General features: G+C 36.4%; 1 protein-coding gene and 1 long non-coding RNA gene across 3 annotated transcripts; one reads left to right on the top strand and one right to left on the bottom strand.

The window, feature by feature from the left end:
* Positions 1–1,509: 1,509 nt before the first annotated feature.
* LOC129416220 (uncharacterized) lies at positions 1,510–17,336 on the bottom strand. 2 transcript variants are annotated; one of them, XR_012372265.1, is made up of 5 exons: positions 16,694–17,335; positions 16,011–16,074; positions 15,247–15,443; positions 5,389–5,502; positions 1,510–2,772 (listed from the first exon to the last, which is right to left on the bottom strand). It is a non-coding gene; the product is annotated as an uncharacterized lncRNA (long non-coding RNA). The 2 variants fall into 2 exon arrangements; XR_012372264.1 differs by lacking the exon at positions 1,510–2,772 and having other exon boundaries at positions 5,021–5,502; positions 16,694–17,336.
* Positions 15,333–49,544, top strand: golga7bb (golgin A7 family, member Bb). The gene is made up of 5 exons (XM_073873595.1): positions 15,333–15,466; positions 37,390–37,515; positions 38,089–38,241; positions 44,548–44,651; positions 48,160–49,544. Exons 1-5 carry the CDS (start codon positions 15,455–15,457, stop codon positions 48,239–48,241), a joined length of 477 nt encoding a protein of 158 aa, XP_073729696.1. The 5' UTR covers positions 15,333–15,454; the 3' UTR covers positions 48,242–49,544.
* Positions 49,545–60,948: the final 11,404 nt, after the last annotated feature.

The raw sequence follows: 60,948 nt of genomic DNA, 5'->3' as shown, positions 1-60,948 counted from the left end.
CCTTCTAACGTCTCATAATTAGTCCTCATTTATGTCCAAGAGACTCAATAGTCATCTTTTACATTCAATCCTTTAATCTTTCATATTTAAAAGCGTTTTTGTGCTGCTGCGCATTCATGTATGTGTTAAGCAAACCCGCGTTGTCGTCCCGTTTATTACTAATGCGCTCTTTAAATAACAAAAAAACATATTGCGCCATTGACTTTAGACTTTAGAGCAGGTTTTTGTTGGTCAATGGTGTAGTCTATTTTAGTTGCCTCAAAATAACAATGCACCAACAATGCGCCTGAACACACCTCGTTTTCAGACCAGAACGCCCATGGACGGAAAAGGGGGGGCAAATGCATTTGCTATTTAAACAACGTGAAAAATATAATTGCGCAGGGTGGAAACTAGCAAAAGACACTTGCGTCACGCATTGCGCTGCATTGCCCCGGGTGTAAGATAGAGCCCCTAATTTGACAATATACAGGATCTAAACAGATTAAGATAAGGATTTTTATTTTTTCCATCTGTATTCCCTTCATACTTAATCAATCTTGCTTTTGTGTTGTTTATCAGGGGTTTCCAAACTTTTTCAACCCAACAGGTATCTCAAGACCCACCATTTAATAATATAAAAAATTTAGGGGAAAACACAAAGACATTTGTTCCCTTTCAGTAGTTTTTGAATAAGTTTAATTGAATAATATTAAAGCAACACTATGTAGTTTTTTTACCTTTAAATAATGTCTCTAAAATTATTTCAGTGATAGAACTTTTAACTGGACAAATTGTACTGTTGCTGCAACCCGAGCAGCCTCCTAGCTGCTACAAGCACACTCTGAAAGTGGTGGTGGAGGGTAGAGCACACAGCCCCGCCCCTCCCCCTGCCTGCAGAAGAGTGTCTGATACCAGGCACTGTTGCGCTTTTCAACCACATGGGGGAGCTGTAAGTCATTTTTACATGGAAACTACATAGTGTTGCTTTTAAAATACTTTATAGTAGGGCTGCACGATTAGTCAAAAATCATAATTGTTTTAGACTACTGTATTTGCACTGAATTGGAAATGATAGTTTTGAAAAATAAAACGAATTGCAAGGCTGCAGAGAACAGTGCACTATTGCAGACTTATATAGGCAACTGAGGATTTAATGATATTATTTTAATATAGTCAGTCATGGACTAAAGTGCATGGGCCGGTCTAAAAAATGAAACTCCAGTGGCCGGCTGCATAACAGTTTAAGACTAGTCTTAAAAGTTAGTCATGAATTTTTTTTCTTTAAAGGTGAAGTGTGTCAATTTTAGCGGCATCTAGTGGTGAGGTTGCGAATTGCAACCAACAACTCAGTCCACTGCCCAACCCTTGCTTTTGAAATGCATAAAGAAGCTACAATAGCCACCATCGGACAAACATTTCATCGGCCGAGACAACTTAGTTAAAAAGTTTGTCCGTTAAGGGTTTCTGTAGAAACATGGTGGCACAAAATGGCGACTTTCATTTAAGGGGACCCTCGGTGTATCTCATTCTAAGATTATAAAAACATAACGGTTAATTTTAAAAGGTCTTTATACACCACTGATAATATAGTTTTGTATATTATTTTGCATTTCTTTCAAGAGATCCTTCTAAAAATTACACGCTTCACCTTTAAGACTGATCATAACTGTTTTAACGTCACAAGTCCCACTCCAGCCCTGCCTGTAGTTAAAATCATTTTATATAAATGTAAAGAACATTCTGTAAAATATAATCTTGGTATCTTTAATATTGACTAAGTATGGTCTTGTTAAAGATTGAAATTAATGTGAAATCAAACTTTGATGCTCCTGATCTCATCATTAGATTCTGAGACTTTAGAATTGATTTTACAGACAGGCCTGTAATTGTCTAACAGTATATGGGTTGTGGTTGTTTTATACTCTACTAAAATATTTTATATTCGTTTTCAGTGTCATAGGCCTGGTTTGGATGGATTCTTGTCTTTAGTTGCATCACTGTGCACCGTCAGAAAAAAATGGTTAAAAAAGGTCCCTAGCTGTCACTTTTACCTTTTCAAAAAGTACACATTTGCTCAAACTCATACTGTTTTAGTATAACAGAGGAACATATTGGTACAAAGACTGCATACTACATCAAAAGTACATACTGCTACCAAATATACATCATTACTTTAAATGGTACATATTAGGAACTTTTTAAAGGGCACTGTCCCATGCAGTGACAGCTTTTTTAGACCATTTTTCTGACCATGTGATTGTAATTTGTTTATTTTTTATCCTAATTAGTGCCTTATAATAAATTATGAATCTTATAATTAATGATTTGATGATGCACCAACATTTAGACAAATGTTGGTCATTAATGCTCTGTCATTTTTAGGTCACTTTGGATCTGCTAATGAATAAATAAAAATGTAAATCCAGCAATAAAGTATTTCTAATGCATGTTTTTAACATTTTTTTCCATTTTAAAAGCATGCATTCAAGTAACAAGTATTGGTATTGCAACTGGCCAAAGGTTGGTATTGAATCCTATCAGTCCATCCCTAATAAATATAAATATATATTGTATTATTTCATTATACATATGTTCAATGCATATGCTTCTTTTTTCAGACACTTTGATCATATACTTATGTAATTTAAATGCATCCAAACCTTCAATATAGTTAAAAGATTATTTGAATCGGTAAAGTACCTCATGTTATTTGTAAATGTGTTCTGTTCAGCGGTGGATGCAGTGCCTCTGGTTTTCATTACAGTTTGTTCCTGTGATTCCAGTCCCCTGCTGTGGGAATATTAGTGCAACACTTATATACTGTATTTGAATAATGAATGTTTTTTCTTTGGCAAACTCGCCCAGGCTGAATGAGATTAATAAGGGCCTGTCTGTTAGTCACCCCAGGGTAAGCGGCTCTACGTGGGCAGTTTGGACCTGATCCAGGGGTGAATGCAAAGGTTGCAACCTACATATTGCATGCATGAAGACCGCTATTCATGGTCTGTCCTCTCTGGAGATTTATAGTGATAAAGATTTCAATAAACATATGCTACACTCTTCCGTTTACTATGGCAAATCTTCTTAACCCAACTCACCTCCAGGATTTGTCTTAGTTTTCCATAATCAATCAAATGTAACCTTATCATGTTATGATTATATTTTTGCTTGCATTGAAACTGTAGCTTTATTGACTGCTATTACAGGAAGACAAAATAATGCTGTTTAGTGAATTACAGATGAACTTGACATACAGAATATTATGCAGCACAATTATTGAAAGATCCCACTGCTGGTTTTTAATGAATCATGTAATTTGATATCAAAATGATTTGATGTATAGATCCAGAGCAAAAGTTTAATATGGATATATGTCTACAGTATGTATTTGTTTAATACTCACTTTCAGCAAGTATTTTAGCTGGAAAACTAGCTAATTGTTATCACAATGTAAAACTGCATACCTGTATAATATATCACCTGGCCGAGAGCCTTTTATGTGTGTTTAACCATGCAAACATAGTTTTAGTCCACTGGAAGGCGCTGTTTTCACAGACCGATCTATTGGAGGGTCATCATTAGATCTGCTCTAAATTTAGCCAATCCCTCCTATCTGCCATGTTGTCCTTATGCCACACTTTGGCATAAAATCATTATGCCAACGCTGTGGCACTGTGACACTGAAGCAGGAGTGCCGATGCCCACATGCAGTGTCCTGAACTGGACGATGGAGATGGCCATTGTCGTAGGATAAGCACAGATGGGCATGTCCATCTGCCCAACATATGATGCCAGGAACTTAATGTTGATAACACATGACACAAATAAACGTACAGGCTACTTTAAATTGAGTCCAAACATTGTATTTAAAGTTATTAGTATCTAATGGTTACACCCAATCTAATGGATTTATTTAGGGACAGATATGTAACATTTGCACCCAATATGTACCTTTAAGGTTCTTATATGTGCCCTCAGGTACCATTATGCACTTTTGAGGTATTAGTATGAACTCTTTGGGGCGGTTTCCTGGACAGGGATTAGACTAGTCCTAGACTAAAATAAATGTTAGAGCTGTCTAAACTAAAAACAACTTGCAATGACATATCTTAAAATACATCAGTGCCCTTTGTTTTGCCTCAGGATGCACACAAGTAAGGTATGTTTGTTAAAACTACACTGCAAAAATGTATTTTCAAGAAAAAAAAGTCTTATTTTTTGGTCTTGTTTTCAGTAAAAATATCTAAAAATTCTTAAATTAATATACTTTCTCTTGATGAGCAAAACGACCCAAGAAAAAAAAATCAAATTTAAGTGATTTTGTGTATAAAACAAGAAAAAAAAATCTGCCAGTGGGGTAAGCAAAAAAATCTTAAACATTTTGATTAAACACTTAATTCAAGAAAATGTGCTTACCCTTTGGCAGATTTTCTTGCTTGTCTTATGCACAAAATCACTTAAATTTGATATTGTTGGTCTAAAAACTAGACTCATTTTCTTGGGTTGTTTTCCTCAAAGAAAAAGCATCTTAATTTAAGAATTTTTAGATGTTTTACTGAAAACAAGACAAAAATACTAAGACATTTTTTCTTGAAAATCATTTTTTGCAGTTTAAGACACAATTTGTTTTTTCATTGCACTGCAAACAACGAGTTTCTTACTTAGTATTCTTGTCTTGTTTTCAGTAAAAATATCTAAATTCTTAAACCAAGATGTATTTTCTTCATGAGCAAAATGACCTTGCCAAATAAGTCTTGTTTTTAGACAAAACATATAAAATTTAAGTGAATTTTTCCATAAAACAATCTGCCAATAGAATAAGAACATTTTTCTTCAATTAAGTGTGTATGAAAAAAAGTACACTTATTTCCAGGAACAGTTTCTTATTCCATTGGCAGATTTTTTGTTTTAGGCACTAATTTACTCAAAGTTTATATTTTTTTTTGTCTAAAAACTAGACATATTTTGCTAGGTAATTTTGCTTAAAGAAAATCAAGATTTTTTAGATATTTTTACTGAAAACAAGACAAAATACTAAGAAATAAAGCCTTCTTTTTTGCAGTGTAGCTATGAAAATCCAACATTGGAAAATATACATATTTTAAGGTTGAGAGTATTCCAATTCATCCTTATTCAATTTTTAAGTTTCCAAGTCTAAAGAGGATTTTTGGATCTTAGTTTCTCAGTTGAATGAAACTTTCAAAAAAACATCATAACATTTGCAGGCCATTGCTTTTCTTCAGGAGATCAACACCTGTGGTACTGAAGGTGAAAGCAGACGTTTCTAACACTGATGTCATCTAAACATCAAATGGTTCGTTTACAAAAATCTTTCATTGATATAAAAACTGCACACACACACTCATGCACACACACACACACACACACATACACATGTGACCTTACCAAGTTGGCAGTGGTGCTTCAGTGCACATACTCCATGTTTGGATTGATTGATGGTATGCACTGACTGCTTCTTCCAGAGCGTTCCATATGAACTGTTTCTGGCACGATCACGTCCTGATGAAACAATGATTTCTTCATTTAACAGGAGCATGGTGTGACCTGGCTCTTGCACGGTCTGTGTGAGCCAGTTTACAGATCATAATACAAAGTCTGGCAGATCACAAGAATAGAGGCGTCTGTCCTCCAGTGGTAAGATCACTGGTGATTCAAACGCATGCTGTGAAATCAATCTAACAGATACTCTCAATACTCCACGCTTAGACATTTGAAATAGCATTCAGATTTTGTCAGCTTTTAATATTTTAGTTTACGCTATTGAAAAAAATACCCTCATTATTTCTCAAATTGTGCAATGTTTAAAAAAATACAAGTTTCCATTCTGTGCATTCTTAAAAGTAAAGGTGTCAAATGCTGCATTCACACCAACCGCGGTAGAGGCGGCAAGTTGTACGCTTGAACATTTGAGTTCACTCGCGCGTGAAATTCTAGTCATTCGAGACATTCGCGAAAATCTGCCGAAGTTCAGATTTTTCAACTTGTGCATTTCCCGCGGCAGCGCTCAATTCGCGCGTGTACCGCGTCGCAGGATGCCTAATCACGTCTTTGCATTGACATGTAAATCACCCGCGCTTGCCGCCTCAACCGCGGTTGGTGTAAACGCAGCATAAAAGGAAGTTTACATCGATGCCATAGAAGAACCATTTCTTGCATACCCTTTCATAATCTAAATAACCTTTTTAAACCTTTTTAGGAATGTGTCAATTTGAATGGACACTGAATACAGAAGTCAACATATTTGATTAATCAGAAACAGTCAAGATTCAGTGTGCTAAAACATGATCCAAATTAGTGCACCATGAATCTTTTTATCAGAGTGAAACAGGGTGCATAAATATGTACACAAGTACACAAACAAGTATCCATTTAAACCATAGTTGAACAGCATACTGTACTGAACAAAATTCCCATCCCTGAGCAATGTTTTGAGTCTGTGTCTATCTAAACCCTTTTATTCTCAGGACTAGATCTGGAAGCCAGCGTGTCATTTTGAGTTCTCCTTTAATGTGCCTTGGGGGCTATGAAAGGCTCTTAGTTTTATGATACTTTCGCTTTATCTTACACCATCACAGCTCCTGGTATTCGTGTCTGAATTCTGCTGATTTGCTGAAAGAATTCACAGTTTATGCAGAATAGTTGTTTCCCCACTCACAGTACATTTAATAATGGATTATTTTTCCTGGTAGAGATGAATGTCACTGTCTATTCTATGATTTCATTGTGCATTTACATATGTTATACAGCTGGGCTATTTCCAAAGTCATTTGTTGAAAATAAGAGGTCTTCACGGGTCCACTATGATTTGAAAACCCGAGGTCCAGACCTGAGAGGATTTGGGTCTAAAAGTTTCAGGTGTGCCTCGGACACAGGTCAGGTATAATAATAGCGGCCTTGGGTCTTGTGTACCTGCAATTTAAAATAAATGTGTTTTTGCACACTGTAGCATTATAGCAAATGCACACTGTATTGGTTTCCTTGATGTCGTCATCAGATAACAAAAGAAAGTAAATGGAGCAGCGGGCAAAATTGGTTGTGAGGCCACTGGGGTTTCTTTCTGGTTCATGTGGGCTGCTGACTGCACACACATCAGTGTTTTGTCAGGTCGGACTAGGGTGTAATTTGTTGGGGTTTACCCGAGTCAGGTTTTTCTTTAAAAAAAAATTATTTATGTCGGGTCCGGGGAAAAAGTGATGCTGGTCATGTACATTTCTTTAGACCCAAGTAAACCGTTATTTATACATAGATGAGACTGTTCTTAATTTTTTTTTAAAAAGGTTTAATGACTTCCAGAAAATGTTCTTCTATAAATATATAAACATACAATATATCAAATAAAAAACAGACCCTATGCTTTTTAAACAAAAAACCTGTTTTATCATATCTTCATTTGTTTTCTTTTTATCACCTATCAAATATGGGTAGGTTTCTTCATAAATAGCAAATTTTGAGCAAAAAAAGGACTTTTGATAGAGATCAGATTCAGAGCGATGATCAAAACATGCACAGAGTTTTTACTGTTTCTCCTAAGGGGTTGCTTACGGGTTTTAAGTTAGGTAAGACCACCTGGTGGATAATAGCGGAAATACAGATTGCCGGAAAAGCCCGTCATTGGCAGGGAAGCGTTTTCTCTTAATTGACAAGTTAACTCGTCAATGGCAAAAAATATGCAATGCACTCATTAAAATAAAGATGTTACATTTTGCCATAGAGCAGGGGTCTCCAACCCTGCTCCTTGTGAGCTACCATCCTGCAAATTTTAACTTTAACACCAGCAAAAACCCAACTGAAGCTAATCACTGTATTCAGGGTTGCTTGATAATTACAGACATGTGTCTGGGTTGGAACTAAAGTCTTCAGGACGGTAGCTCACCAGAAGCAGGTTAAACAATCCTTTCTGTTTTGATAAAGGGTTCTTTGTGGCTAATAGGTTCTTAATTATTTTAAAAAAGGTAAAAAAACGGTTCTTCTATGATCCTTGGACTGAATGGTTCCATGAGGAACCAATTTTTTTTATATGGCATCACTGTGAAGAACCTTTTATGCACTTTAATTTGTGTGCCCAAACACATGTACATATGATGGATTTTGTTGATGACAATGTGGATATTACATTAAGAGTTTATTCTTAAATATAATTTTTGTTCTGCATCTATAAAAACAGACCACAACCTTTTTGCCTGGAGTTCTCAGAGATCCTGGTTAAAGCCGTCTATACTGTGACAGTCAGTACAGGATTTTGACAACATGACAAAACCAGAGTGTAAAATTTTACCACTATAATTTGTTCATTGTCCTTGCTGAGAGGCAAACAGCATGCTCAGTTTATCACTCCCTGATATCAGTCCTTGACTTTTAATAGTCTCAGTAATGTCCTCCTAAACTTCCTCATGTCGCTCACGATGATAGTTTGGCAACAGTCAGGAATATATTGGAAATGTATGGAGCCCTGGGCATTTTGCTCTTAGACTAGCTTAGTTGACGGCCAGTCAAAACCAAATTTAAATACAATATGCAAAGATTTAAGATAGAAAGTGCAACAATTGTCAATAGCAGATTTAGTTTTTTAACAACTTATTATCTCACAAAATAATGTCATCTTGTCATTATTAATAAAGCAAAAAAAATATTAGAACACTAAAACATTTGATCATCAACTTCATCCTAAACCTTTTCATAGTGAGAGTTATATGATCTCATGAGTCTATCATATCATGAAATACTTTCATAAAGCAAAACCACATGCTTTGCCAATTTCTGTCAACTCCAATATGTTCGAGAGAAAAAGAGACAAAGATCACTTGACCCAAGTTTTCTTAAACATTCACAGACTCTTATAAATGTTTATTTGCTTTTCTGAAGATTCCAAGTGAATAATATTTTATTTTGCATTTTCTGAATTCTCATTTCCTGTGTTCTTGGAACAGAACCTGATTTTGATCCCATTCCAGCTGTCTCCTTCTGTTGTTAAGTCAACATAAGGCGAAGGATATTTGTAGTGGCCAAAAGCCTGACCAGTCACACACACACACACACACACACACGCACGCACACACACGCAAACACATAAGACTTGTAAAGACTTTTAAACTCCCTAAAGATATTTCCTCCAAAAAATTTTTTTACAAACATTACACATTTGGAGTATTAATTTGAGTGAATATTATGGTAGAGATAAGGGCACAAACTTTGAACCTCTAACCCTCCAAAAATGACTGCTCAAAGGGATTTGGGTTCAAACTTGTGCCCTTATGTCTTTTAAAATATTAAAAACCTCTCTAAAAATGACTGGGTTATTTTTACCCATGTGGGTAAATATTGGACTGAACACACCCCTGGGTTAAAATTGACCCAATGCTGGGTGGTTTTAACACAGCTTCTAAGTAATTATAACTCATGGTGCATAACAACAACCCAACATTGGGTAATTTTTTAACCCAGCATGTGTTCTGTCTAATATTTAACCATTATGGGTTAAAAATAACCCAGACATTTTTAGAGTGATTTGATTGGCCCACACACTGTCTGGTGTTTACTCACAGTTTGTAAGCAAAGGCACACAGGATTTGTTTACATTTATGCAGACTATTATTCAAAGTGACTTACAGTGCATTCAATCTATGTACATTTCTCAGCATGTGTGTTTACTGGGATCAAACTCATGACCTTTGCATTGCTAACGCAATGTTCAACAAGCTGACCTACAGTAGAGATATACTCACCTAAAGGATTATTAGGAACACTATACTAATACGATGTTTGACCCCCTTTCGACTTCAGAACTGCCTTAATTCTACGTGGCATTGATTCAACAAGGTGCTGAAAGCATTGTTTAGAAATGTTGGCTCATATTGATAGGATAGCATCTTGCAGTTGATGGAGATTTGTGGGATGCATAAAGATTCCGTTCCACCACATCCCAAAGATGCTCCATTGGGTTGAGATTTGGTGACTGTGGGGGCCATTTTAGTACAGTGTACTCATTGTCATGTTCAAGAAACCAATTAGAAATGATTTGAGCTTTGTGACATGGTGCATTATCCTGCTGGAAGTAGCCATCAGAGGATGAGTACATGGTGGTCATAAAGGAATGGGCATGGTCAGAAACAATGCTATGGTAGGCCGTGGCATTTAAACGATGCCCAATCGGCACTAAGAGGCCTGAAGTGTGTCAAGAAAACATCCCCCAGACCATTACACCACCACCAGCAGCCTGCACAGTGGTAACAAGGCATGATGGATCCATGTTCTCATTCTGTTTATTAATTCTGACTCTACCATCTGAATGTCTCAACAGAAATCGAGACTCATCAGATCAGGCAACAAGTCTTCAACTGTCCAATTTTGGTGAGCTTGTGTAAATTGTAGCCTCTTTATCCTATTTGTAGTGGAGATGAGTTGTACCCGGTGGGGTCTTCTGCTGTTGTAGCCCATCCGCCTCAAGGTTGTGCGTGTTGTGGCTTCACAAATGCTTTGCTGCATACCTCGGTTATAACGAGTGGTAATTTCAGTCAAAGTTGCTCTTCTATCAGCTTCAATCAGTCGGCTCATTCTCCTCTGACCTCTAGCATCAACAAGCCATTTTCGCCCACAGGACTGCAGCATACTGGATGTTTTTCCCTTTTCACACCATTCTTTGTAAATCCTAGAAATGGTTGTGTGTGAAAATCCCAGTAACTGAGCAGATTGTGTGTCTGGCACCAACAACCATGCCATGCTCCAAATTGCTTAAATCACCTTTCTTTCCCATTCTGACATTCAGTTTGGAGATTATCTTGATCAGGACCACACCCCTAAATGCATTGAAGCAACTGCCTTGTGATTGGTTGATTAGATAATTGCATAAATTAAAAATTGAACAGGCGTTCCTAATAATCCTTTAGGTGAGTGTATGTTTACCAATAAATTTACTGTAATCCTCACTTAAAATCTTATTTGTTGTTGCAATCATATTGCAGTGTAAACTATTACTGTTCATTTAACCTATAGGTAAAACAGATTTAACTCTTGTGCCATGGTTCAGCCGACACTTACTTGTCTTCCTAAGATCTTAAATCTAATTTTTTATGTCTTCTGACTTCAAGACAGTGACATTAGCCATATATTTCAACACAAGTCTAATATTACCAATTCATTTCCAGATTTCATTTGTGTGTGCCAAGTGAATAGAAACAACCGTAGGAATTCATTTTGCACACCAAAGTCAATAATTTCACGGTCTGTCAAGTGTTGCAATGTGCTTTCTCACACAGACATTTCTTCATCTGAATGTGCCCAAGGATCTTACTGAGATTTCTGTGTGATCCAGAGATCATTATAGGTGGCTAGATGCGAACATACGTTATCTTTTCTGTTTCCTTAGTAACACAGAGATCTGAATGTCTGTAGACAGCACATACAGTATAATTTAGTCATTTCACTACTATATGTGACCTGGTCAAAACCTGCTGGTCGTCTTATATAGTACATGTAGCCCACACTTGCTTGGTCAGATTTTATGACGAATGACATCATTTAAAAAGCATGGGGTTAGCATATTGAGAGCAAATATCTCCAATCTGTCACAACAAATGCAGCCGATTTACACAAATCACAAATCACAAATCATTTAGATTTTTATATAAACTGAATAAATAAAGGTGCATAATTAAAGAAAAACTGCATCTCCGTGTTCTTACCGCGTCTGCTGCCTCTGTGAATCTATTTATAGGGATTCTATTCATAGCTCCATTTATGCAATGTGTGTAATTGGCCGCTGTGAGATTGCATGCTTTCATTTTAATGCCTCTATATAAATGAAGAATTTTATTAATGAAGATTATGAGCTAAACCCAGCTTTTTCTTGACGGTTTCTAATGTGAGAGAGACATTTGTGTGCCAACAAATGGATGTTTTTTTGTCCTGGTTGAAAGAGTCCCCTCGACGTGCCTCTGCATTTTCATTCACAGAATCTAGTGCGAGCAGCAGGAATTAGTGAATGCTCTTGGTTCTGTATGCTTTCCAATGTATTCCCAAATCTATTTTCATTCAAAAAAGATGGCTGCTCTTAAAGGGATATTCATGCAAAAATGAAAAATAAAGTAAAGGTAAATTTTTAAACCTGTAAATGTCTTATGCATTAACACAAATGGAAATGTTCGAATATGTGACGACGTTGCTGTCAACACTCACTTTTAATAATACGAACAGGGTCGAAGTTCATTTCTGGACAAATCCTATAAATAGATCAAATATGTGTGAGCAAAAGTGCTTGCATACAATTTCTGCGGATTAATTTATAATCTATTACTTAAAAAATAACAAACTTATTTAGAACTTCCACGTTTTTACCATATTAGTTAAAGAGCAACTATGGTCCGATTCACGATTTTATATTTCCTTTAGTGTGTATTTGTACTGTACATGTTAACGATACGCAAAAGCGATATGCAAAAACCCCAAAGCAAATGATGACATGAGTTATAAATCTCTTTTCTTGGACTACAACAAACACATGGGTTGTAGGCAACAGTTTACTTTCTGGGCCTGTTGATGTGGTCATGACGCTCATTATCATAATACCGCCCCACTTGAACCCACAGCCTATAAGCTAACTCCTGTCAGGAATGCATTGTGAGCGAATCTTTCAAACATGGTAAGAAGCGTCATTTTCCAGCTGACATCATAGGTATTTTGGCCAATCACAACGTACAGATTAGCTGGCCAATCAGAGACACGGTGCTTTTCAAAACAATGAGCTTTGTACAAAATCAGAGCGTTTGAGGAAGGCAGGATATCTGTAGCTACAAATATGTACGGTATGTGGAAAATAATGTTTTTTTTTAACTATAAACAACGCAAACACATTATATTAAACCAAATACACAAAATAACGTTTTTTTACCAATGAAATAGGTGCACTTTAAATATGTTGTCAATTGTGACCCTGGACCATAAAACCAGTCTTAAGTCACACAGGTATATTTGTAACAATAGCCAATAATACATTGCGTGTGTCAAAATGTCATATATTTAAAGGGGACATATCATGAAAATCTGTCTTTTTCCAATGTTTAAGTGCTAAAATTGTGTCCCCAGTGCTTCTATCCACCTAGAAAATGTGAAAAAGATCAACCCAGTAACTTAGTTTTGGTAAACCATTCTCTGCATGCATGTGGAAAAAATATGTAATTGAAAGTTGGCTCCCCTTGTGATGTCAGAAGGGGATAATATCACCCCTTTATCTGCACTATCCAACCACAGGACTGCCATTTAGTGCAGAGATCAGCTCATTTGCATTTTAAATGACACAACCTAAACACATTTATGCTCACACCTACATGGCAATTTTACCATGTTGTAATAAATTAAGTGTAGGTATTTTGAGCTAAAACTTAACATACGTACTCTGGGGACACAAAATATTTTTTACATATTTAATAAGTGTTTTTAAGATATTAAGTAGATTATGTTCCATGAAGATATTTTGTACATCTAAAAATATCAAGTGTATTTTTATCACATTAGCTTATTTATTCAGCTTTCAGATGATGTATAAATATAAAAAAAGATTGACCCTTATAACTGGTTTTGTGGTCCAGGGTCACAATTGATCTGACACTCCCTAAGGCTTTGTGCCATTTTATCAAGTTTGTGGTGATTGTGTACTGTATTTATGTCATTTCAAGACATAGGTGTGAACCTTTGTATGTACGTGTGAAAGAATTCATGCAGGCTTTAAGTTGTTTAGATTATATCAGCCCATGTGGGTGTGTAACCAATAATTTTGATTAGGTAAAAATGCTATGATTTTGTGTTGTGCAGCTCTTTCAGTCACAGAAAGTAGCAGATGAAGTTCTCCTGAGTGCATTCATAAAAATTCAGGTGCTTAAAAGCTTCTTCAAAGCCATGCCATAGAAAAAAAAATTTCGGTTCCTCAAAGGATCATTGAGTCAAAGGTTTTTTAAAGAATCATTTCTTTCATACTTTTTTATAATCTGAAGAACGTTTTTTTCACCATAAAGAACTTTTTGTGAAATCATTTTTCTGTTCTGTCTATGAATATTTTTTCTTTAAAAGTATAGTTTGTGTTTGTCAGCGATATCCAGTCCAACAAGGTCAGGGTTTCAACAAGCGATCTAACAGAAAACAATACCAAGTTTGTCTTTTGGACCGTTGTGTTATTTACATTCTGTTTGTTTTCCATTAGAAATAAAGGAAAGGTCATGGTTAAAATATGAGCACTCTCCAGTCAAAGTCCTGGAACGTCTATCCAAACATCGGTATAGCACGATCAATAAATTTTTAAGAGGCTATGCTCAATGCTGTGAATTATGCAGTCTGCTTTCTGCACATATGACTCAGGCTGGGCCACTGCAGCGATTGCCAGAGAAAGATATTTTTAAAACAAACAGAATTAGAGAAATCGCAGTACATCACAAATCTGTCATCATTTTGTTACAGGTGTAATATGAAACGATCAGTGAAGCGTCAACTTCTCCATTGCTTTACGCTACAATGGCTACTTTGCAATGCCTGTCAAAACCCACATGTTTCTGAGCGTTAACATTTTGGAAATCCTTCAGAAAAAAAAACTTTAATTCAAGTGGTTAACTGTTTGTTAAACTATGGACATTTTTGGCTTTGTAAAAATACTTTACTTCTACATCTTGCTATGGCTATAATTTTTATGCACCCAATATTTTTACACTAATCTGTAGCCATACATTTAGGCACAGATATGTACACATTTGGTACCAATGATGTACTAATATAAACTATTTAATTGCAAATGTTTACTTTTTGAAGAGAAACCGCCCAAGTGACCTTTTTTTACCAGTTTGCATTGGAAATGACAAATATTGTTCAGAAATGATTTATGCTTTTGATTGTTTCCAACTCTTTTTCACAGACACATGTTGTCTCATTGGTAGCTCAGTAACTTTTAAAACTTTAGTGCCCAAATTGACGGTGAAATTGCTGTTTTACGTATGTAAAACTTTATCAATACAAATTGTGTACAATAAACAATTATTTATGTTATGAAAATGCTAGATGTTTTTAGAATTGTGTTTAAAATAGTATTTCAAGTTTAAACAATACAATATTAAAACAAAATTTCTACAGTAAACGCTTTCCCAGGAAACACAGTAATACTGTAAATACATGTAAGCTAGGTCGTTCTGGACCAAAGCATCTGTGAAATGAATATCTTGCATGTAAGAATTGAAATCGTTTGGTTGAAATCAACATCCAGTATGCTACCTTTAAATGAACGTGATCTGCTCCACTGGTGGTCTCACGACTCTCTGAAAGGACTCCGCGTATCCGCGCACATGAAGGGTGACACATATGCACTTATCCACTCGTAAATCTGACGGTGCTCCACCCTCTCCATCGCTTTCATCTCTCCATCTGTTACTGTCCCACGAGTGGAGAGGATTTCAGCACCGGGACAGATCCTCGAGGCATCATGGCGACAGAGGTAAGAGATTTATTATCACACTGTGAGCTTTGAGATCAGCATACAGTAACGTTACGTACAGTACTGTTTGTTCTGCGAGTACTGAGGCTAGGGTGCGTTTGTTTTGTCGTGGTTGATATGAAGTTATTTTGACACCTGCTGTGGGTCTGAACCCCGGTCACGACGCATAAACACTTCAGTTGAGACGCGTTCAAATGAACTACGTCTCGTTGAACTTTCTTCTACTGGACAAGTTATTCGTTTAAATTAGCCGAAAGTTCGCGTTATCTGTCGAAGAGCGCGTGAGCGATACTGACAGACAGATGTATTATTCAGCACCCTGGACAGAGACGCAAACATACAAACTGAAAGAACAAATCACAGGTGAAATATAGGCTACTATAGTGCTTTGAAACTTACAATAGTAAATATTAATGTATACTATAGTATTTACTGCAGTTTATCAATTCACTAACGACTGTCAAATGGTCCCAAACGATCACTGTGACAGTACCCTTTATAAAGATCCTATTATGTACCATTAAGGTGCACTCTCAATATGTACCTGTAAGGTACTATGAACTCTTTTTGAAAGAGTACCACCAGCTAAGTCCTCTGGCAAAAGGATCCTGTGAATGAGAAGGAAAAACACAGTGGAAAAACAGGATTATTAAAGGTGCCGTAGAATGTAAAACTCTAGATTTACCTAGCATAGATTAATAATACTCGTTAAATACATTTGGTAATGACAAATTAAGAGTTTCGTTGCAAAACGAGATAACCACAGTTTTTTTAATTGCTCAGAAATCTCGTTTTTTGGTTGTGCATTCAAATTTATTTCCATTCAACTGCAGTTGGTTTTTTTTGATTTAAATCTTCATTACTTAAAAAATACAGATAAGTAGCACCATAAAACAAAATAATAACATGATAACATAATAATAAACATGTTTTGACAATAATGTTAAAAAATGGATTTATCTCATTTTGCAACGAAACTCTTCAAATCATGAGATAACACATAACACAAACTGTGACGTTACAGTCGAGATGTATGCCATAACATTAAATTACACATTTAATTACAATGTTGTTACAATGGTAAAAATAAAGTTGTGACTGCTGAGTTAATGCTATATGCTAGTTAATGTTATATACTAGATAATGCTATATCCTATCGTTTAGGCTGAAGTTCTACTATTGACATTACGACTACATTTTGCAGGTCCATATTAAAAAAAAACTTACCACTCAGAAATGTCCATTAACAATCTCTAAACAATTGATTATTCCTCAAATTCTGTATCTTCGTCTGATATAAGGTCTGTTTACACACACACAAAGCTACTGAAGGACCTGCTTGTAAAACAGCCAATCAGAGCAGAGCTCAACATTATTATTCATGACCCTTTCAAATAAGGTAATAATAGACCATTTCATTCTAAATGCAAATCATAGGGTTGTAAATGGACATGTAAAACTGACTATCATTTTTGCACTTTATAAAGCCACACACCTTTATGTAGATATCAGAGAACAATTTAACAGATTATTTAAATGCATTCTTTAACATTTTTAAATGTATTGTACCATGTTAAAATACAGCACCATATTTCATATTAATGCACAGATTTGCTACATGGATGTACATGGCTTACAGTAAAAAAAGGCTATGACTTTTGATTGTTAAAGTAGGCAAGCATCACTATTTGTTCAGCGATTTGTGGAAAACCCTAACGCAAAGTTTGGCGAGAAGTGACAAGGAAACAACGCGAGGTCGCGCGTGCGAGACCGGAGTTCTAACGTGACACTGCGGATTATTATTAAAAATGGTAGCCCGCAAAAAGCTTGCCATAACTGCATGTGCACTTATTTGTAGTGAAAACAAAAATGAAAAGAAAAGAAGCTCTTTTCTTAACCAAATCCATGCTTGCTGATATTATGGGCTCTAACTTCATAACTCCTCCCTGAAGTTCTAGCAGCCCTGTATGTTGCTCTCTCATGGCTGTAGGTCATAGGCAACGATATTTTCAGTCAAAACACATTTCACACGGCATGATTTTAAATTGCGTGTCGGCGACTCATCGGCGATTCTCTCAGATCGCGTTTTTGATAATTCACACTGTGTGATTGTCACTCGCGTGCACGAGCACGGATTTGCCTGTGATTTCGGGCATTTGTCGGCGATTTTCGGGCTAAAATTTTGCAGTCTGAACTCGGCATTAGCAAACACTCTAGGGATCACCCAGATCGAGCAGCCTATAGCACCTGCATAGCAACACCATGGCAACCACCCCACGACCAAAATATACTTTTTTCATTCATTATTTAGTTTCAATTTAGTCTTTATATTGTATACACCTTTTTATAAACAACTTTAGTAATTTAATTGATATCTGACTCGCTGCCTAAATAAGAAATGAAAAGCTGCAAGCTGCACTTAAAAATAAAGCCATGTTTATATCAATCATACAGTTAGTCCTTAAAAATATTTTCATAAAAACTACAACATTTATCTATTTTTATTGGCATCTTTCAACATGTCTGCATCCATTTTATTCTTCATTCATCATCAATCCCTTCCAAACACTAATTGGTTTATATTTAGGCGCCTGTATGGATTGCATGGCAACCTGCTTTCTGTCTGTTAAGTGTAACATCTTGATTACAGATTCATTTAAGAGGCAAGCAAATCCCTCCAGTGAGAATACACAGAGAATAATGTATTCAAGAAGAGTCACAATTCTCTCATTCAGCAACCTAGTTTTTACTTTGGCTAGGGTACGCTTATTTAAACTGATTGCTAACTTACACAACAACAACAAAAAAATGTTGTTCCTGTCACAAGAGCAATGGTCATGCACTTGCTCTGGGCATCTTGTGGTCTTGTCAGCCTGCATCCAGCTCATTGGCATTAAAATGATTGTAATGAGTCATCTGAATGCTCAGTGTGCCTTTCCTTTGGTTCACTGGTCAGTTTAGCTTTCAGCACTGCAAACTGAGTTTATTATTCTAAAGCTTCTTTAGGCGTCTGGTTTAGTTTCTTAAAGGCTGACAAGCCTCCTATACATCAAGGTACAATTAGTTCTTAAAATAGCTCCTGCTCAAAATAAAGCAGGTTGTGTTATGGTAGCTCTGGAGCTACTGTGACAGCTGCTGTGTGATGTGTTTGTTGCTGCTCTTTAAGAGAGTCTTTGGAGGATTGCTTGTTATTCTTCTGTCTAGATGAAACATTCACAGTGAGCAAAGTGGTTACATGCAATTTTCCCTTTAACGATCTATTTCTACCCGATCGAAACCCTAAAAATTGCTTTGGTTTGTGTAAACTGGATGTGGTTTGATTCATTCAGTCATCTTAAATATTATGTTTTAACTTAATTAAAGTGCCATTTAAAATAACAGCTAATGCATCGTCAGAAAAAAATGGTCAAAAATTGTGTCAAGCACCATGGGGCAGTAAGGTCCTAATTTTGAATGTACCATTTAGGTACAGATATTTGTGTACTTTTAAGGGCACTATTATGCACTCTTTGATACCAATATACACATCTGAGGTACTAAAAATGAACTCAATGGGGCATCTTTAGCCCTGGGTATAGTCGCATGCGCTAGTGTCGAACAGTTGAACTCAAATCAGCATCGTTTATTTGACTCATACACGTGCACTGACATTCGATGCATGCACATTGCAACAAATCACAACAAATGAACCAAACTCTTTATATACTCCTGTCACGGCTAGTCCGTGTCATGTTTTGTTTATTGCACTGATCCGTCTCACCTGGACTCTCATTGACTCATTAAGCCAATACACCACACCTGTCTTATGTTTAATTGTCTTTGTATTTATATGCCTTGTTTCTGTCACACCGGTTGCCGGTAGATTGTCATTGTCGTTACTCTCATGTCTGTTCCCTGTTTTGGATGTTCCTGTGTTTGGTTACCTGTTACTCCTCGTGTTATTATTTCCAGTTTTATCATTAAATGTTATTTATATTTTGAACTCTGCGTTTGCGTCCTGTCACTCCAACCCTGTCGTGACAGAATCTACCGGCCAGCACTGGACGCAGCGGGTTCACGGAGGGCGGCTCCCCCAGGAGTTTCGTCGAGGGGGAGTAGTGACATCGGGGTGTATTCCCCATCAGCCCCGATGTCTCTTGGGGACCACCGTGAGCGATCGCTCGCTCCCGCAAGCATGCGGGAGGAGGATCGGCCCAGGCGGTCCCCCAACGGTTGAGTCGTCGTCGACGGTCCCTCGGAGGACCACCAGCCTGCTCGCAGGGGATCCAGAACGGACCACGCCCGATCATTTCCCCGGGGTGGCTACCGAGAGAGGGTCTCCGTTTCCGCAAGGGGATGGGAGATGACTTCCGGGGGCAGCTGAGCGTCGACGATTCCCAGGAGGGGGGTCATTTGTCTGCCTCGGTTCTCGGAGCGATCGCTCCGGTTCTCCTGGCGCAGTCCGGCCAACCGTTCCTGTTGGTCTCGGCCCGGCGGCTGCAGGCTTCGCCAGGGTCCCCAAGCCCTCCACCCCTCCCTTGGACTCTTGCTACCAGACTTTATTTTTGTTTTGTGTTTATTTGAGTGTCTGGTAGCCACTCGTAGAGGGAGGGGTTATGTCACGGCTAGTCCGTGTCATGTTTTGTGTATTGCACTGATTCGTCTCACCTGGACTCTCATTGACTCATTAAGCCAATACACCACACCTGTCTTATGTTTAATTGTCTTTGTATTTATATGCCTTGTTTCTGTCACACCGGTTGCCGGTAGATTGTCATTGTCGTTACTCTCATGTCTGTTCCCTGTTTTGGATGTTCCTGTTTTTGGTTACCTGTTACTCCTCGTGTTATTATTTCCAGTTTTATCATTAAATGTTATTTATATTTTGAACTCTGCGTTTGCGTCCTGTCACTCCAACCCTGTCGTGACAACTCCTGTACACACATGCACAACCTACATGTATAACGAAAGTTTTTCAAAAATCTGCGGGAGCGCTCTCGCAAATGCGTAAAAAAAACTATAAAACTAAAACACTATAATTTGACCTTTATACTTTGGGTTCAACCCTATATCACGAAATTGCGTGACTATTTCACGCATGGACCAGCGTGAAAATGTCACGCTTTGCCGCGTTTCAGCGTGAGCATGTCACGCTTTCTGTTTGTCACTGTCACGTATTGGTTACTCAACTTTTTTGTCCTATTTTCAAACCATTGTCGCTTGTGTTATATGTCACTTTAAGTATTTGTCACTTTAAGTATTGGTTTATAAAAAAAAAAGATACAATACTTATTCTTTTATATTTTCTAAACTTCAACTAATTGTCGCCTGACGTTGGGGTTAGAGTTTGTTTAGGTAAGGATGTCATTTTATGTAAATCTAACCCAAACCAAAGCGACAATGGTAAGAAATTAGGACAAAAAAGTTGAGTAACCAATACGTGACAGTGACACAAACAGAAAGCGTGACATGCTCACGCTCAAACGCGGCAAAGCGTGACATTTTCACGCTGGTCCATGCGTGAAATAGTCACGCAATTTCGTGATACTGGGTTGTTGGGTTAGACAATGTTATTAATATTGAACTTTATATAAACACTAACCAAACCCAACCAGAATTTATAATAAAAACAAATATCATTTTATGGTAATTTTTTACAGTAGGGTTGTATTTGTTAACATTAATTATGCATTGGACCATGAACTAACAATAAACAATATAAAGAGTTTGGTTCCAAAATGAGATACTAGTTAGCTGTATTGTTTTAGTTATGAGGGCTTAAATAAAAAAAAACTGCAGTTTGATTGATATAAATTGGAATACACAATAATAAATAAATAAATAAAAACTCATTCTCATTTTGAAACCAAACTCTTCATATATTTATACAACATTTGATATTTGTTAGTGTTACATTAGTTAGTGTAATAAAAATACAATTGTTCATGGTTTTCTCATGTTATTCATGTTTGTTCATTGTGCATTAATGTTAACAAACGCAACTTTTGATTTAAAAAATGTATCAACCATTAACATTTACCAAGATTAATAAGTTCTGTAATGATGTTAACTGTAAGTTAATGCAAACTAGCTAATTAATGTTGAATGAAACTTTATTGCAAAAGTGTCGCAGTTGGTAAGTAAAACTGCATCAGATGTCTGTGTTTTGTTGGCAATACGTGCATATTATGTAAACAACATGAATGTAGTGAATCATAAGTTATCCAGAGATAGTGGGATAATGTTTTGTGTGTTGTGTGTGTTGCTCGTGACTCGTTTCTGGGATATCATGTTTTTCCTAAAACATTTGATTGATCTGTCTTTTATAATCTGATAAAACTAAAGACTCTTCAGAGATATGAAGGATGTAATATTACTGTATAGATACTCAAGATTAACATTGAATATTTCATTGATATTTACAGTAATACAACAAACTCTGTTAAAAGAGTATTTGGACTAAAAGAAAAGAGAACACAGCAATGAGCGCGACAGTAAGCAGTTTCACTGTAACATCCCTCTTAAAGTGTCTCAGCTAAAACAACCTGTAATTTGTTTAATGTGACCCTGAGGTCCTGTGCACTCAGCATCTCTGCTAGCAGTTAGAGAAAGACGGCCCTTTAAAAGAGCTGCTTCATTTTCTAATGCCATGACATCCATGCACAGTTTATACTCAATGAGTCTTACATGCGTGTTACACAGTATTCCCTCCTGTTTAAACACTAGTAAATGGCAGATGTTGTGCACAGGCAGTCTAAATGCAAGAGTAGCATTTAATACAGTGTTTGACATTCAAAATGTCTTTATTACAGACAGTGATGCAAATAATTTTAAAATATGTGTGTTTCTCTATTGCAGTGTAAAGATTTTAAACTAGACAAGAATGTATACTGATAGATATGTTAATAACTACTGTATCTGTACCAGAACCATAAAATTAAATATTAAAAATGTGTATGGTAAATAATATAATAGTGTAAGTAGTAAAACAATACAAATACAAACTGGGCAGAAAAACATTTAAGTTTAGAAACATAATGAGTCCCCCTCCCTTGCCTCACAGTGGTTTGGTCCATTGCTTGCTTTCTCCCTTTATCTCATTTATACACACAAGTCCTGCTGTAAATCGGCTGTCAAAGCTATTTTATTCACTTTAAACATCAGATGAAGTGATTATTTTCTCTTTAATACAGATTATTATTATTATTAAATTATTCATGACATAAATAGTGATAACCGATGTATTTTTCCATAAATCCACTATGTTAGAGATTATAACGTAACAGTCATTAGGTTTAAAATTAACTTAAAATTTCATTGGTGGCTCGATTGTTAACAACTTTAAAAACATTGCAATAAATAAATGGTTTCAAAGAAGAATATAAGCCTTTTCTGTGAACAAATCCTCTATTAGTTTCCACCTACAAAAATTGCTTTGGAGTAATTTTGTGTGTATTGTTCACTGGTAGATGAAATTTATGCCAGTGAAGAAAACTATAACATCAGATAGTGGCACTCATTACTGAAAGTTTTAATGCAAATAAAACAAATTTATAACTGTGTAGCAGTGGTGTAGTCTACGTGATACGCAGGTATACGCCGTATACCCACTAGAAATTGTCAAGGATTTCCGTATACCCACTAGAAATAGCTTGAGGATGCGTAACAGCATGGTTTTCTGACATTTCAAACTTTTAGTCATAATTCAGATGTAAAGCACTGACCAGTAGCATGCTACACTTGCTATTTTAGCGGGTTGAACTGCATATATATATTAGGCTATATATTTGGTGTGTTTGAATTCCTGCCGAACTGCGCGATCCGATTCGCGTATGAAATCAAATTACCATAGCGGCGCGAAAGTAACTGGGGAGCAGACTGGTGTGTGGCACCAGATGAACCCACAGGCGAGTGACAGCAAAGTACCGCGATTGCATTTATCACATGGAGAAATCTGCTTTGAATCGCTCTCGCGGTACTTTGACATCACCAAAGGGTCTGCTTAGCGCCAAATGAAGTCGAACCTGCAGTGTAGCTGCTCACGTGACACTGTAAACAAACCATGTGAAGTGAGCGAGTGCTGCAATATAAAATCCGGAGAGTTAACAACGCACATGTGAGTAAACAACATTTAAAACATCAGTCCCGTTTATTACTTTATCTGGAGGTAAGGCTCCAAATGCAATAAAATAAGCCCGTAATTATATCCTGATGGTTTTAGCTTTCAGCATGTTTGCTTGTGGTTCATAGTGTTAAACTTTCCTTCTTTGTGTTAATTTATATATCTACGTTCAAGATGTATATGATCTTAAACTTCTGTGAGGAAATTCATGTCTGCGTTGATGTTCAGTTCAGACTTGCAAATTAAAGATCATTTTCTTCACTTTGGTGTCTAATATTAGGCTACATGATGGTCTTGTAATATAATTAAGTAAAAGCCTATTTTCATTTTTAGACACTGCTTGTATTATATGCATAAAATAAGCTTTTATTTCAATGAGTATGCAAATTAGAGTTAATTCATGGTCATCTTAAATGTGTATTAATTAAAAACATTTACACCATTAAATTACACATGGTAATGTTATCACTAGGTGTCATATAATAGCTATTGAAACAGTGGATATTTTTTCTCCTTCAATGCATGTGTTAGCCACGGATTGAAGATTGTAAACAGTTTATTTAATTTTAATCAACAGTTGAGTAACTTTTGGCCCTGAGTTAGATGTTGATTAACACTAAACCAGTCTAAAAATCCATCCAGTTTCCCCAGCTGTAAACCCATTGACTGTTAAAGTCTTTTTTTTCTTATAATAAACTGACATGTTGATAACACATTCAGTTTATGTGTTTATGAGTACACTTTCAGAATGCTCTCGATTACGTGAAGATCCATACTGTATGCATCTGTAAGTGTGGTGGTGCTTATGGGGTGTTACTCTGGGACGAGTGAGCATAAGGGTGAGAGGGAAAAATCACAGTATACTCACTACAAAAATCTAGACTACACCACTGCTGTGTAGTGCAACACATCTTACATAACGGATGAAAGTATTTCCAGTAAATGACAGCAACTTGACCTTCAGGTGACATCCCAGCGAGCAACAGCCGTCATTTCACCATCTAGGTTAACTATAGACCCAATATAATCCAACTAACCCACGGAAGAATTAAGAGTTATTGGTTTCATTAACAGTGTGATGGTGTGACCAGTGGCGCCCCCAAGGGGGGGCCAGGGGGGCCGCGGCCCCCCCATAAAAGTCACTGGCCCCCCAGTGGCCCCCCCAAACAGAATGAGATTTAAAAATTTTTTTTTTTTTTTTTTTTTTTTTTTAGATTTTTAGATTGAAATAATAGTAGTAATATGTATTAATTAAAATGTACACTAAAAGCACTATGTAAAAAAATAAAATACATTTGTATAATGTGATAAATAGAATACAGCCTTAACCCCTCCCCTCTCCTTTACCCGCGATTACGCGCAGCCGCACTACCATGCATGTGACGTACACGTGACGTCCTGTTCGCTCCAGTTCAGCCATTGCATGCATTACAGAAGAAACTCACAAACTAGTAAGTAAAACTCAGTTAATTTTACGTTACGTTATATAAAGCATATTGTTTCAACTTAGATAATCACTGGATTTAAATTGGGCTGGGGCCATCCGGGGCTAAACCCCGGCACCAGAGACGTCATGCCCATTCAAACTGACCCTCGGTTTTTGAGCCAACTGGATTTTGCATGCAACCTCAAAATCAAAGAAGCATCCATTAATCTGTTGCTTGTCTTTTAATCTGTTTAATATGCGCAATATTATCAATTCTGTGCTGCATCCTTGTCACTTTCACTTGTCATTTTCGCCGCTTTGATCCTGTTAAATTTCTTTATTCTGGCGTCATCAGCTTTGCTGTTGCATTTGGCTATCTGAGGAATTAAAACGTCTAAGAAACACCCACAACATTTCCAAACCCCAGGACGGTAATGTGCAGTTAACCTCCTCTGTGTAGAAAATGTATAGTTTAAAATGTGACCGTCTGGACGTTATATTAGTAGAGATTTCTAGATTTATCTTCTTGGCACAACCCCAAAGTTCGCCAGAGTTCACGGGGGCGCAGAATCACACATGCTCACATACGAGGTAACATTTAATAAAAAAGTCTGTTACTCTAATAATTTTATCTAAACATATTGTTTCAAATCGTTATTGAACATTAAAATCAATCACGTGGCTATAGCTTATGTCATTTTCGTTGTTTATGTACTTTATGGATTTAAAATTACATTAATTTCATAGGATAATGCAGTTGTTTTGCAAAATGCATTAATGACACAATTAGAAGTCATTAAACAAAACGTAAATAAACAAAACATGCCGTTTCAGATGTAAATATGATGCCAATATGTCATTAATCCGATTGAATAGTATTTGATATAAAAGTTAGTCAACACTTTTGTTTTGGAGGTTTTTGCATGAAGGCTGGGGCGCTCAGCTTGTTAGAAATGTAAGTGCCATAGAAAAGACTGAAGAATCTATAATATTTCGTTTGATGTCTGTGTATGCACACATTTCTGTGAGCTGTGCACACTGTGCCCCCTTAAAAAAGCCCGGCACATAGGCTGAAGGTCTCGCTCTACTCTTGCCAGTGTACCCGCTGCACTTGTGCATGTGCACTCGCTGCCTGCGGTGCCGCGAAGGGAATAATGTGTTTCCATTCATTATGGGGCATACTCCACAAACGCAAGTTCAACGATTTGCGCGAGTAGGTTACATACAAAGTCAATTCAAAGACGCAATCAGACAGACGCGTCCTCGCAAGGGGCGATGCGAAATGCCAATGACGCGAATTGGGCTGCGCCATTGCCGAAAACACGCGCTTTTCCCTTCAAACGCGTCTTTGTGTGTATGTGTATGTGTATGTGTATGTGTGTGTGTGAGAGAGAGAGACAGAGAGAGAGAGAGACAGAGAGAGAGATAAGATTGGTGCCCACGTCGAGAAAACTTTATAGAAGACTAGAAACGTGTTAAGGACTAAAGTATGTCACTCATTTAATTACAGTATGTTAACTGGATAACACTGGATATAACTCATTGTATAGTTTAATAAAATAATGTATTTTAAATACACAAATCAAACGATGATCGGTCGATACTCATCTTTGATGGATTGATACTATTCCACCATCTGATCTTTAAATTATTTGCAATTTTTATTTGTCTCTAGTAAATCATATACTAGTAATAAATAAGAATAACTATACAAGTAGCATTAAAAGCAAAGGGAAAACTGTTGACCATTAGATTCAGGCATAATAATTTTTTTAATTGTGCCACCCTAAGATTTATACTGGCCCCTTTGTGCCCCCCCATGAAAACAATCCTGGGGCGCCACTGGGTGTGACCACATTTAAAGTCTCTGTAAAGTCAGATATTAAATACATTTCTAACATTTATAATGTGTTTTGAAGATTGACTTCACATGGACTTTAAAGTGCACCTATTTCAATGCTAAAAAAAAATAAGTGTATTTCATATAATACCATGTGTTTGTGTGGTTTATGGTTAAAAAACAACACCTTTTTTCCACATTGTACATTTTTGTAGCTCCAGATATACTGCTTTCCTGAAATGCATGGATTTTGTACAAAATGCATGGATTTGGAAAGCGTTGTGTCCCTGATTAGCCAACTAATCTGTACGTTGTGATTGGCCTGAATACCTCTGATGTCAGCAGGAAACGTGATGCTCCTTACCACGTTTGAAAGATTCGCTCAATGCAATGCTAACAGGAGTCAAAGCAGGGGGAATTAAGAAAATGTAGACAAGACCGACATCACCAATCCCAGGAAGGAAACCGTTGCTTACAATCAATGTGTAGTCCAAGAAAAGAGATTTAGGTTGGAGACAATAACTTGTGGAAACATTTATTTTGGGGTATGTACTTTTGCATATCGTTAACATGAACTTATACACACTTACACACCAAAGGAAATGTAAAATCGTGAATCGGACCATAGTTGCTCTTTAACACTAAAACAGGACTTACTATTACACAGCACTTTTGTATGACATTCATTCACTTGTTAAGAAAACTAAGGCTCAGGATTTTATTTCAAAGCAAATGAATTTCTTGGGGAACCGAGAACTGGGTTGTTTACATCCTGCATCTCCTGGCATTTAACTTTTTCCCTGCTAGCCTTTTTTTTTAAGTTGCCCGCCAGCATTTTTTGCGATTTTCTCAAAAGTTTCACAAAATGCTTTCCAGGAAAAAAAATCTATAAATATATAAACATACAAATATATAAAATAAAAGAATAGACCCTCTGCTTTTAAACAAACAAACAAAATGGGAAAATAAACTTTAGTTTTTTTGATTTGTTCTCTTTTTACCACCTCTCAAATATGGGTAGTTTTTTTCAAAAATACCAAATTGTAAGCAAAAAGCTGAAATAATTACATTTTGTAAAGGAATTTTGTTGGAGATCAGATTCAGAACGATGACCAAAACATACATGGAGTTTAAAATTAATAGTTTTTGCTTCAGTTTTTTATAAATTGGGTAAGAGTGCCATCTAGTGGGTAATAGGGGAATTACATATTACCGTAAAAACTCAAGGAAATGTTTTCTCTTAATTTGACGAGTTAATTAATGTTAAAAAACTAAAAGTATTTTACATTTAAATCAGAAGCGTAAAGGCATTTGTACACAAAACAAATTAAACTGATGTTTTAGTGCAGTGGTTCTCAAACTTTATAAATCTTTCAATGTTGAAGTTTGCATTGGTACGCCTGATACAGTAGGAGTGTGAGGGAATGATGATGTTCCTCTGAGACCATTTTGCTGTATTTTTTTACTTGTCCAGGAAGGATGGGTCAATATTACAGTAATGAGATGTATTTTGCTTTAACAGTAATATGAAAACGGGGGGAAATCTGCATAACCGCCATGTCAATGTAAAACTGTAATTTTTCAAATGTTTTCAATCTTGGTAAAATTTAAGACATTTTTCATTAAACCACATCTGGAAAAATAATAAACATCTACCTGTATTTGTCTGTCATATGTCTTCTCATGACTGATTTGTCTAGATAAACCTAATAAAAGTAGATGCAGTACACATTGGGCAGCTGGTTTGTACATCAGCAGCTAGAAACATGACATGATTGAAATTGATATTATTGCATTTTAATGTTTTCAATGTCTTATGTGTTCTGTGTAACGAGTCCAAACCATAGCTAAACACCCAACGCTCTGAAGCAGGAAGGAGGTTTTCTATCTAGAAAAGACATCTCATGACATGCACGTCTATAAAGCAGCGCTAAATTGAAACGGGAGAGGTGGTCTTCCATCTTTTGTATCCTCTGCGGTGCGTCTCAAGAGTTTGAGATCACATCAGCGTATCCCCTTTTCTGTGGGAAGAAACCTGAGAGCTGTAAATGTTATGCTTCTGTCACATCTGTTTAAAATCATCTTCCTCGTTCACATGGGAAGAGCGAAGAAATGCCCTGAGAGGCTATGAAGTCCTGAATCTACACATCTTTCTTCCTAATATGCCTCTGCAGATGTGCTCGGCTACTTATGAAATACTTCCCAATGTTGGCAGCATCTTGAATCAACCCTCTGAACCCCAGACGTTCCTGAAGAACTGACAGTTTCACCAAGATTCATAACCTTTGACATTCATTTCTTTTAATTGGTGTCCTGAGATGTCCAGTAAATCTAATGGTTTCAGAAGAATTTCATCATATCCTCACCCACCCATCAGGCTTACCAATTGCAGTCAAGCAGAGGATTTAAAGCAATTTGGTGGTCAGTGTCCTTGTAGACTCATCTCACAGTTTCTGGAAATCATGGGAAAAAAGTCTACTTGTAAATAAAAACGTGTTGGTGATTCCTTTAAGAAAGAGCAAATCACAGAGCCAAATCTCTAAAAGATTATTTTAGCTATTTAAGATAACACACACACAGAGATGGGCATAAATACATGGAAATGTATTTCAAATACAAATACAAAATACTGTGTGGAAAAATGTATTTAAATACAAATACAAAATACTGTGAGGAAAAATGTATTTAAATACAAATACAGTATTTTGTATTTTGAAAATACACAAAATACATCTGAAATTGGTGATTCAGTGCAAGTATCCCTATTAGGCTGAAATCTATCACTGTCTATTTCTGAATGCCAAAAAGCATTTAGATGTGTGCAACTGCTTAGAAACTTGCTTTCCCCTGCCCTGTACTGTAGGAAATGAAAAAACTAGGGAAAAAAAACTTGGTAACACTTTACTTGAAGGGGTGTGCATAAGACTGACATGACACCTAATCATAACATGACATGTGTCGTGAATATGAAGAAGATTTTATGCACATTTATGACAACTGCCATTAAGTGTCATTTACTCAATTATGTAATTTTTAATGCAAAGATGACATTGTTTGAGATATCTTTTTTATGACAACTTGACACATAAACCAATACAACACAACTTGTTATATATCATAAACAATAATTATCAAACTTAACAAGCTACCTAGCTTTGTGGGTTACATTAAACTGTGATTTAAATGTCATTAAGTGTTCAATTTGTATCACTGGTAAAAAGTGGTCAGTTATGTTGTCTTGGTTAATGGCAAGTTGTCATGACAAGTTATGATGTATGGGTTAATGTCAAGTTGTCATAACAAAGACATCTCAAACAATGTCATCTTTGCAATAAAAATGACAAAACTGAACAAATGACACTTAATGACAGTTGTCATAAACGTCCATAAAATCCCCTTCATATTCATGACACGTGTCATGTTATGATTATGAATGTGTCATGTCAGCCTTATGAACACCCATATTCAAGTAAAGTGATGTTTTATAAAAACATCATAAAAACTTTTTCATGTGTCATCGACCCACAACCTAAACAGTTTATATGTGAAAAAAATTAAACGTATTTACTTCTCACGAGACAAGTGTTTGATAATTATTCGGCAAACTACTTTCTCCAACCTGATCTCACGAATTTCCGTGGCATAGTCACGGAATTTTTTGCTAATTTTTCCGTGACATTCTCACGGATCTCCGCATATTTCCGTGGCCCTGCCACGGACTTTCTTTTCCGTGGCATTCTCACGGATTGGTTACTCAACTGTTTTGTCCTATTTTCTTACCATTGTCGCTTCGGTTTAGGGTTAGATTTACATAAAATGACATCCCTACCCAAACCCAACTCTAACCCCAATGCCAGGTGACAATTGATTAAAGTTTAGAAAATATAAAAGAATACATCAGAAAAAATTGAATAAACCAATACTTACAGTGACAAAGTAACCCAAGCACCAAATCTAACCCTAAACCGAAGCGACAATGGTTTGAAAATAGGAAAAAGCAGTTGAGTAAGCAATCCGTGAGAATGCCACGGAAAAGAAAGTCCGTGGCGTGGCCACGGAAATATGCGGAGATCCGTGAGAATGTCACGGAAAAATGAGCAAAAAATTCTGTGACTATCCCACGGAACGTTGTGAGATCATGTTGCCTTTCTCTCATCGCTGCTTTTTGATGGTTTTGAGAACAATTACTCACGAGTCGCCCTCTGTCTTTAGGACCTTTAAGCAACAGCCATTCTGGCGTTGTATTGCACATGCGCGAATTTAACTGCTACTTTGCGACGTTCTACTGTAATGGTCTACTACAGGAGAACAGCTGATTTGCCGTAGTCGCTACAACGTGAGAGATTGTGTAAATAAATGTTATGTTTTATGGCAAATGACTTTGTAATTGCATCAGTTTATGATTGTACCACAAGTCTTTTATATAATATGTGTTAAAAAAAATTAATTTAAGCTAATTTTAAAGATTTTTAAGTATTCAATGTTTTCAAGTATTGCTTAAATCTAAAAAAAATGGCCTTCTCTTGCTTTTTTAAATGACATTTTTTAGTTTCTCAATAAATGAATTAATGCCGCGTTGCGCTGTCCTGTTTACGGTTGCTTAGTGATTTTTACGTTCCTGGCTAGGGCGGTGTGACAGCATACTTCCGGTCGCCGTAGCCGATTCATTCCCAGTTGTTGCTTAAAGTCCCTATTTACAGAATTATACAACGGAGAGCACGTCAAGCATAAAAGTCTTGTAGGTTTACTGAGGAGCCTGCAGGTTCAGCAGATTCAGGCCGTAGAGTAGAGCCATGCGAATTGCAAAAGTGTAAACAAGGCTTCAACTGCACAAAGCTAAAAAGAAATCAGCAACTGTGTGCTGCTGATTCTACCACTTGCCGCGTCACGTGTGAAAGGGCCTTTAAAGCAAAACACCACAGTTTTTCAATATTTTACTATGTTCTTACCTCAACTTAGATGAATGAATACATGCCTATCTTTTTTCAATATGTGCACTTCATCTTTGCACAGTGTGTCATGAATGTGTTAGCATTTAGCCTAGTCCCATTTATTCCTTAGGATCTAAACAGGGAAGAATTTAGAAGTCACAAAACACTTCCATGTTTTCCCCATTCAAAGACAGTAGTTACACGAGTAAGTATGGTTGCACAAAGTAAAACGTGATTTTTAAGTGAATAAAAATGAGAACTATATTGTATGGCGGAAGAGCACTTAGTTTGCAGCACTTCAACATCTGGCGCAGTATACTGCACGCTGAGGTCGAAATGCTGCAAAGTAAGTGCTCTTCCTCCATGCATTGAAAATAGATAGTTATGTATTAATTTGTCTAAGATGAGGTAAGAACATAGTAATATATTAAAAATTGTGGTTTTCCTTTAAGTCAAAAGTGTAGGCCTATTTGTCAGCGTTCCACACTCTGTCTCAGTCGTGCAACGTGCAACTGCCTGCCAATGTGCAAGTGTGAATTTGAATTTCCTTTCGCGACACAAATCACATCACACCCAATAATTCAATCGCCCTTGCTTTTTTCCCACTCCAACATTTCAATTATTGCCCACTAAAAGCTGCACAGATATATTTGCTTACCTGCTCTGGTCTGAACTAGTTGATGCATGAAAACAGCACCCTCACTGGTTGACTGGCTCAAAGTATTTTGAGTATTTTAAAAATACAAAAATACTCATCTTAAATGTATTTAAATACAAATTACATTTCATTTTTTTCAAAGGCTTTAAAATACAAAATACAAAATACTATTTTGTATTTCAAATACGTATTTTAAATACATGTATTTGAAATACTGCCCATCCCTGCACACACATAGGAAATGTTTTTTACGAAAGGTTACAGTCCTCAAAATTAAAGTTTGAAACCCTGTAGATGACTTTGCATGTGTGAATAGTTTACTATATCTTGGACAGTCATGTGACCTGAAAATTCCAAGGTACCTTAAGAGGTACCCTGCATTATTTGACAGAAAACTTCAAATACAACAAATCAAAAACAAGAAGCTAAACATTTCATCTTTGGAAAGCTGGAATTCTTGTGATTTGAATAATGTTAACCGTTTTAAGATACAGTCAACACAGCAGGTACAATGTGTGTCCTTCTTTGGCATTTTATTTAGCCTTTGTCGGGAATTTTAAGGGGATAAGATTACAGATAATCTGCTGTGGGATTTTATACAGACAATAGGCAATACTTTGCATTTGTTGTAGTGATAAACAAAGCCAGTTTAAAGTCAATAACAGCGTGAGATTCAGAATTTACACAGTCAGAAAAAATAATGTCCATATGTCACAGGGGCAGTACCCTTTAAAAAGGTCCAAATATCTACAATTTAGGTACAAATATGTAGCTAATAATATAAATTCTTTGGTAATAATATGAACTCTTTCCCGACAAGCAAAAACCAAGACAGTGAATAGACGGCTAATAGACCCAATATAGTCCGGTCCCACTTCTACCCTAAATAACCTTGAATTTGGTTACATGCTGTACATTTACATTGTAAAAGTATATGCATCATCTATTCTTGGGCTATGATTAGAAGTCTATTATTTGCATATTCAATTTTGCCTTGTTTTAGTCTAAATTGCTTACTGGGTTGGTAATAAAATGTACCTTTAAGCTACTAATATGAAGTCTTTTGGTGCAAATGAGTAGTTTTTGAAAGGGTACTGCCCCAGAAACGGGGACCATTTTGGACAATTAATTTCTGACAGTGTACCGTGCATGAAATCATCTCATTTACAAAGGGACAATATTTTGCATAAGATGCATAAAGTCTTATGCCCATTTATAAGATGGTTCACCACTGACTAAAAAGAGTAATCTTGTATTTTAGCAATAGAAGGGCCATTCCACCAAATCTGTGGCATTTCTGTCCCCAGGACATTATGGGGCAGCTTCCTGGACAGGGTTTAGATTAATCCAAGACTAGGCCTTTGTGATATTAGGACATTTAAGTAGTTTTTACAAACAAACCTTGCAAAAAACAATACTGGTGTGCATCTCAAAAAAATAACAACAACACTGATATACGTCCGTGCAAGGTGTTTTTAAATGAATGCTGCTCAAACATGCATTTTAGTCTGGGACTAGGATAAGATCTGTCCGGGAAACTCTATACTTTACATTTAAATATAAAGCATAAAATTCTTCAGATATTTTTTTTTTGCATTTTTGTGTGGGTACATATCCCATCTTTGCTTTATATTTTTTTGCCATTGAAAAAGTCATTATTTTAGATAAAATGCACATTTTAGTCATATACCCAGGGGCGTCATGCACCAATTTTTTTAAGGGGGCACAGTGTGCACGGCTCACAGAACTTTGTGCATACACAGACATCAAACGAAATTGAGCTTTTCAGTCTTTTCCATGGCACTTACATTTCTAACAATCTAAACGCCTTCATGCAAAAACCTCCAAAATGAAAGTGTTGACTAACTTTTATATCAAAAATTTACTTGGAATAATGACATGATATTGGCATCATATTTACATCTAAAACGGCATGTTTTGTTTATTTACGTTTTGTTTAATGGTGTCATTAATGCATTTTGCACAACAACTGCATTATCCTATGAAATTAATGTAATTTTATAAACAACAAAAAGGACATACGCTATAGCCACGTGATTGAGTTTAATGTTCAATAATGATTTAAAGAAATATGTTTAGATAAATTTTTTAGAGGAACGGATTTTTGCATCAAATTTTACCTCATGTGTGATTCCGCGCTCTCGTGAACGCCTGCTGCCAGAATTGTAACATAACATAATCAAAACATTATCAAAACGGCAAAAATCTCTGAAAAGTGACAAGAATGCAGCACAGAATTGATAATATTTTGCATATTAAACAGATTAAAAGAAAGTAATGGATAATGGACACTTCTTTGATTTTGAGGTGGCATGCAAAATCCATTTGGCTCAAAAAAAAAAAACAAATGGGCATGACGCCATGGCCGTATCCACCATTGAGGTCCCCGAGGTCCGGACCTCGGTAATTCTCCGAGGTTTACATAATAGAAGTTGTAAAATAATAGCCTATTAAGGCGGCGAGTACACAAAGACGTTTTCGTCTCTGTCGTCGTATGTTTTCAATTGTTTCCAATAGAGGAGACGCACTTTTCAATAGCGCCAACAGCTGGCAGGTTTTGTCAGTTTTTTCGCGCTGAGCGTCTACAGTTGTTCAACTTAGGGTAACATCAATGTCCAATCACAGTGAAGAAGAGGCGGGACAAATGCCACAACAACCAACCGGCGCTTCGGGCACTCTGGCGGTAGCGTCAAAGTCTGCCCATGCGATGACCAATCACAACAGGCGGAGTTGCACTTCACATAAGCTAAAGAGCACGAAGCCTTTTAGACTACGATGTGCGAGATAATGTAAGTAAACAATGAATATTATACAGCTATTTAATGATAAAAATGTTAAACTTAATAATCAGGAAATGCAAACTTATAAAGTTTTATTTACATGGTTTTCTTGGAAGCCTTCAGTAAATTCACATTTATAACTTTACTTTTTTTAATGATACAGACGAAAATGAAATGACTGCTTCAAACAAAGCTCAGATTTGAAAAGAGAAAAGATACAGGGCAAGAGAATGAGACTGGGGAAAAAAAGAAAGAGAGAAGATGATGGAGATAAGACAAAAAGAGCAGGAAGCCCACTGTGCTCAGGATAAAAAAAGCATTATCCTACAATATATTCATAATTGCTACACATACTGTATATGTGACTCTTGTCTGTGAAATCCAGGCTAAAATCTAATATAATCTATAATCTAATATTGAGATTAGGAGCATCACATTTTGATTTCACTCATTGGTTTTATTTTTACATTGATTTCAGTCTTTGACATGATCTTAATCATTCAACATTAAAAAAAAATTATTTCAAACCCTCCAAAATTCATATTTGGACCTCGGTATTTAGAAAATCCTGGCTACGGCCCTGCATGACGCCTCTGTCCCCAGGATTTTACTCAGTCCTGTTACCCAACAGATTTCTCCACTTTGAAAAAGTCATATTTTTAAGAGGAAGTGACATCATCTGGATCTTCTGAAGGCCATGTGAAGATCAAAAGTCACTTTTCTCATTTTCTTTTCTGCATATTTTATAATATTGAAGCCATGACTGTAAATGTCAATCTTAATGTTCAGTCATGTTACCTATATTATTTCTTTGATGTTATTGTTTTTTTTTTTTTTTAATAAAAAAATCGGTAAATCACTAGAATTTGCTCAGTGTCTTCATGCTTTTAGCACATATTATTTAATGCAGCTATATTTCATGTATTTGCTACAGTAAGTCTATGCTAAAAACTCTTAACAAAATACCTCCATTAAGAAAGCATGTTAAAAATAAACTAGTTACCTGAGATTGACCAATGCTCATTTTGAAAAGAAAAATGTTTATGATTTAGTGTTAAAAAAGATAGAAAATGAACTTCAATTTTGATGAGTTACAACATGCAAATGACAGCGATTCAGTGGAATGGCCCAAAAAGAATTCAAACTGTTTTTGCAATCAAGGAAATACAGGAATGACAGTAATGTGACTGCAACTGTGAGTGATGTTTGCCACTGAATATAAAACAGTGAGCCTGGATCTGTTAAAGCAATAGTTTGCTCATTTACTCACATCATGCTGTTTCAACCTCGCACAACTTTCTTTGTTCTGAAAAGAAAAATCATGAGAATAGATAAATGTAAGAATGTATTTTGAGTGATAAACATCAAAGTCATGGATGACAGATGCACTGTGCAATTATGATATGTCAACAAATGCCAGTTTAAATGGTTTGGTAACCAAAACCTGTTGTATTTGGGACAATAGCTGCGTCTCCATTACCCTTCAAATTATGGCCAATGGAAACACGTCAACATATGGCAAAAACATTTTTATACTCGCATGAGGTGGTTTTTTAGGCAATTCAGAAGAGGTGCATTTCGCAAAACTGCAATGGAAAGAGTTTACTCACATTTTCAGGTCACCATGACTCAGTATGAACTAAAACCTCACAGAAACACGTCAGTATGTGTCTGCTTCTAAGTATAAGAGGTTTCCTTGCCAATAATGTTTGAATAAAGACTCCTACATCTCTTTTGATTTAAAATAATCTACTTTTACCTCCAAGAAACATCTATTCGTTGTCGCGAAGGGGTTTTCCTTGGCATTAATGTTAATACTCTTACGTCTCCTTCGGTTAAAAATATTGCTTAGTGCGGTGGATGTGATATTAGTAAACCTACCAACATCAGTCGACGTGATGTTTAAAATGACTTACTGCAAGAGGAAAAACTGTTTCAGTCGCATTAATGAAAACACCATTTCGCAATAGTTTAGAAAATAACGCTAAAGTTTTGCGCAAATCTGCAATGGAAACGCATCCAATGTTTCATTAACCCCAGTATGTATGAGTATAAAATCAAAGGCCATTTGAATTTCAGCCATTATGCATTCTTATAGATTTACATAATATGTCTGTCAACGTCTCAGTCTACAGCTTCTCTTGACTGTTTTTAATGTCTTTGTAGTTTCACAACCTCCAGGAGTTGCGTCACAGCGCATCTCTGGCCACCAAAGTCTTCGTTCAGAGAGATTACAGTGACGGCACCGTCTGCAAATTTCAGACCAAGTTTCCTGCAGAGCTGGACAGTAGAGTAAGTCTGTTTCTCCAGAACCAAAGAATACAATTACTAACCACAGGCTCCATGACAATCTGACACAATCTGAAAACTTCACACCAATAAACAGAAATCCACATCCATATATAATTATGTTAATGTATAAAAATAAATAAGGAAGGCAGAGGAAAGGTGTGTGAAAAGGTTTGGATGTACAGTATCATACAGTCATTTTTGTGGTTGCATATCCCACAAGGCATTACACATTCTTTAAACTCAAAGAAACAAAAGTCACATTTTAAGGTTTTAAAATAAACACAAGCTCAAATTCATCGTCATTTACATTATATTTACATGTATGCATTTGTCAGACACCATAACCCAAACCAACTTGAAGTTCTTTCAAGGTATACCAAGGCAGTGGATCTCAATCTTTTGCTACTAAAGCCCCCCTAAGCATCTCCTATCATATGGCACACCCACCTACAGTATACTGTAAACCTGTCTGGGAGTGTTTTATAGAAAGTATGACTGTAAAACCATTAACACAAGAAAATATTTAGTTGTTATGGTAAAGCTGACAATGTTGGGTCTGACTGTTGTATGCAGATCGAAAGGAGTTTGTTTGAAGAAACAGTAAAGACGCTGAACTGCTTTTACTCGGAGGCAGAGAAGATCAGCGGTCCATCGTACCTGGAAGGCTGTCTGGCCTGTGCTACAGCTTACATCATCTTCCTGTGCATGGAGACACGCTATGAAAAGGTATTGAGATAGTCTCCTCTTGCTTCATTTACAATAAATTTTATCTTTATCTAGATGCAAACTCAGATCTAAACCTGACCCATGAAAGGCTTTGAAGATCAAAGAGGAACATTCATACCCATTCACCTGAGGATTCTCAAAGAAACTAAACATTAGAAAGTTCGGCAAACATTTTGATGTGCCGGCCCGTTCGACTCTGACCACACACACGGTTACACAGAAACAGATGGAAATCACTTTTGAATAGGAGTCGAGATAAGGCTTTGATATACAGGACGTGAATGTTCCCGACTCTGACAATGGTTCCCCTGAGGTGAGCACCTGTCCACCAGTGGGCACACCTGACCGAATCACAACATGGCATTCATAGTGTTGTACGCTTCTAAAGAAAGACTAATTACACTTCACAGGTGTGCGTCAACCAACATGCACCAAGATATACCACAAAGTTAAAAGTTCTTGCCAGGAAAAGTGACGGTCATGCTTGGCCACATCTGTCCCACTTATGAGGTCACGTCAGGTTTTCCCAAAATGATTTGTAAACTCAAGACGGTAAAAGTTCCACCTTATTGCAAAGCTCAGTGAAATCCATCCACCCACCCAAGATGTGCAGCTTTGTTTGTCGCTCCAGCTGATGGCAGGCCACACATGAGTGGACACGGATGAGTTCCCTCGTGCTTCAGGCTATAGCCAGATAAGCATCTTCTTCAAAGATGAGCGATTGCACAAGTCAGGGCAGCAGAGACGGAGATTTAAAACTTGCAGTGCCGTGTCAGGCGTCATCGCTTAAGATTGTAAAACAGAAAATGACTGCAGTGGATCTCAACCTGTTACAAGCACCTTCAACTGATTCACAGAGGAGTTATAAGACTAACAAATGTCAAATCAAATTAGTCATAGTTTTAGTCACAGGATGTATGTAGCCCGTCGTGTGTGTGGTTCGTAATGTCAAAATATATGTTTGGCACGTTGAGTGAACCTATATGCATCACGTCCCTACTGAAAAATCCAGCCAAGACCAGCACAAGCCGGTGAGCTGGCTTAATCTGGTCTCCAGCTTGGCTTTAGCTGGTTTTGCTGGTGTAGCAAGCTGGTCTAATGTTTTGGTCACTTTTTAAGCTGGTCTAGGTGGACTTAGCTGGTCAGGTTGGAAGACCAGCTGGCCTACCAGCATGACCAGCTTTTTCATGCTGGGAGGACCAGCTTAGACCAGCTCCTGCCACCTTCAGCTAAAACCAGCTTATGCTGGTCTTAGCTGGATTTTTCAGTAGGGGTGTCATGTCAAAATAAGTGCCTGCTGCAGACGCGTCTAAAGGGTTTATGGTAAAAGAGATGCTCGCGTTTGCCAAATACACGCATAATCTCATGCGTAATCAGAGTTTAATGTTAAGGAAGTGTCTTGTGTGTATTTTGTGAATGTGAGCGTCTCTTTAACTCATTCACCACCATTGACGAGTTATCTCGTCATTTATGAGCTCATATTTAACTAATAAATATGCCTTTCTGGACGAATTTCAAAGTGAAAGTGTACCGCTTTTATCCACCAGATGGCGCCAAACCGAATTTATCAAAAACGGAAGTTAAAAAGATTTAATGATTATTTTAACTGCCTTTATGTTTGATAGTCATTCTGAGTCTGATGTCTAACATAAATTCCTTTACAAAAACGCAATTTTTTAAGCTTTTTGCTCAAAATGTTGTATTTTTGAAGAGAAATATCCTTATTTCAGTGGTTAAATTAAGTAGAAAAAGTAAATATATAATGAAATGTTTTTTTCCCCATTTTGTTTGTTTGTTTGTTTATTGTTTGTTTGAAAGCAGAGGGTATGTTTTTTAATTTGATATAATTTGTATGTTTATATATTTATAGAAAATAATTTTTCCTGCAAGGAATTTTGTGAAGATTTTGTTAAAATCACAAAAATGCAGGTGGGCAACTTTTCTCAAAAAGGCTGTTAGTTAATCATAAACGGTTTTAACACGTGATGCACATGGTTCACATGACGCAACAAACACATATTTTGAAAACCCAAGCAACACATGACACTCCGAACACATTTTTTATTTTTGCCCCTCGGAAGAGCAGTCACGAGCCGCCACTGAGCAGTTTTTATTCACTTTTACTGTTTGTCCGATGTATAAATCTTGTGTGCATAATCCTTTTATTTTACATAAGCTGATACTGACTATATCAGACATACAATTAACAACAATAAATATACCAAATTTAAAAATGCACTATAAAAATCCCAGCAAATCGATAGCGGTCACTTCATTGTCTACACTGTAACTTAATTTTTTTACTAGAATTACAAATAAATTGACTTTCTTCAACAAGAAAAAATATACGTTTTGCCAGGTTTTCATAGACGTAGAAAATTTTGTTTAGGGCAAGTTATTTGTTTTTCATTGGCTCAAGTTATAAAATCTACTGTAGATGTGAACTATTACCCTATTTTTTTTTAGTAAATTAAACTGTTTTTGTTTAAATGAGACAGTAAAACCTTAATATTTCAAGTTAAAATTAACAAATTAAGAAATTGCAAGTTGGGTCAACAAAATTGTGTTGAAACAGCAGCACCACAAAATACTTTACATTGTATAGATGCCATATAGTCTAGCTCTGTGTAACCTACTTTATACCCAAAATAAACTTTGGTTACTTATCGTTTTTGCTAAAATAACTTGAGATATTTATTATATTTAGCCTGATTTCACTAAAAAGTTGGCTAATTTGTATGATTTAGTACAAAGTGAATCATACAAAAAATATGATTATCATGAACAAAAAACAAAACAAACCCCACCACTACCTCCATTATCATAGTGGCAAAAGCTAATCGTACAGAAAATGTAAAAATGTGGTCGTACGAATTAATATGAATTAGCCACCTTGTAAAATACGTATGAATTGACATGAGATAGCAGTGGGCATTGCATCATGTTAGCAAAGTTAACGTGACTACAAAAGTGTTTGTATTCATATATTTATTTTACTTATTTTTGGGCTATGGTTTTAGATGTCTATTAATTTTTTTATTAATTTTGGCTTGTTTCAGCTTAAAGGTCTGGGCTGTGTTTGTAGATTTTTTTTTTACGCAAAACTGCTTGCTGGGAATTACATAGACTGATCTCACAGAAAGTCTTGTTATAGTCACGAAAAAGTCATTCATTTATTAGTGTCCATAGCATGAAATTCATCCATTAAGCACGAATGTGTTTTTCGTGTTACTTGCAAAAATTTCTGTAAATAGTTTTTCCTGTCCATTGCACGAATTTCTTTTTGTGTCATTTTATGTATTGTTTTCTCATTGTTTTTTCCTATTTTCTTACCAAACGAGTGACACGAAAAATACATTTTTGCTCAAGTCAGGAAAAAAAGCTGAATTTCGTGCCATGGACACGAATAAATGAATCAAATTGTTGGACTATATAACACAACTTGCCATGAGATCATGTTGGAATTACAATATAGACAGTATATAGGGAGGCATACAATGTAGTTTACATACGCACATTGTTGTATATATAGTAACACAAGATATACAATGTAGACAGTGTACATTTTAGACATGAGAAACAAGACTAAAGGTGAAGGTTAGTTATGTAGTGCTATAGTGTTACAGGGCTCTGAAGTTTAGCACAGCTGTTGTAGTGAGAACATCAAGTTGCTTTTGTTTTGCATGCATCCTTTCCTCTTTTCATGGTCAGTTCTGTGGAGTAGAAAGCAAAGAGAAGTGATGCACAGTTTCACCCCACTGGGGCTGAGAAACATAGCAGAACTTAACGGCACTCACTTAAATGGTTAAAATAAATAAACCAGCATCATTTAAACCTGTATTATCCATCTGTGCTGTGTTTGCAAATGACCCCAACTATTTACAGCATGCACTTCACTTTAAACACAAACAGAACATTGAAGTTAAGTTATTGAGGACCTCTCATAGATGCAACGGTTTTAATACTAGATAATGAGATTTACTTAACCCCTAAACCAAAGCCTTACAAAACTGATATCAATTTACAGATTCATTCATGTGTCTTCAAGATAGTTTCACTTTATTTGTAGTGACCAGTGACGGGAATAACTGCGTTATAAATAAACTGCGTTACTAACGCATTGCTTGTTTCAGTAATGAGTAATCAAATAAATGACAGTTTCCCAGTTGTAATGCCGTTACTGACAATAAAATGTTGCGCGTTACTATGATTGATCTCACTGAAGTGATTTTCACCCGAGTAGGCTCTCCCTCAGCCAGAAAGGAGGACCTGAAATGTTTTTTCTCTGGTGTGCGCGTGTGTGTAAGAGGGGGTGGGACAACCACATAACCGATGATGATTGGCTTAATTTCCATTAAGCCAACCAGAGGCTGAGTGGTGTTTGTGTTTTTTTAGACAAAAAGTCAGCAGTGTTGCCAACTTGATAACTTTGGTCTCTAGATTTAGCAAATTTCTAGACCACTTTGACTTAATTTCCCCTGTTCTGAAATCTTTTACCTTCAATTATTGATTGGAATTAACATTTATTGATCATTATTAAGCCAACAACATGTAAGATTTGTATTGATTTTACAATACTGTTACTAATAAATGGCTAATAATCTTCAGGGCTCGAAATTAACACTTGTCTGGGACAAGTGAATGTGTTCAATGGGATTACTTGCTAAACATAGTTAAAACATTTGTCATTAAGTTTATTTAGTAAATATTGGCTAACATAGTCATACTATTTATTCAGATAACAATTAAAGGTACAATTTGTAAGATATTTGCAGTAAAATATCCAAAAACCACTAACAATATCTATAATGTTTTCAACTACTTGTAAATTATGGGAAAATTGCCATTCTAAACAGTGACACGGGGCAGTGCAGTCTGCTGTAAATTACGTTAATATCTATGTTAACCTTTGTTACCGCCTTTACTGACGTAAAAACCACATGACAACAGTGTCGTGGACAAATGCGGAAGTAATAGCGTCTGTCGGGCCACTCGCTTTTTTTATGGTAAGTTTGTTCATCTTTATAGTAATGCAAAGTTGGCAACACCTATTGGACTAATACTGTAACATCTATGAATAACAATTTCGTTTTGAACATTACATGAAACCTTACATAATGAAAAAAAAATGGATGTCATCAAACACAACATTTATAAAACTTGATTACTTTACCTCGTGTGTAACATGATTTCTCATTCCGTCTGATTGATGGCCATCAGCGGTTGAGTTAAAGACAACAAATCCCATCAGTCTACGCTGCTTCAGAGCGTCATTAATCTACGTCATTGTTATTGATTTGATCTGGCGCCTTCTAGCGGCGCAGATTATACAAATTGCATCTTTAATTACACAGTAAATACTTTGCTGCCTTAACATTTTTTGTTGAATCGGCTCTTTTTGCAATTCATTTCAACTTACTATTATTTGTTTTGACTACAGATGAGTTGTTATAACTTATAAAATTAAGTTGACTTTTCTCAACTATATTTTATAAGTTGTGACAACTCATCTCTGTTGACATGACTTGTAAATCTGAGTTGATTTAACAAAAAGATTTAAGGCAGCAAAGTATTTTTACAGTGTTTCTAACCCATAGTTAAGACATTAATTAGTAATGAGTAATAAAGTATTAGTATATTTTCAGTTATTCATTAAGTACTGTATTATTAATGGTTAATTAGCTGCAATTTTTGTTAATATAGTATGATTATATACTTAATTAATCCTTAATTAATGCCTTACTAATGCCTTATCATGGACCCCCAAAATAAAGTGTTCCTTTATAAAATCTGACTCTATTAAAAAAATAATGCATAAAAATCAATGTTGCTACCAATCATTGATCCATCCCTGGGTCTAATAATGATAATAATAATAATCATCATCATCATTATCATCATCATCAAATGGTGGATCAATTGGGTTTTTTATTTAGTTTTTACAAAAAACATGGATTAATGTAACAAACTGGCATATAAAGGGTTAACTTTTCACAAATGTAATGAATATTTGATATGTATGTTTCAGGCAGAACTAGTTTTAAAAGATTAAATCGTTTAAAGTGCAAAAAATATTGATGTATAATATTTTTAGAACGATTTTTGGGAAGGTGTCATTTTTTTGGCCTTAGGGACAAATATGTAAGTTTTTTAAGGGTTAAAGTAACATTTTCAAATATGCACCAATGACAGGGTTATTGATTGACAGATGAATGTTTGTATGCATTCAATTGTAACATGCTAAGATTCTTATGAAAAATCTAATGTATCAAGTAAACAGGGTTTGACTTTTCTTTGACCCTATAGATCCTGAAGAAGATCAGTATGTATGTCCAAGAGCAAAATGAGAAGATCTATGCACCCAGAGGTTTGCTGTTGACAGACCCCATCGAGAGAGGCATGAGAGTGATATCCTTTACAAAAAGCTGATGTTTTTTCTGTTCGGTTTCTTTTTAAATGGACAGTAATTTGAAGGGCTGAATATGATCCAGTAGTGGTTTTTGCTCCTGTTTGTTTAACTTTCTTTTGTCACTTTTAGCTATTTTCCCATCGTTTTTTCCTAGTTATTTATGTTCTTTCCACTTAGAATCATGATGGTTTATGTTTGGTTTGGCAAAGCATTATACCAGTCAACACTGTTGTAATTGTGTGGCTACTGAGGTCACACTTGTTTCATAAATGTCCGTTTAATGAACATCACATAATACACAAAGAAAATCTCATCACCCTTAGACATTCAACTGAGGTGACACTGTGATGTTAATATAGCGCAGAAAGGAAAATCTGCCTTAATTTTTGGCATTAATTTCAATGTTCCTGCATAATGGTTGTAGTTACACTGCGGGAAACCAAAAAAGTGCCTGGGGCGAGAAACTTTGCTTCTTGATTAAAGAATGACTCAAAAAAACTTTGTCAAGACAAAGAGATTAAAGCAGGTTAAATGTTAGTGTTTATATTTCAAGCCAACATTCTGAGCCAGACATTCTGAACATTTCGTTTTTAAATTTCTCTGGGATTTCATTGGGAAAAGTGATCTAGTTATATCAACTGCATCTATTACATCAATGTCAGATTTGGTTCCAGTGAAGTTTAGGTGAAATTTAAAGGCATGGAAGTTCACAAATTCATTTCATTGCAAGGGAAAAGTTATTAAACTTCAACTGTTTCCAAGCAACACATCTAATAAGATGGGAAACATTGCTCATGTCAAGGCTTGGAGTCTGGCTAAATATTTGTCATTCGGTGGAGACTGCACATCATTTGCCCAGAGAGTCTACCTTAGTTATTATTTTGGTTTGAAGGTCTCCCTCTTTGCAGAATATATAAAACATTCAAATATTACAATTCAGAATTTTTAATATACAGCATTGTGCAAAAGTCTTAGGCCACCGTCAGCATTGCTGTTTTAGCAAAGCTATAATGATATCCATATTTATTTTCACTTGAACTGTGGCTCTGAATTGTCAAAACACTCAATCCAAATTTTATGATGGACAAAGGTTTGGAGCTAGCGTGTAAACGTGGTTGACACAACGTGAGGTTGTATTTACTTTTAACCTGCGAAAATATCAGACTCACAATACGTGTGCAACCTTCCTTCATAAGTGTGTAAACTTTCTTCAAACTTCCCTCATAAGTGTGCAACCTTTCTGCATACGTGTGCAACCTTCTCTCATAAGTGTGCAAACGTCCATCATAAGTGGGCAAACTTTCTTTATAAGTGTGCAACCTTCCGTCATAAGTGTGCAACCTTCCTTCATAAGTGTGCAAACGTCCTTCATAAGTGTGCAAACGTCCTTCATAAGTGTGCAAACGTCCTTCATAAGTGTGCAAACGTCCTTCATAAGTGTGCAAACGTCCTTCATAAGTGTGCAACCTTCCTTCATAAGTGTGCAAACGTCCTTCATAAGTGTGCAAACGTCCTTCATAAGTGTGCAACCTTCCCTCATAAGTGTTCAAACGTCCGTCATAAGTGTGCAAACGACCTTCATAAGTGTGCAAACGTCCTTCATAAGTGTGCAAACGTCCTTCGTAAGTGTGCAAACTTCCCTCGTGTGTGTGCAAACTTCCGTCGTAAGTGTTCAACCTTCCCTCATAAGTGTGCAAACGTCCCTCATAAGTGTGCAAACTTCCGTCATAAGTGTTGAAACGTCTTTCGTAAGGGTGCAACCTTCCGTCATAAGTGTTCAACCTTCCCTCATAAGTGTGGAAACGTCTCTCATAAGTGTGCAAACTTCCGTCATAAGTGTTGAAACGTCTTTCGTAAGGGTGCAACCTTCCGTCGTAAGGGTGCAACCTTCCGTCGTAAGGGTGCAAACGTCCGTCGTAAGGGTGCAAACGTCCGTCGTAAGGGTGCAAACGTCCGTCGTAAGGGTGCAAACGTCCGTCGTAAGTGTGCAACCTTCCGTCATAAGTGTGCAACCTTCCTTCATAAGTGTGCAAACGTCCTTCATAAGTGTGCAAACGTCCTTCATAAGTGAGCCTGTAGGTTCCTGCTATTTCTTAAATTTGAAAAAAACTCACACTTAACTCTTTTCCCACCATTGAGGACTTAGCTCATCAATTAAGAGAAAACATTTGCATAAAAATGTGTTCCTGATGAATTTTTATGTTAATCTGCAATACCATGATTACCTAATTTATGAAAAAACTGAAGCCAAAACGTTATTTACTAATTTTAAACTAATCTGAATCTAATCTCTAACAAAATTCCTTCACAAAAAATGCAATTTCAGCTTTTTGCAACAAAAAAATTATGTTTTTTTTTTTTTGCACCAGCCGCCGAGTTAATACTTGAAACTTTAGTTTATCATTTTATTCAGTTTTTTTACTGCATACATTTTCTGGTTGTGCTCTTATAATGATATATGGTCATTATACCATTGCATAAACAACAAATCTAATGCTGGCATGATGGCCTAATACTTTTGCACAATATTTCAACAAATGCCATAGGCTGTTTCTCACACTTTAGAAAACCCTCTAGCTCTTATTGTATCTCAGTGTCAGAAATGTTTATTAGGCCCAACAGCGGTCCGTAGTCTTTAGGCATGACAGTAAATGCCCCCTTAAGAGCATCCAGGAACACAGTATTCTTTGGATCCCATAAGATCCCATTTTCTGTGATTTCTTTAGGGAAATGAAAATCTATCCAATGGACCATCAAGCTTGCTTGGCAATGCTGTTCGCTTCCCATCCCACTGACTATGAGCCCAGCTGGATTTGGCAGCCCATCATCAGCTCACAGTTCTGCAGAGTCCAACCAGCTGTCACCGTAAGAGCAATGGACAAACAATAGCTGCCATTCAGCTTCATCCACACTGACCACCGGTAATCCATCACAGGGCTTTGCCTTAACAAACAGGAAAGACGTTTTAAAATTTGTGTATTAAAATGAAATGGAAGATGGGTTTAATTCCATTATTGCGGTTACTACATTTGAACAATATGTTACATATTCTCAACATCCGATTAACTCTGGCTTTCTCGTGCGGTGGTAATGAAGATAACAGCTGTCCAACTCTCATCTGGAACAATTTTTAGGGTAATAGACAAAGATTTGTGGTTTAGTCTGTCTGTTTGCTTTAGTGTGCAATCTAGTGTACTCTTTTAAAAGTTGGCAAAATAGATCTAGTAGATATGATAGCATATACTACAGTGTGGTATAGTATGCAACATCATAGTATTGTAGTAAAGTGCGTATCCAGTGCATATTTGGTCTGCTAAATCATGGTATAGTTTATTGCACATAATAGTATAGTATATAATAGCATACTATATAATAGCATACTATATCATAGCGTACAATATTATAAATGCTAGTATAGTTGCATGGGACTGTGTTAGTTCTTGTGGTGCTGCAGCATTATTGTGATCTCATTGCTCCAGTCTTTAACCCTTGACTTTGGTCGTGTAGATCGAGATCTCAATATTCGAGGACAGCGGCTCCAGCAGTTCCAGTTCCAGTGCGAGTTCTCCATCCAGCAGCCCAGCACAATGACTGGAGGAGCAGCACCAGGGGTACGGGTACAGAGGGGCCAGTACATTGGCCAAAATCCGCATGCTGAAACATGAGAGCACCAGATTTTAAAGAGAGAGAGAAGCGAAGTACCGCTCACTCTTTTCAAAGAAATGCAAAGCCAGAAGCCCTCCTCCCCCTATCATTTTCTTTATTTCATCCTCCCCTCCATTTCCATTAGGGACGGACACAATCTCCATCAGACACCCTGAATGCTAAAGATGAGTATGATAGACAGAATGCGTCCCACAGGAATTTCATTTTGATTTTTCTCTGTTACCTTGTCTCGGATTGTGTGTGGACTATGTGTGACCACCTCTTAAGGGACTAGCTGTGTTTTACTATAGCCATTAAGTAGAGCATGGCACTAGCAACATTAAGGTTGGGTTTTAAAACACTGTTACAAGCTTAAAACACTTAAACTAGATTTCAAGGTCTAGACCAGTGGTCTCCAACATGGTGCCCGCGGGCACCCGCACAAAGTCTGTTAGTTGCCCACCAAAGCACATTCTATTATTAGCCTCAATTTTAATATGTATTAAATATTTTTATATTAGCTTGGCTTCTTTTATGCATGTTAAAGCTCACGTAACACACACTGTTTCTGCATTTCTGATGTTAATCTGGAGTACCTATAGAGTAGTATTACATCCTTTATATCTCCGAAGACTCTTTAGTTTAATCAGATTTATAAAAGAAAGATTAGCTTTATTGATTCTTTCCGATAACGTACGAAAACATGAAGGAGGAGTTACTACCGCGGGAGGAGCGAGTACGAGTCATGCAACACTATACAACACTGTTTAACTTATAATTCACTACATGTTTGTGTCATTTATATAATATGCACGCGCATATTTCCAACATAAGACAGAAGTCTTACTTACCACATGCAACTCATGACCCGGTTGGGAAAATCCAGTGCATCAAATACACATGCAAAACTCCGCTGCTACCCCAGATAATAAACTATATCCATTGTTTCCTGACTTTTTTTCTCCTTACATCCAAAACACACTTCATCTTTCGTGTCATTGTTGAGTTTTGAAATTAAACAAGCTGTGTCACCTGATATGATGTATGATTGACGGGTGGGCGGGGTTTTCTGGGGGAAACGCCCATATAAAGAAGTGATACGTATGAAATACCATTAAATACCATTAAACCACCCCTTTAACATTTTAAACAATTATAAAACAATCAACAAGTAAAACAAAATAAAATCAACAAGTAAAATAAAAAACCTTTTGAGTAGACTATATCAAAAAGTAGCTCTCCAGATTGTTTTGATTAACACGGTCTCACACCCATGGCGTCAATATTTGACGACACTTGACCATGCGTCAATATGTTGACGCGAAGGGCATACCCCTCGCGCCATTCCCCGACGAACTGGGGACCTCAATACCACCAGGTACGCGAAATTAAACAGTTGTCGCCTGGCATTGGGGTTAGGGAAAGGTTTGGGTAGGGATGTCATTATGTAAATCTAACCCTAAACCAACGCGAAAATGGTAGAAAATGGTAAGAAAATAGGAAAGAGAATGCAACGGACTTAATAGTATTGAAGTCCCAGGTTCGTCGGGGAATGGCGCGAGGGGTGTGCCCTTCGCGTCAACGTGTTGACGCATGGTCAAGTGTCGTCAAATATTGACGCCATGGGGTGAGACTGGGTTGTTTTGATATAGTCCATGCTCACCAAAAGGTTGGAGATCCTGGTCTAGACACTTTAAAAACCCTTTAACGTGTGAAGCAAAACATTTATACATTGCAAATATACTTAATTCAGAGATAAAATCTGCTCTTATGGAAATGCATTGCAGGAGATAAATGTACAACAATTAGTTTGCAGAAATCAAAGAATTTAGGAAGGTACAGGAAACATCTCATTTAGTTTAACTCACATTGTGCAAATGGTCATTGGTACACATTTCCTCCTTATGCCATTCCATAATCCATCCTTGAATTAGATTTTGTTTAACCTCATCCTCTTGATCTATCATATTTAGCAGTGTCTCATTCACTAGCGGTCCTGACCCCATGCAGTACTCGAGGTTCAAGTTGTCCATGTCAGTTCCAGCAGTCGTTGGTTTTGTGGACAACATGCTCAGCAAAGCCCTTCTCTGGTCTCGTGTGATGAAGCAGAAATGCAAACAGCAGACCTTTTAGAAAGATGTTTTTATTTACTTTTTTTAATAAAACCCAGTGTGTGCTTGTTCTGGAAGCCAGCGTGGAGGTCAGTGATGGAAATGAGCCTTAGATAGAGTTTATTTTGACTGATCGGGTTCAGAGAAAATCGACTCGCCAGCTGTTCAGAACGAGCTGCGAGATTTTTCTTCAGTGCTCCTGCTGGTTTCTCAGAGGCAATGAATGCAGGAATTGAATGTTCGCCTGACAGGACGGCCCGGGCCTGTGCACTTCAATTTAATGGAGTTTTTTCAAATCAAATAGTCTTTAATTGAGATTGATTAATGTAAAGTAAGGATGTAGTCCTTTAATATACATATATTGACAATAACCACCAATATCAATATTAAGGGACACATCAAATGTTTATGGTGCTTATATTATTATTGTACTGCTTTGGTTAGTGCAAAGAGTCAGTGTTAAAATTGTTCACCCAAAATCTAAAGTTTTATACGGAATACTTATGTTGCTTTGCTTTTTTTTTGGTGTAGTCCTTTGTAGACAAAACTTCAGATCAGACCTTGTGCCTTACATCTTTTGTCTCTCAGATGAAAAACCACATTGAGTTTTCGGGTGAATCATTCCTTAAAGATGCCAAAGAATGCATTGTAATAATCTGATATCTACAAAGAAGATTTGTGGTTTTATTAAGTGCAAAAATGATCCAGAGACAGTTTTACATGTCCATTTACAACCAGGATTTGCCTTAATAACAGACCATTTCATTATAACCTTATTTGGAAGTGTCATGAATAATAATGTTGAGCTCTGCTCTGATTGGCTGTTTCTCAGAGCAGCTCCTTTAGTAGCTCTGTGTGTGTGTAAACAGATCTTATGTTTGAGTCTGTATTAGATGAAGATACAGATTTTGAGGAATAATCAATTGTTTGGAGATTGTTATTGGACGTTTCTGAGTGGTAAGTTTGTGATTTTTTTCAGTATGGACCTGCAAAACGTAACTGTACGTCAATAGTAGAACTTCAGGCTAAACGCTAGCATATAGCGCCACTAACTCAGCAGTCACAACTTTGTTTTTAGCATTGTAACAACTTGGTAATTAATTTAATGTGTATTTAATGTTGGGGTGTACATCTCGACTATAACATCACATTTGGTGTTATGTTGAGATTGGTCTGTTTTCCAGCGGTCTTTTGCATGCACAAGGTTTACATAAGAAGGAAACATTCGTGTTTAAGGCTTTACCATGTACAGAGCTCTTCTTATTCATCTAGGCCTAGATAAATACAGTTTTCCATTCTACAGCACCTTTAAAAAATAGAAAGGAAGCTGTGCATTTCTGTTCAAAGGTTCATTGTTCCAAATATGAAAACCACTTTTGTTTCAGACATGCATGCATGTTAACTCACTTCATTCAAATTCATTCTTTCCCACTTTTCCTTTCAATTTTCCACCTGGCTGTGCTAAACCCACGCTTGAGCTTCTAGCAGAGATCTTAAGTACTGTAGCAGACATACAGATTCTGTGCCTGGTCCCTTCATGTTTCACTGCTGTGGAGATACCCACCCTGGCGCTGATCCATCACAACCGCGGACTGCCAGAGAGACGTCTGTATATTGTACATGACTTGCACAAATAATGCATGAGAGTATTTGTGTAGCTGTGGAGTAAACGAAAAACTCTACAGGTGTAACGATGGAGCCATTTATAAATTATGATATATTAGGTAAACTTTTCTGCTAACTGGATGACAGTTTTCAGAGAAGTTACTTTAAAAAGATTTTTAGGTTTTTTTTTAAACTGGCTGCAAATTGAAAATAGACGTATGGTATGACTGTTGGATTTTGACTGTCATGATGGAGTGTGAGTATTTATTTACATTACAACATTTAGGGTCTGAAAGGGCCCTGGGCTGTTTCATACATCAGTAAAACATAAAAATGTAAGTTCCATTAAAAAGACATATTGTACATTAACATGTGTTTATATGGACAAGCCTGCTATTTTGGTCAGGTCATACATTATTCATATGAAGTGTCAGGCTGTTAGTGGCTGATGTGTGCCATGCCATGTGTTTTCCAGAATATTCACTTTTCATTTATATCAAACACTTGAGCGTGCATGCGTGCGTAAGATGAAATTGTAAAGAAATGTTCATATGTTAAAAAAATAAACGTTCATATTGTTAAATACTTATATACTACTTTTGTACTATAGATTTACGAAAACAGTTTAAAGTGAATCAAAAGTGATCATGTCTTCCTGATGTAAAACTTTATGGTTACTGTTTGTATTTCCTTTGGAAATACCACAAACTTTCTGGCATATTGCTGCTAAAGAGAGAAGTTTATCTGTATTAATATACACATTTAAATGAACAATATTTAAAGATCGAGCAGCTGTTTATATATTACAGATACATTGCACTTGTGCCAGGTTTACACTACAGGATTTTCGCCTCTTGAGAATCTGAGAGGTCCAGGACCTCGATCGGTTCAGATGTTTAGCTCATATTATCTTGAGAGATGTTTACAGATCAAACCGTGCCAACAACATGACTGAATAACACATCTGTAAAAACATATCATGACCGTTCTGTCAAAGACAGCTTATGAGAAAACACCTTGGTTATAAACAGTACTGGGTTAGTGTTGAAAACTGCAAGCGCACTAGCTAGAGAATGTAAACTACTACACAAAAATAACACAGTAAAAAAATCTTTGCTGCCTTAAATTTTTCAGCTCAGATTTAATAGTAATTTAATAGTAATTTCAGCTTACTATTTTTTATCTTGACAAGAGATGAGTTGCTACAACTTATAAAATGAAGTTGACTTAGTTATATTTTATAAGTTATAACAACTCATCTGCAGTTATAACAACTCAAAAATGTATCTAAAAAGATGAGTGGACATTAAACACTAACAAGTCTTTCTTTTTAAAACAGATAAAAAAGTGTTTAATTTCAAAATTTACTCCCAAATGCCATCCCATGCAAAGCATGCTGGGAACTACAAGTCTACTGCATTGTTAGTTATGTCTACTAAAAACATTCAGGTAGTTTCAACACAAAATTATTAAGTTCATTTCTTCCTTACAAATTTAAGTGGATTATACATAAAATTAAGTTGAAGTTACTCAATAATGTGTTAATTTAGAATGACTCAAATTACTCAATTTTTGTTATTTTCACAAAAATTTTGTTTAAAAAACAAGAATACATTTTTTTAATAGAGTTTACTCATTTTATTTCATTACATTTACTACGGCACATAATTATTTTTCACAGTGTACCACTACTACTACTACGACCACCACCACAATCCCTACTACCACCACAACTACCACTAGCACCACTACAACTACCACCACCAATAATAATAATAATAATAATAATAATAATAATAATAATAATAATAATAATAATAATAATAATAATGTCAATGTCTATTCCACATCCGCTTCTCCATAAGATAATGTAAAATGCAACCGATATGATGTGTGAGGTGATTTTTTTAATCTAGTAGTAGTGTGAACTACTAGCATAGTGTGAGCATATTTAATATTTGAGAGTAGAAAATCTGTCAAAATTCTTTTGTGCTGCAACCAGATTTCATAATGGATGAGGATTTTAAAAATCCTGTAGTGTGAGCTCGACTTTAAAGAATAATACTGTACTGTATCAAGAGAACATTTTTATAAACATCCCCTTCTCTAAATGCCAGAATGTTTGCAAGATTTTGTAACAAGATTTGTTTTTGTCTTTTGTCCAGAATGCTAAGAAAAATAAAATGTTTTGTTGTTCCTGTTGAAAAAGTGATCATGTTTTTCATCACCGAGATGCACTGAGATGCTGCTAAAACAGAAACAGACTGATTTCTGTATAGCTCAGTGGTAGAGCATCGAGTTAGCAGCACAAAAGGTCATGACTCATGGTTCAAAGTAACCCAGGGAACACACATATATGCAAAATTGCTTTGGATAGAAGCCTCTGCCAAATGCATAAATGTAAATGTTCAGGGCAAAGTGTGCATGTGTGTGTGTGTGCTATATGCAAGCAAACAAACATGACAGGTTGATCTTCGTCTGTTCTGTTAGCATGATTGGTCCTGTTGCACTTTCAACTTTCACCTTTTTTAAGATGGTGCACTTACTGGAATAAATAGTTCTTGTTAGGAATGTGTGGCACCTGATGAATCGTAACAATTCTCTTCCAGAGATTGAGGATTAAAGTTATGACTTTGGCAACAGTAGGCTGCTTTTGGTTTCAGAGCATTTATATTGAGTCTGTTCTTCCTCCAGGATATTGGTTCAGAAGAACAGATTGACCTGCTGACAGAACAATAGTCTTGTGAGCTAGAAAATATAAAGAGCAAAAACAACATGCTTCATGCAGATCCTTAAAGGAGACATATCATGAAAATCTGACTTTTTAGATGCTTACGTGCTATAATTGGGTCCTTCTATCAACCTAGTAAATGTGAAAAAGATCAACCCAGTAGTTTTGGTAAACTATTCTCTGCAAACATGTGAAAAATCGGGTCATTGAAATTTGGCTCCCCTTGTGATGTCAGAAGGGGATCTCATTATAATACCGCCCCTTAATCTGCACTATCCAACCACAGCACTGCCATTCAGTGGAGATCAGGGGCCGGTTGCACCAGCTGTGCGTAAGTTACCACGTAGCTTAGTTACGACGTAAATGGGCACTAAGTTACAACTTACGCATTACTAAATGTTTTTGCGTTGCACCATAAAACTTAGTTTAAACGTAACAATACGTTGTAACTAAATATTTACGGAAGCCTCTGTCCATGAATAACGCTTGGAATAAGATGTCAGACAGATTATATTACATCGATGAGCTCGTATAAATTATAAAGAGCCGCGAATTCGTCAACGAGTTTTCAAGAACTGTTTAATTTTCTGTGTATCCATCAATTAAAATAAGATTTAAAATTTCTTACTGTTTATTTTCTCCTCCATGTGTGGGATAGATATTTTAATTAAAAGTGTAATGTTTTGAGTTCGATAACGTTTGTTTAACGTCTTTTTTTACTTTCATTTTAGGCGAGACAAAAATGAGTTTGAAATTACGTACTGTTCAGACTATTTCCTGTTTACCCATTATAAGGCTTGTGATTGGGTTAAGAAAAATAAACGTCATTCTATGCAACAACGCATTACTTTACGGAGAGCTTACGACTTACTAGCTACGTTCTGCCTTAAGAACAAATGGTGCAACCGAATTAAGTAAAGAGTTAGTTATAAACTAGCTAGTAGTTACTAAGCCTCTAGTTTGGACTTTACGTCCCAGTTTAAGTAAGAACTTACGAACGACTGGTGCAACCCTACCCAGCTCATTTGCATTTTAAAGGACACACCCCCAAAAAAATGTACATTTTTGCCCACACCTACAGAGTGGCAATTTTAACATGTTATAATAAATTATCTATAGCTAAAACTCATACATACTCTGAGGGCACTAAAGATTTATTTGACATCTTAAACTCTTGTGAAACGTCCCCTTTAAATCCTTGAATAGTTTTTTACTTTGCAAATATTTTAGGTTTATTCAAGCTGTATTATAATTTCTAAACGCATATGAGATCTAAATGAATAAAGACCGTCAGTGCAGATAAAGATTGCATCGTATTGTAAAACGAATGAACCATGCTACAGTTTTAATTTATTGATTCATGATATTTTTTCTTTGTAATATGTTCTGTTTTCATGGTTGTAAAATTTTAGTACGGCCATCTTGGCCAGGGGCCGTATTCACAAAGAATTTTATCTTACCACTAAGAGTACTCCTAAATCGCACTAAAAGATTTTAGCTCTTAGAAGTTATTCACAACGCCTTTCAGACCTACTTTTAGTAAGGAAAAATGATTACTCCTAAAACTAAGAGTGAGTCTTCGTTGCTACGGATGACGTCAATTCTCATGCACGAGCTGACTCGCAATGATCATATTGACCACGGTGATTGGTTGTTCATAACATAACACAGACGCACCAAATCAATTACAACATCAAAATATGTCTGTGTCCTACACAAAATAATAATAGTAATGCCATCGAAATGCATATATAAAAGAAAAGTCGTGAATGAAATTAAATTATATCAAGGTAGCCTTATACCCAAATGAAAACCAACAATTGCCTAATAATAAAAAACGACATTGCATTAACACTTGCTTGATTAATTTACATCCTATTAGCCTAAATAGACAACACAGTCTCACGGGAAGTCGTGTTATAGTAACGAAAATTTTTGATTAATTTATTCGTGTTTGATGACACGAATTTCCGCTGTTTTTCGTGTCTCTGGAGACGAATGTCTTTTTCGTCCTTCCCAGCACGAATTTCTATCAATGGCTGTTCGTGTCTGTGGCACGACTTTCTTTATCGTGTCATTTTATATTTTGTTTTTTCATCGTTGTTTCCTATTTTTAAATCATTGTCGCTTGGGGTTAGGGTTGGGGTTAGATCCGGGGTTTGCATTAGGATGTTATTTTTTGCATTGGTTTCTACATGTTTTTCGTCCACTTTTAAAACTATTCTCGCCTGGAGTTGGGGTTAGAGCTGGGGTTTGGGTTAGGAAGTCGCAGAAAGTGATTCTAACCCAAACCCCAAGCGACAATGGTCAAAAAATAGAAAACAACGATGAGAAAACAAAATATAAAATGACACGATAAAGAAAGTCGTGCCACAGACACGAACAGCCATTGATACAAATTCGTGCTGGGAAGGACGAAAAAGACATTCGTCTCCGGGGACACGAAAAACAGCGGAAATTCGTGTCTTCAAACACGAATAAATTAATCAAAATTTTCGTTGCTATAACACGACTTGCCGTGAGACTGGGTTGAAATAGACTACTTAAAGCAAGGAAATGTTGCCCATATTGAAGAAGTCTAATGTAATAAATAAATGACGGTGGATTATGAACTCGCCAAAACTGAAAAGAAAGCCCAACTGGATGCAGGATCAGTTACTGCTGCTGCTGTCCCAGTTAGTGCTGGAAAAAAGAAACATAATAAAAGGGAAATTGGGAGACAGCTTGGGAGACAGTGATGCGCGGGTCAATGTACAAAACAACCGGTTCCGACCAACGTTTTCAAATAACCCGACCCGCTCCTTGGCCCGCATTTTTTTTAAAAGTAGTAATTGTTTAAAATAGTTAACTGGCATTTTTATTTTAAACGACCCATTATTTTTAGGAGTTGCTCCTAAATTCGCCAGTTAGGAGCTACTTTTAGCCTTAAAATTCTTTGTGAATACGGCCCCAGGACTCCCTGAAAGAGATTGTTCCCAATCTTAATGGGACCTTCCTGGTGAAATAGGTGCCTTATAGTCAATCTATGAAGCACAAAGTCTGGACTTTTATAAATAAGGACCCTAAAAAGTTATTTTCTACATTACTTGTCATTGCTTTTTATTTTTAGTTTTAATATTTCCCAACCAAACCCACATCTCTCTTATGGCTCATATTGTCAACTGGTGCTACGTGTTCAGCTCCTTCATCAACAGCTTTTATAAACTCTCCACAGGTGATGTCAATAATTACTGGATCAGTCTGATTGGTTAATCAGCTCTTCAGCAAATTAACATCACTTACTACTACAACCAATACTGCAATCTAAAATCTGACAAGCAATGTTTTTAAAATGATCAGATGTATTTAATTTGTGATCCAGTCTGTGAAAACTCAGCTAAATATATATATATATATATTTGTATTGTACTGTTTCCTTTCAAATCATATACATAATGTAAAGCTCATTCTGTAAAAAAATAAGCTTGATATCTTTTATATTGACTGAGTAAGATCATGTCAAATCAATGTGAAATCAAACTCGGATGCTCCTGATCTCATCATTTTATTATAAGACTTATCTTGGATTTCACAGTCAGATTTGTGTGGTTAATTTATGAAAATCTGATCAAAACTTTGATCTCAAACTACAGCACATACTGAATGACAGCTTAATTTAAATATGCAGCTCTGTTATTGAAATTTAATCAAATGTTGATGTCTATAAATCACACAAATGAAGATTTTAAATAGTTTTCAGACAGTTTTATTGTATTTTACAATTACTTTAATGTGTTTTAAATATTTGTTTTTCTTTTGAGGCCCTGATATTATTATTATTATTATTATTATTAACATTTAGTCATTTAGCAAATGCTTTTGTATAAAGCGACTTACAAATTAGGTAACAAAAGAAGCAATTAGATTAGTTCTTGTGCACTTGTCTTTATAATTATACATAGTCACTTTTTATTTTTATAAAGACAAAGACAGAAAATAAAGATGAGGTTTTTGATTGTTTATTAAAGCCAGACATACAATGTGAGATTTACCTTCCAAATTTGAGAAGATTTCTGAGACATGCAACTTTTTTTAAGTTGGGCTGAATTTCAGCTTCACTGCATTGTCATTTATCACACAGTATACAGGGGGAAACGAGAGACGATTAACCTCTACAGACCAAGCAATTGGCAGTCGGTTGAATTTCTGACATTTCTGACTGAAATTTTGGTCGCTCCTCGTGAGGGTTTTGCACATTTGAAGCAGAAATACGAACCGATTGGTCAAACCTGTGTTTTTGCTCTCTCGTGCTCGCTCTTCTTCTTTAATGTTTTGATGCTGTACATCCATTGTGGTACATCCAGTTGCAACCCATGGATCTAACCATATACAGTAGCGTGAGCACACAGTTTGTGAGCTTGGGCTTTACATCGCATTCAAGCACTTTGGTCAACATGGTTGAATTTAATAGTGCTATATGAATAAAATTGACATTGACATTTAAAACTTTCAACTTAGTCCATAAACCTCACGAAACAGCTCATAAAAACCTCTTAATGGTAACCTCTAAAAGTGGACGATCAATGTTTTCTTTATGGTTTAGCACCTTCTTTCACTGACCATTTGTTGAAAAATAAGCCTATTTATGGATAGTGCTGCTGAAGTTATTAACTTCTCCTTATTTCTGATAAAATGCTTTTGCAAATCAGAAAAGAGAAACAAGAGCAGGATGCCAAAATAAGAGCATGCAGTAAAGACTTCTTCAAGAGGGAAACAAATTGTGTGGTCATTGAAATAAAGCTTGTTCAAAACTAAGGAGCACCATTGTTTTGTAAAATGAATGAGGCAACAAAATGAGCAACTCAAATTCATTCAAGGCTTACAATGAAAGCAAGAGTTTTTCCATGAATATATTTAGTTTGAGCTATAAACACAGGTCAGGATGAGCATATGACAGCGTTATTGATACCCCGACTTCACATTTACAGAGAAAACGTCATCCGCTTTATCAAGCGTACCGAGAGGAAAATGAAAATCACTCGATTGTCAGAACTCAGGCCAACCCAGCTCTGAACATTTAAAAACAGGAAGAGGATTAAAGGCAAAACTTTAAAAGTTATTGTTGTCTGAGAACCAGAGGGAATCATACAGACTAAATAGATGTGATTTGTTATTCATTCTTGTAAGGTCATTTTAAATAAAGTGACAATCATTTGAAATTATCTAGGAAACGATCCGTTCAGTTTGTGTCAGACGGATGGGACAGGGATCTGATCCAGTGAGATGATCTTATATCAGGATCATGTTTTCTCCAGTTCAGACAGATGCAATGAGCTTTGTCCATCAGGACCGCAGATGAAAGCCTTTCTACGGGCACTTTAATGTCTCAGGAGTTGATTTGCATTCAAACATACAGATGTTCTTACACATTAGTTTACATTAAAACGGTTTCAGATATTTTTTATTATGCCTTTATTTGATTCTTTCATACTGTAGCCCAATTCAAAACCAAGATGGTGCAAGATGGTGGCGCGCGCGGTCGCAGCGGCCTCTACAGCTCCGATAGAGGGTGTAAATGTCGGTGTTAAATGTTTGTTGCAGTAACCAAACACGGGTTATCAGGGAAATAGGGAATCTGGTTTTAAATATAGCAGTGAAGCTCTTAAGATTTTGAGCTCAAACAGCAGCTACGGAACACCAATTTCAAAACTATTAACAGCGAAGCTACAGGAGCTAGGACTACTACACAGTCAAAGGTCCACCTCGGCGTCGCCTGACTCAGCTGCCCGGGAGGTAAGACACCGAAAGCGGTGCGGAAGGACCCGGAAGCGAGGCAAGCGTTCGGGTGTTTGCTGGAGGCTAAAAGCTAACTCAAGCCGTCCAGCCCTCCCGTCAGTGCTATTGGTTAATGTACGCTCGCTGGACAACAAACTGGATTATCTCAGACTTCGAATGACTACACAGGCTGAAACAAGGAACTGCAGTGTGTTTATTTTTACGGAAACGTGGCTTCATAACAACATTCCCGACACAGCTATTTGGCTACAGGGGCGGACATCGTTCCGGGCAGATAGGAACACTGAGACCTCCGGTAAGACCCGCGGTGGCGGGCTCTGTGTTTATATTAAAAACGACTGGTGTGTAAACAGCTCTGTAGTCGCTACTCACTGTTCACCACAGCTAGAGTTTTTAATGGTGAAATGCCGGCCGTTTTACTTACCCCGGGA

This window comes from Misgurnus anguillicaudatus, chromosome 11 (genome assembly GCF_027580225.2).
Source record: "Misgurnus anguillicaudatus chromosome 11, ASM2758022v2, whole genome shotgun sequence".
NCBI classification, from domain to species: domain Eukaryota; kingdom Metazoa; phylum Chordata; class Actinopteri; order Cypriniformes; family Cobitidae; genus Misgurnus; species Misgurnus anguillicaudatus.
The sequence above is the reverse complement of the archived record's forward strand: the minus strand, read 5'-3'. Positions and strand labels throughout refer to the sequence as shown.

Excerpts from the sequence above, each read along its gene's own strand:
- golga7bb (XM_073873595.1), top strand. Across the intron at positions 37,516-38,088 it reads CTGCAGAGCTGGACAGTAGA|ATCGAAAGGAGTTTGTTTGA; the intron begins GTAAGTCTGTTT and ends TGTTGTATGCAG. Across the intron at positions 44,652-48,159 it reads GAGAGAGGCATGAGAGTGAT|CGAGATCTCAATATTCGAGG; the intron begins ATCCTTTACAAA and ends GGTCGTGTAGAT.